A 72,089-nucleotide genomic window follows, 5' to 3' on the forward strand; every position below is an offset into this window, starting at 1 on the left:
GGGGAGTTTTTGCTATTATTGGGGAGTTGTTGCTATTATTGGGTTGTTGTTGCTATTATGGGTGAGATGTGCTATTATGGGTGAGTTGTGCTATTATGGGTGAGTTGTGCTATTATGGGTGAGTTGTGCTATTATGGGTGAGTTGCGCAATTATGGGTGAGTTGCGCTATTATGGGGGAGTTGTGCTATTATTGGGTAGTTGATGCTCTTGTTGGGGAGTTGTTGCTATTATGATGAGATTATTATTAATCTCACAATTGTGCGATTGTTGTGCTATTATTATGAGAGTATTATTATGACAGAGTATATAATGTGTGTGTATGTGTGTATTTCCTTAGTTTTGAACTGTCTCACCTGGGTTCGATTCCCAACCTGACTATAAAAATAAACTATCAGATTGATCTTTCTCAGTCAGGGCGTTGAAGCACAAAGTATGTATGTTCTCCCTGTATGGAGCGGCGGTTAAGCTGGGTGTCCCATTTGCTCGCATTAGTTGGTGGACGTTAGATAAAATGTACATATTTGAGTGAACTTGCACATAAATTGTACATATTTGAATTGTTGCAACCAAGAGGGTAGGACGTTAAGGAAAACAAGCAAGTTAGCTACGGCTCGCTTCCCACTCCCCTCCTGATTTATTTTGTTGGGCTAATTAGGTGCGAGTCTGCAAGTGATAAGGCAGGAGCTGCGGGTCCAAGGGGAGGGGAGGGGGGTGGGAGGAGTGGATGGAGGCCGTGTTGTGTTTATAGGGGTAGGCAAGAGAATACAGCTAGAAGGGTAGAATTGTATGGAAATAGCATGGAGCGTGTGATGCATAGTAGCATTTCGATGTACTAAGTAGGGAAAATGCAGCTTATCGTTGTGATTAAAGGTTCATCATGCGAGGGATGATGACATGTAAATTAGTAATAGGGTTTAGGGCTAATTTCCTCTGTGCTTCAAACCCTCTGTCATCATTCCGAACGTTTTTGCTGGTACGGCCGGCGAAGTATGACACAGCCGGCCATTAATCACGCTTTATGAACTACCGGCCAAGCTAAGCCCGCCCCTATGGACACGATACAGCAAAGACCTGCCCAGGAGAGGCCGAGCGATTGTGGTACGGGTTGGGGGAGGGGGCAGGGAAACAGGGCCGTTAGGCCACGCCTCCCGAGTGAAGCGGCCGGATGACGTAGGCGAGGCGAGCTGAGAGAGAAGCTTCGCGATTGTCAGGGGGAATGAGGGCAAACGGGAAGAGAAGTGGGACATTTTTACTTCCGTTGGTGTTGGATGAGAAGAGCATTGAAGTCCAGAGGAGGCTCGGCAGTGCTGCAGCAGGACGTGATTCACTTTATCGAAAAGGAGCACATTTTTACTTTCGTTGGTGTTGGCTGAGGAGAGCATTGAAGGACAGAGGAGGATCGTTGGCTCAGCAGTGCTGCAGCAGGAGGTGCTTCCCTTTATCAAAAAGGAGTGTTCATTTTATTTCCCACACCGAGGTGTTTGGAGGAACCAAGAGGAAAGGGGGCCATCTTCACGACTCGCCTCACGCCTGTGGCTTTTTCGGAACGCAGCGTCATGGTCATCTTGGCCGGGTTCCCGCCTGCGTGGCTTTGAGCTTTGACAGCCGCCAAGGCGCCAACCTGCCAAAAGGACCCATTGGGGCGAGATAAGTGAAAAAGGGGATTTTTCTTCCCCCCGTGTGCATGGTTTGTGTCCGTGTGAGAAGATCCTCCGAATAGAATTTAAGTAATTCAGCATTTATTTTCGTCTGCGCCTCATTTTATTTTGAATCATTATTGTTGCATTTATTTGAAACGTGTGTTTGGGTTTCAGAATAAACCTGTGTGTTTTGTGAGAATAAGCCTTCGTGTCTCTTCCCTTTCACACACGTCAATGGCCGACAGCCATAATTGGAGATCCCCTCAGGAGTTAGCTGGTTCGGCCCAACCATCCCAGGCTGGTTTTCACTGGCTTGGGACGCGACAATATATATTCCCTGCATATAAGCATTCATGCAATACTTGTTGGGGGTAACACGACTTGTGACGCACCCTGTGCAATGTCGAGGCTCGTGGAGGAGCTAGAACTACATTTCCCAACCTGGGGGGAAATTTTAGTATTCCAGGGGGGAAACTTATTCCAAGGGAAATACAATATTAGCATTCGTGTGATATTGTGCTTTCGTGAATAAATCTCAAATCTTTTATTCTTTTGTTCTTCGACTTTTTAGCTGTGACGAGCAGCTCTATGAGAGGACTGCGTTGTTGTTCTTGTTGTTGGGGTGCCTTTTTGAATAGCGCATGCGCATACACTCGGACGTGCGTTGGTATGAGGTCAGAACATTGCGGACTAAAATCGCGATTTGTTTGAAGAAACCAGAATAAATTTAGCAACAAAGACAACATGAATGTTTTCATATCAATCTCGTTTCAAAGACCTTGACACAAATTAGGTGTAATTTTTGCATCGCGCATGTGCATACACTCGGACTTCCCCTACCGACCAAGCCCGTTTCAAATTATCCCTCTGCCACCCAGAATTAACATTAATAAATAACATTAATGAATTAACATTCACATTAACAGAAATAACATTCACGTCCATACATTATATGTAATCAGTTGATGAAGCATGTTGCGTCGCAAAACAAAGGACAAGACCAGAACTGAAAGACAAAAAGACGCCAGTGCATGCGTATAATTTAATGACTGGTCGAATTTGGTAGCGCATCGCACATATTGCAACGGATGTCCTCATGATTCTACACGTCGCTGCTGGTGACCACACTGTGGTCATTTTTCTCTTGTTACTTAACATAAACATTTATAACATTGTTGGTAAATAAAAAATTATACACAATAAAAAAATTTAATAAAATGTATATGTGTGAGTGTGTATGTGTCTGTGTGTGTGTGTAGGTTTGTATGTATGTGTAGGAGTGTGTGGGTGTGTGTGTGTGTTGCTATATTTTTGAAAAGAAATTTTATGTCTGTTTATAATATTTACCTGTATTATGTCTGTTTTCAGATGTCGCCGAAAAGAAGATTCTACCAAGATAGTTATTTCGACTATGGGTTCACTTATCTTGTCAAGGATGGTGCACATATCCCTCAATGTGTTATGTGTTTGAAAACCTTCTCAAATGGCACCATGAAACCTTTTCAACTGAAGCAACATCTGTCAAATGCTCATCCGCAATTGAAAGATAAGAACCGCAGCTTCTTTGAGCTAAAGTTATCCAGCTTGAAGAGAATGAAGATGGACGAAACTGGGACTTATCAACAAACCAACAAGAACACCGTGATGGCTTCATATGTCATTTCTCTTCACGTGGCCAAGGCAAAGAAGGCACACACGATTGGTGAAAGCCTCGTCAAACCGTGCATTGTGGAGAGTGTTAGGCTTGTGTTAGGAGAGGAGGCATCGCAGAAAATGAGGCAGATCTCCCTGTCCAACAACACTATCAAGAACAGAATTGCTGAAATGTCTGAAAACATCAAGGAAAATGTGGTTTCAAAGATAATGTCGTCGCCTTTCTTTTCCCTTCAGCTTGACGAGTCCACAGATGTCGCCAACATTTCACAACTACTTGTTTTCAGTCGCTACATTACTGGCAAAGGAATTGAGCAAGAGTTTCTATTTTTGTCGGCCGTTAGAGACGGCAACAAAAGTGGTTGATGTGTTGGAAATATTAACAGATTTCTTCGAATAGTCGGGGCTGAGTTGGAGCAAAGTGGAAGGGGTTTGCACGGACGGTGCTCCTAATATGCTTGGTTCACGATCAGGATTTGTTGCTCTCGTGAAGCAGAAGCAACCTGGTGTGAAAGGAATGCACTGTATGATCCACAGAGAGGCTCTCGCTTCAAAGACAATTCCGAAGACCCTTCATGCAGACTTGGTTGTCATCATAAACATCATGAACTACATGAAAGGATCAGCCCTCAACACTCGCCTCTTCCACGAGCTCTGCAAGGATATGGACGCCGAACACATCTGGAACGGATTAATAGCATTTCAATTCATTTTAATGGGGAAATTTAATTTGAGAAACGAGCAAATTGAGTTACGAGCTCGGTCACAGAACGAATTAAACTCGTAAGTCAAGGTTTCAATATACAGTGGAACCTTGACTTACGAGTGCCCCAACTTACGAGTTTTTCGAGATACGAGCCGTCGCTCGGGCGGTTTATTGCTTTGAGATGCGAGCCGAGATCTGAGTTACGAGCTTTCGCCACCCGGTCACGTGGTTATCTTGCCGTGCAAGTACAGTATCTCTGCCGTATATCGCTGCATTTTTGTTTTCGCATGTTGGTTATTTTGAGTTTACGCCAGCCGCCACCAGGTGGGTTCTGGTCACGTGGTTATCTTGCCGTGCAAGTACAGTATCTCTGCCGTATATCGCTGCATTTTTGTTTTCGCATGTTGGTTATTTTGAGTTTACGCCAGCCGCCACCAGGTGGGTTCTGGTCACGTGGTTATCTTGCCGTGCAAGTACAGTATCTCTGCCGTATATCGCTGCATTTTTGTTTTCGCATGTTGGTTATTTTGAGTTTACGCCAGCCGCCACCAGGTGGGTTCTGGTCACGTGGTTATCTTGCCGTGCAAGTACAGTATCTCTGCCGTATATCGCTGCATTTTTGTTTTCGCATGTTGGTTATTTTGAGTTTACGCCAGCCGCCACCAGGTGGGTTCTGGTCACGTGGTTATCTTGCCGTGCAAGTACAGTATCTCTGCCGTATAGCGCTGCATTTTTGTTTTCGCATTTTGGTTATTTTGGAAAATTTCTTAGTTTTAACCATGGGGCCTAAGAAAGTGAGTGCCAAGTGCAGTGCTGAGAAGAAGAAGAGGATGATGAGCTTGGCTATAAAACATGCAATCGTCGAACAACATGAGCGAGGTGTGCGTGTTGTCGACTTGGTGAGGCGGATGTGAAGGCAGCTGAATATTTTATTATAACTTTTGCCGAACTGATAGAAGCCGAACGATACATCCCCCAGCAAATCTTCAACTGTGACGAGGCAGGGCTCTTCTGGAAAAAGATGCCGAGGAGGACGTATATAACGGCAGAGGAGAAGAGCATGCCAGGCCACAACTTGTTCAGAGTGCCGGCGATAGCTCGCCTTCTCTTTGTGGAAAACACGGTACTGAGAAGAAGAAGAGGATGATGTGCTTGGATATAAAACACGCAATCGTCGAAAAACATGAGCGAGGTGTGCGTGTTGTCGACTTGGTGAGGCGGATGTGAAGGCAGCTGAAGATTTTATTATAACTGAGAAGAAGAGGATGATGTGCTTGGATATAAAACACGCAATCGTCGAAAAACATGAGCGAGGTGTGCGTGTTGTCGACTTGGTGAGGCGGATGTGAAGGCAGCTGAAGATTTTATTATAACTTTTGCCGAACTGATAGAAGCCGAACGATACATCCCCCAGCAAATCTTCAACTGTGACGAGACAGGGCTCTTCTGGAAAAAGATGCCGAGGAGGACGTATATAACGGCAGAGGAGAAGAGCATGCCAGGCCACAACTTGTTCAGAGTGCCGGCGATAGCTCGCCTTCTAATTGTGGAAAACACGGTGAGATCCTTAACATCCAACAACTAATGGGACGCAAACGGGGCGCCCAGTTTAGCGGTACACACATTGATGAATCACCCTGCCTGTGATTCACCCATGACAGGTTATAGCTGGGTCGGGATTCAAACCCAGGCTGGACAGTTTAGACTTTAGAGTCAAGTGTGCGTACCTCCAGTCCAGGCCATCCTGCCAACTTGTATGCTGCATACAGGTGAAATATAAAGCGCGAGATATTTTTATATATACTGTATATTTTTTAAAAAATTGGTGTGGTTTTTGGCGGGCTGGAACGGATTAATATCATTTCAATGCATTTTAATGGGGAAATTTGATTTGAGAAACGAGCAATTTGAGTTACGAGCTCGGTCACAGAATGAATTAAACTCGTAAGTCAAGGTTCCACTGTGTGTGTATATATGTGTATATATATATATATATATATATATATATATATACATATATATATATATATACATATATATATATATACATACATACATACATACATACATACATACATACATACATACATACATACAGTGAAACCTTGACTTACGAGTGCACCAACTTACGAGTTTTCCGAGATACGAGCCGTCGCTCGGGCGGTTTTTTGCTTTGAGATGCGAGCCGAGATCTGAGTTACGAGCTTACGCCACCCGCCACCAGGTGGGTTCCGGTCACATGGTTATCTTGCCGTGCAAGCATCTCTGCCGTATATCGCTGCTGCTTTGTTTTCGCATTTTGGTTATTTTAGAAAATTTCTTAGTTATAACCATGGTTCCTAAGAAATTGAGTGCCAAGGGCAGTACTGAGAAGAAGAAGAGGATGATGTGCTTGGATATAAAACACGCAATCGTCGAAAAACATGAGCGAGGAATGCGTGTTGTCGACTTGGCGAGGCAGTACGATCGTAGTACTTCTACGATATGTACGATTTTGAAGCAGAAGGAGTCGATAAAGGCTATAACGCCAGCCAAGGGCGTTACGATTATTTCAAAACTCCGGACCTCTATCCATAAAGAGATGGAGAAGTTGTTGTTTGTGTGGTTGACGGAGAAGCAGCTCGCAGGAGATACCGTGACCGAGAGCATCATCTGTGAGAAGGCACGAGACATTTACGGGGATTTGGTGCAGCAGACGGCGGGAACATCAACGGACGACGCATCGGAAGAGTCATTCAAAGGCAGTCGGGGATGGTTTGATAATTTTAAGAAGAGGACCGGCATTCACTCCGTCGTCAGGCATGGTGAGGCAGCAAGCTCGGATGTGAAGGCAGCTGAAGATTTTATTATAACTTTTGCCGAACTGATAGAAGCCGAACGATACATCCCCCAGCAATTCTTCAACTGTGACGAGACAGGGCTCTTCTGGAAAAAGATGCCGAGGAGGACGTATACAACGGCAGAGGAGAAGAGCATGCCAGGCCACAACTTGTTCAGAGTGCCGGCGATAGCTCGCCTTCTCTTTGTGGAAGACACGGTGAGATCCTTAACATCCAACAACCAATGGGACGCAAACGGGGCGCCCAGTTTAGCGGTACACACATTGATGAATCACCATGCCTGTGAAACACCGACATGACAGGTTATAGCTGGGTCGGGATTCAAACACAAGTGTGTGTCCACCCTCAGGAGAGCCAGGAAACAATATCTCTCCGTTCTCAAGACCGAACTCTCTTATCTGTCTCCCTCTTCCAAATCCTGGTGGCGTCTGGTCAAATCCGTTTCTGGTGTTTGTTCCCCCTCCATCCCCTCCCTTACCTCAAACGGCTACACAGCTGACTCCGCACGTGAAAAAGCTGAATGCCTCAACTCTGTGTTTGCCTCTAAATCTTGTGTCCCAAACCCATCCCTCTCTGTACCCACCATACCCAGTCGTACCCTGCTGCTCCTGGACTCCGTGTCCTTTCCTCCTGACAAGGTGGAAAAGTTTCTGTCAACCCTCGACTCTGATTCTGCAACTGGACCCGACGGCATCAGCCCACGGGTCCTAAAATCCTGCTCTGCTGCTCTATCTCACCCTCTCTCTGTTCTCTTCACCCTCTCTTTTGCTCAAGGTCAACTGCCATCTGCTTGGAAATCAGCCAACATCACCGCTTTGCACAAAAAAGGTGCAAAAACAGATCCTAGCAACTACAGACCAATCAGCCTTCTCCCAATTATCAGCAAAGTCATGGAATCCATCATTGCTTCTGATATGAAATCTTTCCTCTTCTCCAATGGCTTGATCTCTGATCATCAATTTGGTTTCAGACCAGGTCACTCTACTCTGGACATGCTGCTTCTGCTGTCTCAACAATGGATGGAGGTCCTCAATGCCAAACAGGAAATTAGAGCTGTCTCCCTCGACATATCACGTGCCTTCGACACGGTCTGGCACCCCGCTCTGCTCACCAAACTCTCCTCCTTTGGTATCCATGGAAATCTCCACGCATGGCTGGCGGACTTCCTCTCTAGTCGTCGTCAACGTGTGGCCCTGAATGGGTTTCTCTCATCTCCTCTTCCTGTTCAGGCTGGAGTTCCCCAAGGCAGTGTTCTGGGCCCCGTGCTTTTTCTGGTCTTCATCAATGATCTCTCTGACTCTCTCGAAAATCCTCTCTATCTCTTTGCTGATGACTCCACTCTCTGCCGCTCCATTCCTCTTCCCTCAGATCGGCAGTCTGCTGCCTCCTCACTCTCTGAAGACCTGGACAAAATCACAGACTGGTCAAACAAGTGGAACATGTCTTTCAATCCTGACAAATCTCACACTCTTACTATGTCTCTCTGAAAAGATCGACTGGACAACCCTCCCATCTACTTTCTCAACAATCCTCTCCAAGAAGTTCTGTCGCTCAAGATTTTGGGTCTCACTATCTGCCATGATCTTTCTTGGGAAAACCACATTTCCAAGCTGGCCTCCAAAGCCAGTCGCCGACTGGGCATCCTCCGTCGTGCGAAGTCCTTCCTCGGCACACCTGAGCTCCTCACCACATACAAGGCTTTCATCCGCAGCTCAATGGAATACTGTTCTCCCCTATGGGCCGGTGCTCCTGCCTCACACCTAGCTCGGCTTCACGCTGTTGAAACCAAAGCTTTCAGAATTATTGGAATCTCCCGCGATGAAGCTATCTCTGAGGGCCTTTCACTCACTCACCGCAGGCAGGTAGGTGGTCTTTCTGTCTTCTACCGACTCCTCTCCGGCCTTGCTCCCCCAGCTCTCTCTGTGCTCTGTCCCCCAAATATTCCTACAGGTCGCACAAGATCTGCCAGCAACCCTCTGATGGTTAAACTGCCGAAATCTCGGCTCTCCGCTCACCTTCACTCTTTCATTCCTCTTTTCTCCCGCCTCTGGAACAAACTCCCTCACTCCCTTCAATCCCACTCCTCCCTCCTGGTCTTTAAAACAGCTGTTCACCACCATCTCTTATCTTCCCCCATCCAAAACCTTGATCTTTTCTACCCCCGCTAATTCACCCCAGATCCACCTTGTTTGAAATTCCAACTTCTTTCCTGGAAGTCCTGGCAGTGTCCATATGTTTTATACCTCTCCCACTGCCCCCTTCCCACGCCCCCCCCCCCCCCCCAAAGCCCTCGCCCTCTCTCAGATCTCTCGATGTCTCCATGTCTCTCGGTCCCTGCTCTCAAATGTTGTGTTTGTGTCCTTCCCCCTCTCTCCCCATCTTGTCTACCGCTCCCTATGTTATATGTTTTATGTGTCGGTTTGTCTTTCTGTGTGATTAATGTTCGCTCTTTCACGAGCCTCGATCTTGTATACAAAAAAAAAAAAAAAAAAAAAAAAAAAAACCCAGGCTGGACAGTTCAGAGTCAAGTGTAGTCCAGGCCATCCTGCCAACTTGTATGCTGCATACAGGTGAAATATAAAGCGCGAGATATTTTTATATATACTGTATATTTCAAAAAAAATTGGTGTGGTTTTTGGCGGGTGTGGTTTTTGGCGGGCTGGAACGGATTAATAGCATTTCAATGCATTTTAATGGGGAAATTTAATTTGAGAAACGAGCAAATTGAGTTACGAGCTCGGTCACAGAACGAATTAAACTCGTAAGGCAAGGTTTCACTGTATATATATATATATATATATCTATATATATATATATTGTAACGATTTTGAGAAGTATAACGGGTTTTGAGAAGTGTAACGGGTTTTGAGGAGTGTAACAATTTTGGAGGAAGGGTAACGGATGTGAAGAGTATGGTTTTGGTATGGTAACATCATGGTAATGTAAATAATGGTCGCAGCCGTCCTCCTAATTAATTTCATAGAACATACACGCAGGTCACGATATATCTTTTAAATAGTGTATTTCCTTATTCCATGTAGGCTAAGTATGTGTTTTCCACTAGATTGACTTTGCATTGTATCAAACAAAATAAGCGTAGGCCCTTCCAATTTCCCCAAAACCTCCCTTCCAATTGCCTTCCGCATTTTGGCTGGTTTTCTTCAAACCACCATTGGCCACGAGGTAAGGTTGGAGAAGAAAGGCGTGTCTCCACCTCGTCAGAAGAGGGCAGGAGTGAACCGGCCCTAACAGCCAATCAACACCGCGGTGAGTGACCCGGTAGGCGTGCCCTCGGAGCCGGCGGCTTAATTCCGCCGGAGGTGATAAAAGCGACTGCAAGGGACTGCTTGAGGAGATGAGAGATGAGCTGGAGAGGAGCAACGAGGCTGCACCAAAGAGAGGCGGTGAGATGCGAAACGCTCCAAGCCAAAGAGGAGAGGTACTCGGCAAGGAGACCAGCTTTGGAGAGACGCGCTGAAAGGAGGGAGACGGCCCCGCCCCAAGAAGAGGAGCAGGTGTGCCGAACCAGCGCGTGGCGTCTCCCGCAGTGGATACGCGACGGAGGGTTTCCCGCCAAAACCGCGAGGAATTGCGACCGGCGGCCTCCCGACCTTGCCTCCATCTCAAGCCTTACCTGCCTAAACCACCCCTGTGTAAGTGTGAACGTCCTGTCCTGCTCGTTGTCTTGGGGCTAAGTAAAAACGAATAGTGTAAGTTAAGGATTCGCTGTGTCACTGTTTCTTCCATCCTTTGCTTGTGTGTGTATAATAAATCTGTTCTTCCTCCGTATTCTTCTTCTTCTTTTTCATTCTCTTGCGATCGCTTTAGAGATTTCCCGATTGAATATCCGTGGGGCGATCTGGTCAACGTCGGGTGAAATCGGGTTTTAATCGGGGAGTAACTGTTCGGACGCGGTTAAATACACCACCGCTCGGTCAATATAACATCTAAAAACCGTGTCCGTAAAAATTGGTTGTCAGGAGGTGGGATTCGAACCTGGGACTAAATTTGTTAGGCCCAAATTTTGGAACACCAATTGTACTATTAGAGTAACAATTGGTGTCGGGGAGTGAGATCGACCCGGAGCGCGCTGCACGCGCTCAAAATTATAAAGCGGACGAAATTGTGTTTTATAAAACCCGAATTTTTAGATCGCGCCATGGACAATCAAGGCGATCGGATGTCGGTGGGGGAGATAGACGGGTTAGGGGTAACCCAGGAACCAGGGGAAATGTATGTGGAAGAAAGGGAGGAGGAAAATGGAAATGTGGTTGCGGGAATTTCAGGTGCACAAAATGGCGCTCTAGCGCACGTGATTACAGCGGCGCCACATTTAGCCACGCCCATGGTCGCGGTAGTCGAACCGGAGATGCCAATGGATTTGAACCTTTTTTTTATACAAATGAAGGCCCTTATGGCCCAGAATAGCGAGAAAATGAGGGAGGAAGCAAGGGCTGATAGTGCGAAAATGGAAAGCAGAATGATGGGGGTAATGAGGGACGAAGCAAGGGCTCAGAGTGAGCAAATGGGGGTAATGAGGGACGAAGCGAGGGGTACCAGTGAGGGGTTAGACAATAATTTTAAGGAGTTAGACAAGAAATTTGAGGGATTAGACAATGGGATAGAAGGGGTGAAAAATGGGTTAATGGGGGTAGAAAACAGAATGGCCGCTCAAGAGAATCAGTTAGAGGGGGTGAAAAATGGGTTAATGGGGTTAGAAAATAGGATGGAGGACAAATTGCGGGAAATGGGGGAACAATCCGCCCGGGAAATCGAACAGATGGGGAACCGGATGGAGGAAATACGAAGAGGGATGAGTGAGGAGGTCTCGGGGCTACGCGAGGAGGTAAAGCGAGGCGAAAAGCGTATAGAGAAAGAGGTGAGAAATAATACGGCAAAGTTACAGGGGGGAATAGAAGATCTGACGGAGGAGGTGGAGCAGCTGACAGAGGGACAAACTAAGTTAGTGGAGCAGGTTCAAAAGAACACTGCGGTACTAGGAGGGTTAAAGGCGACACAAAAAGAAATTAAAAACGAATTAATAGCGACGCAGAGGCAATGTCAGATGGTACGGGAGGAACTGACAATGAGGGTGGAGGAGGTGACAGAGATAATGGAGACAAAGGACCGGCAGGGGAGGATGCACATAGAGACGGTCACGGTAGCCTTAGAGGACGAACTTGAGGAGACGCACCGAGAAATAAAAGAGGTTAAACAAAAAGTAGAGGAAGTGGAAGAAGGGGTGAGTGAAATTAAGAAGAGACGGAGGGAAACTAAGAGGGAGATAAAGGAGGAAGTCATGGAATATGTACAAGGTCTGTGTTCAAATCATGATGCAGTGCTCACTAACCAAATAAAAAGTTTGCAGGTGGCAGAGAAGGTGCGACGAAGTACGGAGGTGAGTGGCAATGTATATGATGTGAGGAAAGCTTCAGTCGGCTTGGGGATTGGTTTGGATCCGGGTGTTCGTGAAAGGCCGTTGGTGAAGTGTGTGACAGGTCAGGTGTGCGAAAAAAGAGGTGTGCGAGAATGTCCGACCATGGGGTGTGTGAGGAAAAAGTGCACGCCGAGGAGTGAGTGTGCCGTCAGGAGTGAGCCGGTCGAAGCGCGTGTGCGAGGGGGTACATGGAAGCGCGGTGTGGTGAGTGTTACAGAGGATGTAACGAGAAAGTGTACGTCTGTGGTGAGTGTTACGGAGGAAGTAACGAGAGAGTGTACACCTGTGGTGAGTGTTACGGAGGAAGTAACGAGAGAGTGTGCACCTGTGGTGAGTGTTACGGAGGAAGTAACGAGAGAGTGTACACCTGTGGTGAGTGTTACGGAGGAAGTAACGAGAGAGTGTGCACCTGTGGTGAGTGTTACGGAGGAAGTAACGAGAGAGTGTACACCTGTGGTGAGTGTTACGGAGGAAGTAACGAGAGAGTGTACACCTGTGGTGAGTGTTACGGAGGAAGTAACGAGAGAGTGTACACCTGTGGTGAGTGTTACGGAGGAAGTAACGAGAGAGTGTACACCTGTGGTGAGTGTTACAGAGGATGTAACGGGAGGGTGTGCGCGAGAAAGGTGTGTAACGGACGGGTGCATGAGGAAAGAGTGTGCGGTCGAGAGTAAGGGTGAGTGCGCGACCGAGAGTGGAGGTGAGAGTAGTGAGAGTGAAACGGAGCGTGAGTTGGTTATGACAGGTGAGCGAGGATGTACACCTGGGATGGAAGGATGCACACCTGGAATGGTAGAGCGTGTGTGGGAAGGCACATTTGAGTTGGTAGTGAGACACGTGGTTGGGTGTGCGAATGAGAGCACACCTGTGATTGTCACAGAGGAGGTGACCGAGGAGGGGGCGCGAAGCGGTGTATTGGTGAGGTGTGCGAGCAACGAATGTGTGCCAAAGTGTTCGGTGGTCAGGTGTGTGACCAAGTCGGTGAGCGGAGTGAGTGTACCGAGGTGTGAAAGAAAAGGTACGAGGAGAATGGGAACGGCTGCATGTATGAGCAAGAAAGAGGTAGCGTATGCATGTAAGCCTGCAGGTGAAGCGTCGACGGTAACCGGGTTAAAGGTTAGGTCGACTTTTAGCCGGATCGGGCCCTCGGTGCGTGCCGGGCTTCGCGTGCCGCGAGAACCAGCGGAGATCCGAGCCACGGCGGGTTCGAAAGGACCGCCGTGCGCGATCCACGCTGGGCCTCGCGTGGAGCGGCCGCGTCCGGGCTCCACTAGGCGGAGCGGGCCGCCCGATAGGAAGGGTCGTCATGGCGACCACTTTCTATTGAGACGTGCCGGCAGGTCGAGATCGGGACATTGGATGGCTTCACGCCGAGGTGGTGCATGGGATCTCGGCCCGGGTAAGCCTCCGTCCCTGCCCCGAATGCGGGACGCATCCAGCCGCCAGCACAAAAGAATCCGCGTTCAGTGCTCGGCTGTACGAAGCCGGGCTGTAGATGTGAATTGGCGCACCGAGAGGATGTAATAAGTAGACGGGTGATGGTGATAGTGATAGTGATTTAAAACGAAATTTAGAAAAGTGAATAGAATTGGCAGTAAATGGAAAATTTTTGAATTGCTGGATTTGGACGAGCGAAATTGGTAGTGAGAGACCCCCGATGTGGTGGGATGGCAAATCCACCATCCCTCACAGGTGGGGGCAAATGCGCAATAGTTTATGGGGTGGCTATGACAACCGAGCCAGGGAGGGCTTGGATAATGATAGGGATCGAGAAGAGATTGACATTAGGTAACGTTAAGGTTAGTTAGTGACTGATACCTGTAGTGGGGACACAGGTAGATTAGTGTGGATTATAATGACGTGGGAGCGCAATAGTTTAAAGGGACGACTGGGAAGCGCAAGTTTCAGAGGGGAGTAGTTAGCTGAGATGATGCCGTGTGTGTGAGGATTGAACAGGTGAGAATGGAACAGGTGTGATTGCACAGGTGTGCAACTGAACAGGTGTGTGGAGCAGTGTATGAGGGAGTAGTGGTGATTGCGTGTTGTGTTGACCAAATGGTCCAGGAAGAAAGGAGGGTGCAGGTGGCACCAGGTGAGATTGCACAGGTGTGCAACGACAGGTGAATGGAGGACAGGTGTATGGAATAAATGGTATGGAGTATTGGCCAATGGATGGTCGTGGAGTGGGTATGGTGGAAATTGTGGAGTGGAGTGGATGGTGCGAAGGTGTGAATGGGGGAAGAGTGGACCCCCATCACGGATACCCGGGGCGGGTAGTGTAAGTGTTAGGTAGAGGGTATAGGTAAATTGTAGTTGGATATTGGCATCTGTGGTGCGGGTGACAGAATGGTATGTGGATGGGTGCGTTGGTGTTGTGGAAATGGCTGGGCGTGTAGCCTGTTAGTGTGTGTAGTTGGTTTGGGCACTCCACCACTGTAAGGATGTCGGCCAGGTGAGGCCGCAGGTGGGCTCTGGGAGCCGGTAGTAGTTGTGTGGATGGGGCCCGAGGATCCGGAGGACGGACCCGGGTAGCCCAGTGCCAGAGGGCACCAAGGGGTGACAGAGCCAGGAGAGGGGCTGCCCCCAGTTAGATAGGTTAGGGTGAGGAGCTAAGTAAGCTCGGGTGGCAACTACAGTGGTGGAGGTGTGCAGGTGGGTAGACCTGTTAGGAGAGGTACACGTCGCAGCCCAGAAATTGTGCTAGAGCACCGGGAGATGAATCGGGGGAGTGAGACCCCAAAATTGAGGAGCACCACAGTTTGGCCAATGGGAATTGGTTATTAGAACCCATAGTGTAAGTTGGCCAATGGATTGGCAGGGAAAGACCCCGGGTAGTGTAAAGTGTGTTAAAGTCATTTAGAGGATAGTTAGGATGAAGGATCTCCTCGCACCATCTGCATCCACTCACCTGAGGTGACAGGTACTCCACACCATGCCATGTTTTGATTATTTTTTATGATGCAAATGTTTGGATTGTGAGACGCATCATGACGTGGGTGGGACATTGTGCTTTGATGTTCCATCTCTGCCTCCTTATGAGGATTGATGATGAATTTGGTGATGGCAAATTTTGAAGTAAAGGGATTGTGGGGACGAATTTGGTATAAGGGAAATATGGGGAAGACGTGACAGTAGTGACGAATTTGTAAATGGGTAGATTTTGTAAATATGGGGTAAGAGCAAGGGTAGTGTAGGTGACAGGGGGGTGACGTACGGTAGGGACGAGCTTTCTCACTTCGCCCTCCGTACGCATTTCACCTTGCATTGCCTTGTTTGACGTGTACCCTTGTGACCTTACCCCTCGCTCAATTGTCTTTCTTTTGTCTCCCACATGACCTGTGCGCCATTGGGTGCCGAGGGGAGCGTGCGTGAGGTGGCCATTGTGCGCCCGAGATTCCCAGAACCAGCACGCATTGCGTTGATGTACCACTTTATGGACCGCTGTTCGGCGGCCAAGTACCACTTGATGGACCCCAGGTTCTGGGGCAGAGCACCTCTGTTGGAGACCGGCCATAGTGGCCAGGGAATCTTGCTTGCGGACCTCGGTAAGGTGGCACCTATGCCAAACAGGTGGACCACCCTTAGTTGGCCCCTGAGGCCCTAAATAAAAATGGACGCAAGTTGTGCTTTTTTTTAGTATGTCCAAATAGGCCGCATGAAGCCAGAAGACGTCGGGAAGAACATCGGCCCAGCAGAGAAGGAGAAGACCACCACCAGTTGTTTTGTTGTGTTTATTATGAACCATGGTGACTGCGCACCGAGTGGTGCTTTGTGGTGCTTGTGGTGCTTTTGGGTGCTTTTGGGTGCTTTGGTGGTATTGGTACTGGTGCATCGATGCAATGCGTGCTGTCTCCTCCCTCCCAACAGGAATTTCTTTCTCTTGTTCCCTAAAAAGAAAAGAAAAAAAAAACACACAGGTCCTGGGTTGCGTTGTAAATAAGAAATCACGTCATTGTAAATAATGCTCCCCACCGTAAATGTATAGTTTCAGAATAATTCCGTAATTCGGTTAGCTGTGGGCTTGAGTCTGTTAGACAGGATGCAATGCAATAGGGGGACATACTTATTTGTGTTTTAAAATTGTCACACTCAGGGTCAGGTTAATTGTAGAGGGAATTACACCTACATGTCACACTCAGTTAAGTCTAGTAGGCCCGAGGACGTGCCTGAAGAAAGGAGGGTGCAGTGTAACGATTTTGAGAAGTATAACGGGTTTTGAGAAGTGTAACGGGTTTTGAGGAGTGTAACAATTTTGGAGGAAGGGTAACGGATGTGAAGAGTATGGTTTTGGTATGGTAACATCATGGTAATGTAAATAATGGTCGCAGCCGTCCTCCTAATTAATTTCATAGAACATACACGCAGGTCACGATATATCTTTTAAATAGTGTATTTCCTTATTCCATGTAGGCTAAGTATGTGTTTTCCACTAGATTGACTTTGCATTGTATCAAACAAAATAAGCGTAGGCCCTTCCAATTTCCCCAAAACCTCCCTTCCAATTGCCTTCCGCATTTTGGCTGGTTTTCTTCAAACCACCATTGGCCACGAGGTAAGGTTGGAGAAGAAAGGCGTGTCTCCACCTCGTCAGAAGAGGGCAGGAGTGAACCGGCCCTAACAGCCAATCAACACCGCGGTGAGTGACCCGGTAGGCGTGCCCTCGGAGCCGGCGGCTTAATTCCGCCGGAGGTGATAAAAGCGACTGCAAGGGACTGCTTGAGGAGATGAGAGATGAGCTGGAGAGGAGCAACGAGGCTGCACCAAAGAGAGGCGGTGAGATGCGAAACGCTCCAAGCCAAAGAGGAGAGGTACTCGGCAAGGAGACCAGCTTTGGAGAGACGCGCTGAAAGGAGGGAGACGGCCCCGCCCCAAGAAGAGGAGCAGGTGTGCCGAACCAGCGCGTGGCGTCTCCCGCAGTGGATACGCGACGGAGGGTTTCCCGCCAAAACCGCGAGGAATTGCGACCGGCGGCCTCCCGACCTTGCCTCCATCTCAAGCCTTACCTGCCTAAACCACCCCTGTGTAAGTGTGAACGTCCTGTCCTGCTCGTTGTCTTGGGGCTAAGTAAAAACGAATAGTGTAAGTTAAGGATTCGCTGTGTCACTGTTTCTTCCATCCTTTGCTTGTGTGTGTATAATAAATCTGTTCTTCCTCCGTATTCTTCTTCTTCTTTTTCATTCTCTTGCGATCGCTTTAGAGATTTCCCGATTGAATATCCGTGGGGCGATCTGGTCAACGTCGGGTGAAATCGGGTTTTAATCGGGGAGTAACTGTTCGGACGCGGTTAAATACACCACCGCTCGGTCAATATAACATCTAAAAACCGTGTCCGTAACAATATATATATATTTTTTTTTTTTTTTATTTTTTTTTTTTTATATATATATATATATACATACATACATACATACATACATATATAAATATATATATATTGTTGCGGATCTCCTCGTCGGCCTTCTCCCCTTACCAAGGGCGGATTAGTCCCCTTGTCTTTGACAAGCCGACGGGATCCGGGGCGATGACGTTCCTTCCGGACGGTGTTAAATTGGGTTGTAGGCCAAATTCCTATTACCTAAGTACCAACGCCGCCTAGGAAGCAAGGAAATAAGCCCCGCCCGAATCACGGTTATAGAGTGGAAACGCCGAGCGGTAGCGAACCGTGACCCGAGCTGTTATCCAGGACTAGATCCCGATCCGAGCGGTTCCTATCGTGCCACGCTTACCCAATTGAGGAAATCACTGATACGGTCGAATCAGGAAAGACAGGAAGAACAGATGGTTTATTACACTATTACACGTATATACAAGGATCGGAATCAGAGACACAGTGCAGCTTAATTACAGTCTTAACTTATCCCCTGGACAAACGGGCCCGCTCACACTCAGACACTCACACGGGGATTGCAGATGGTCAGGTTGATGGTCCAGGGATTATGGCGTCCGAACAGCTCGTTCTCCGGTCCCCAACGCACGCCACGAAGAAGATGGAACAGACGGCAGGAGCTCTCCATGTGTCGTTGGTGCACACGGGATTAAATGCGGGGCGAAAGGTAAGGCTGGCTGGGCGGTTACTTGCGACCGCGGCCGCGTACGTAATAACTGGACCGGTGCTATATGCGCTCCCAATACGAATTTGTATGCGCTCCCAATACAAGTTCATATGCAAGTCGCAATTCCTTCCAGTTCTTTACACACTGCTCTCCCGCAGAAGTCCTCCTCAAGTCCTCTTACAGTGTGCTCTCCCAACAAGTCCTTCAGCGAGTGAGTCCTTTACAAAACACCTCTCCCGCAGAAGTCCTCACAGCCCTCCGCTTCAACCAGTCCTGTTTAAGGGCTTTGTGCGTTGGCTTTTAAAGGCACGCCCTTACCACGCCCTGTCACGCCATGTCACCCGAGCCCTGATTGGCTGGTGACCCTTACCGCTGCTGTCTCCCGCACTTCAACCTCGACGACGCCACACCCCGACCCCGCGCTCCTCCCTCTCTCAGGCCTACCTCATGTCATTTGACGAGGGAGCATCCTAATGCGAGGTGAAATAACCAAAATGGGGCGCGGGATGGATTCTGCCCAACGAGGTAGATTTGGAGGGTGGAGGAAAAATGAAAGGGGGCTATCTTATTTGTTTTACACAACGCAGATGTTACTAGGGAAATGGCCTTATACTCACATAGACTATGACATAAATAATATCCTAAATGGGCCTACGTGTTGCTTGTGGACTAGCTATGGGGGGCAAACCTTTAACCTTTAATGATGTTATATGTACACTCTCAAAACCGCAACAATATATATATATATATATATATATATAATTATATATATATACATACATACATACATACATACAAACATACATACATACATACATACATACGCATATTGCCCTGATGAAGCCCCAACAAGGGCGAAACCAGGTCGGTAACTATGAGTTTTGCATGCACTTGTGACAGTATCTGAATTTATAATCCATAATGACGCACTGCTAGATGGTTCCTCTGGAGCTTTGCAGGCAATGCGGACATGCATGGCGATGACGTCATGATGTTCGCTCATGAGGTTGGAGAACCAGATTACAGATACCATTATTAGTAACTCCCAACCGCAACCAGGTCGACTCCATATGATCAGTGGATACCAGAGATAACGTTACCGTGTGGCAGGCGGTGCTTATCGCTCCCAGCAAGGTGCAGCAGCGGCTGTATGGTACACCTTGCTGGCGGTTCTCCACTGATGATATGAAGGTCGCATAGTGACTGATTTAAAACCGAAAGGTTCACAGAGTTACAAGTGTATGGAAGGCTCACTGCGTTGCCCTGATGAAGCCCCAACAAGGGCGAAACCAGGTCGGTAACTGTGAGTTTTGCATGCACTTGTGACAGTATCTGAATTTATAATCCATAATGACGCACTGCTAGATGGTTCCTCTGGAGCTTTGCAGGCAATGCGGACATGCATGGCGATGACGTCATGATGTTCCTCATGAGGTTGGAGAACCAGATTACAGATACCATTATTAGTAACTCCCAACCGCAACCAGGTCGACTCCATATGATCAGTGGATACCAGAGATAACGTTACCGTGTGGCAGGGGGTGCTTATCGCTCCCAGCAAGGTGCAGCAGCAGCTGGATGGGACACCTTGCTGGCGGTTCTCCACTGATGATATGAAGGTCGCATAGTGACTGAAGGTATATTTGGAGGGTGGAGGCAAAATGAAAGGGGGCTATCTTATTTCTTTTACACAACGCAGATGTTACTAGGGAAATGGCCTTATACTCACATAGACTATGACATAAATAATATCCTAAATGGGCCTACGTGTTGCTTGTGGACTAACTATGGGGGGCAAACAGTTGTGCTATTATATAATATATGTATATGTATATATATGTATATGTATATATATATATATGTATATATATGTATATATATATATCTATCTATATATATATATATATATATATATATATATATATATATATATATATATATATATATATATATATATATATATATATAAATAAAAGGGGGGGAGGGGTGGGGGGAAATCCGGACGGTTGAACTGGTTGAAGGGGGAAATAACAGAAAAAAGGTTGGGAACAACGGGCCAAGGACGTATAAACAAACAAAAGAACAGAAGAAAGTGGGGGTGGGGGCACACCAACAGCTGGGATGAGGGACAAATTGTGTGCTAGATTGTAATTTGGACCATTTACTCTCGGTTGTGCACCTGTTCTTGTCCGTTGGTATTTTCAGAACACAAGTACTGACGTCTTTAAACATCTAAGTACACTGCACTGAAGAAATTGAACGAGTTGGAGGAGAAAAACAGAGTATTGGAAAACACCTTGAAACTTCTTGCAGGTGTTGTCCCTGTTGTGCTGAGAACAGCAGGTACAACTACGTCCAAGGATGGTGTGGAACGGAAGGCTGGATGAAGTGAACAATCTTATCTTCATATTCTTTATATTTCAGTCACCAGTTAATGAAGGAATGTGAAAGGATGAAGCAACCAGTGACATCGAGGGCAGTTCCAGTGACACACCAATCTACCCAAACCTCATCGTCTTCGTTATTTGGAGAAATGGAGATTAAGAATGCGAGAACGGTACTGCTTTCTCCTTTAAGGCTTCGTAGTTGTGTTTTGTCTGAAAATTGGGCCTCACAAATGTCAGTTAGGGATCATCATGATGCCAGTGTACCCCGAGTGTTTCTGCCCACCTGTTGTTACAGTTTGTGCTTATTTTCCTTCGATTTATAGGTCGCACTTTGTGGCCCAGAAACAAGAGACAAGAGCATACAGACGTGGTTGGTAAAGCAAAGTCCGTGAATAGGCTTAAAAATCACCTTCTTATGAAAATGTTCTCCAAGGAGGATCGTGCAGCACATTCTCTGATCGCGATTATGATGAATCCCAATCAAGGCAAAGCAAGGCCAAGACTCGATTCTGCAAAGGTTCAGGCTATTATAAGTGAGTTGTTGCTATTATTGGTGAGTTGTGCTATTATTGGTGAGTTGTTGCTATTATGGGTGAGTTGTTGCTATTATGGGTGAGTTGTTGCTATTATGGGTGAGTTGTGCTATTATGGGTGAGTTGTGCTATTATTGGGGAGTTGTGCTATTATTGGGGAGTTGTTGCTATTATTGGGGAGTTGTTGATATTATTGGGTAATTGTTGCTATTATTGGGGAGTTGTGCTATTATGGGTGAGTTGTTGCTATTACGGGTGACTTGTTGCTATTATGGGTGAGTTGTGCTATTATTGGGGAGTTGTTGCTATTATTGGGGAGTTGTTGATATTATTGGGTAATTGTTGCTATTATTGAGTAGTTGTTGCTATTATTGGGGAGTTGTTACTATTATTATGAGATTATTATTAATCTCACAATTGTGCTATTGTTGTGCTATTATTATGGGAGTGTTATTATGACAGATTATATAATGTGTGTGTATGTGTGTATTTCCTTCGGGGTCCTTCACAATTATCGACATTTTCACGAGCGTACAAAAACGTACGTTGGGGGGGAAAGGTACGACCCGGCGTACGCTTTTGAAAAAGTAAAAAAAAATTGGGGAAGAAATCATCGCCACACACTAATAACTGAGGAGCCCAGAATACTTACCTCTTGCCCTTGATTAGGAAACTGACTATTGAAAATTTAATATGTTGTGATTTATTTTCTTGTTCTATGTGATGAAATTTCTGAATAAATTAATAAACGATAAACAAAAAAAATTGAAGTGTACGTAAAATTCAACATCATGAACATTCCTCGCGCCGTTTAAAATACGGGGTTCTACGATCGAGCCTATCACCAGACTACTAGAGTATTGTAGTATAGCGACCAACGGCCTTCGTATCTTGTCTGCCGTGTGTAGATTTTCGGTCGAGGAGGGAGATACAGCCACTACATACACACTTCGTTGCTACTCTTGGTGAAATTTCACTCAATTGGGTGAAATCGGTCCGAGTCTGGTGATCTGGTGGAAGAAATCGAAATTGGTCGAAATCTGGTGAAATAGCAATACTCCCTGCCACGAGGGGGCGGGGCATGTTAAGTAGTTAAGAACCAACAGGAAGCCAGTCCGGGGCACCGCCGATGGGGCCGCAGTCAGCCACATCACCAGTACAACACCATGACAGGCAAACATCGTGCAAGGCAAGCAATAGCCACGCCCAGGAGGACCTTTGATTGACAAGAGGAAGGGGCGTACAAGAAGCAGGCCACACTGATTGGCCACCGACAATCAAAGTGCGACCAATGACACCTTGGCCAATCAGTGAGGGAGGCGCAAACATTCGGCCAATCGGAGCAAAGGGCGAAAAAGACCTACCAACAAGCTGCGCACTGATTGGAGGAAAGGGCCGGTGACGTCAGACCACGGCGAGTAAAACAGCTCGCTCCGCTCGCCGACATTTTCTCTCTCTCCCATTTTGCAGGGCTGGTGGGTATGCGTTTGAAGTGAAATTGTCTTCTGTCATTCTCTCCTTCAGGAGTAATTATGTCGACATCCTGTCCCTCAAGCTCCGACACCGACGGAAAGAATGAAGATCAGCAGCAGGAGGGGGCGGAGGGGCCGTCCAATTCCAAGAGGGCAAGGTCGTGGTACAGGCATAATTTTTGCGACTCGTGGCATAAAGAACCTGCGTTCAGGGGGTGGCTTGCAAAACGTGGCAATAAGCAAGCGGTTTGCACAGTTTGTAACGATCACTTCAAAAACCCCAACAAACAAGCTCTCATGAGACATGCGTCATCAAGTAAACACACAAAAGCCATGAATGAATGAATGAATATGAATGATCGTTTTGAGGCCATTTTTCCCCGCTAAAGCGGGGGTTAGTCTTGCAATCACCATGACCTCATGGTTCCCTTTTTGAGGCAGTTTTCATGGCCAGATGCCCTTCCTGACGCCAACCCTTAGTCACCTCTTACGATGAGCAGGGAACACAAAGCCATGGATGCAACTAAAAGCCACATCAATATTGGGACCTATTTAAAGCCAAGGAAATCTTCAGATCCAGATCCTGAGGAATTGACTGCCATGGCTGAGCTTCTGATGGTAGGATTCATGGCGGAGCACCGCACTCCTTTCGCACCAGCTGATCATATGGTTGATTTGTTGAAGGCTATGTTTCCCGACAGTGCGATCGCAGCAAATATGAAACTGAAATGTACGAAAGCTTCGTATATCATGCAGGATGGTGTCGCATTCGAAGAGAAGAATTCAGTAGCCTCTATCTGCCAGACGCAGTATTTTTCGTTGTTGATCGATGAATCTACGGATATATCTATCCACCAGCTTTTTGGCGGTCATCGTCCGTTTTTGTAAAGATAATGCAGTCCATGATGCCCTGCTTGATATCGTAGAAGTTGAAGACGGACGGCAGATGGCCTGTACCAATCAGTGAAGAAACTGCTAAATGACAAGGGCATAGCGTTGAGCAATCCGATTGGCTTTGCTGCAGATAATTGCTTGGCCATGATGGGATCTACTAGTGGTTTTCAGGCACGATTGAAATCAGACTTACCTGATGTTTTAGTTCTGGGATGTGTCTGCCACTCTTTCGCGCTATGCGCTAGTCATGCTTGTCTCCGGCTCCCTTCGTGGCTGGAAACGTTCCTAAAAGACGCGTGCGGCTATTTTGCACGCAGTTCGAAACGGATGAGGGAGTTCGCAATGATTCTGGAAGCCGTGAAAACAGTCAGTCACAAGATTCTGAAGATGCCCCAGACAAGATGGCTTTCACGCGGTATGGTCGTCGCTAGAATACTAGAGCAGTGGGAACCTTTGAAGTTGTTCTTCCAGGCAGAATCACCCAAAGACAAAGTGGATGGCTCTGCGAGTATATTCAAAGTCATGGTAACGCCTGGTTCCAAGCTGCAAAGCTGCAAAGCATTTTTGGAGAAGTGTGCATTGCTTTACGTATATTTTGCACACTGCCTGTGACTATTGCTGGTAGCGAGGGATCTTTCAGTCAGCTAAAACTGATTTAAAAAACTATTTGAGGTCCACTATGTCCCAGGACAGGCTTTGCAGTCTTGCCATGCTGTCCATTGAAAGTCAGTTGGCTAGAAAGCTTGACTTCAAAGACTTGATCAGTGACTTTGCTTGCAACAAGGCTCGGCGCTGGGCTCTTGATGTGTAAGTCTGAGCAAGGACCAGTGATAACTAAATGGCATGGCTGTGGATATTGGATCACCACACTTGGTATGTATACTTGCATGTATACTCTGCTGCTGATTTTATTATTTTGTTTGTTATATCATTCTATAGATGATAATGTTAATTTATTTTGATTGAAGAGGTTAATGTATGTTGTAATTCTTACCATTAAAATTACATTTAGACTGTAAAAGATGGCCTTTAGCACATTTCTTGTGTGGGTATCAGTCTTGCATCAAATAGTGAATTCCATACTGTATGCAGAAATATAAGCGTTGTTTCAACCTCCTGGCAAAAATGTCGGGGGAAAAATGTGCGCGCGTGCTTCATCGGGGCCCTTGTGATATCTTTACATGGGGCCCAACATCCCTGGCGGCACCCCTGGACACAACCAGTTTTCTGACTCACATCCAGGGATTGAACGAAACATACTCACCTTTCAACTCTCGAATAATTTTAGTCACGGCAGACGTTACATCCATGTATACTAATATTCCATATTGAGAAGGCCGCATGCCGCAAAGTGCCGCAAAGCACTGGATACACGACAAGTCCCAATACCACCTACCTAAGACCTTATTGCGCCTATTGGAACTGATGCTCAAATTGAATAATTTCCAATTCAACGGACGACATTGCATTCAAACTCAGGTTACCGCTATGGGCACCCCTGTTGCACCATCGTACGCCAACATTTTTATGGGAATGATAGAGGCTAAAATCTATGCACAACCCCATCACGGCATCTTTGAAAAATCCTGGGTACGTTATATTAACGACATCCAGTTTATCTCACTGATCTCTACAACCACTGGATAGCACATTGGCTGATCGATCTGACGCCAAACGTACGAACCGGCCGCCATCTTAACCACTCGCATTGATTCTCCAAGAAAGCTCGCGTTAACACTCCTGCCAATACATATATGTAATTTTGATTCGTTATTACTATAAATGGACTCAAGATGCCTTCATGTGCTGCGGTCAACTGTACAAATAGGCAGTTCAAGGGTTGCAATCGAACATTTCATCTGAAAGGATAATAAAGTTACTGTAAATGAGACTGTTTAGAGTTAATAGCGTGCAACACATGAACGAGTTAGATGTTTGTACAGACCCATGCGTAGATTCCCTTGTTAGTTGCTGTGTAAAAAAGTTCTACATTTTAGATTTACATTACAATCTAACTTTTAGTTAGGCTACTTTGAAACAAATAGCTTGCAAAACCACAGATTTGTGTGGAGCTAAGTATGAATTATTACTTAAATGTAAGTGAAGAATAAAAATCTGTAAAAAAAATGCACAAAATTACTGCTCTGGAGGCATATCCCCAAAAGTGGCCTAGAAAAGGTGGTAGGGGTACACTCATGTTACAAGCTGGCAACAATGTTTTTCTGAAAGCCCAGACCTCTAGGAACCCAAAAAGTCTTGTTGCCAGCTTGGGAAATGGTTTGGACCAGATTTGTGGCCATGTTTCAAAATGGCCGCCTACATTTTTGGTGTTTTCTAATATTTGAGCTCTAGAACTTATATCTGGCTGTCTTAAAGGTCTCTAGGGTTATGACCTTATAACATATAGTCATACAACAATCCTCACCCAAATTGGGGTGCATGGCATATCTATAAGTGGTTTTATTGAAGCAAAAAGGCAAAAATATGCCTGAAAAACGCCTTCATTTTGATTTTTCCAAATCACTAAATTGCATACTGTGAAGTTGTTCTTTGGTCAATTTCTTTCAAAATAGTTTTAAAATTTGCCCAGATCCCTCCTCTTCATTAGCAAATTTTCAGGAATATACCCAAGTTCTCAGAAAATATGTTTTATGCATGATCAGCTACCCCTACCCCCTAAATCACAAAACGTGCCAATTTTCAATATTTCCAGATTCCAACCAATATCATTGTTGTATGACTTTTTCTCATCATGATAGGTCCAAATTAACTTACTCTATGTGATTAGGTGTTAATAAAAATTGAATTTCACACTTTGGTGAAAATCCAAGATGGCTGCCAAATGGCCAATAAAATATAATATTTCACATTATGACGTTAAGTTAAGGTAATGCAGTCTACCATTTGATACCAACACATTTTTGAGACATAATATATTGCAATAATGATGCTTTCCTTTGTATCCTTCCTCAGGTCCTGCCCGAATCATCATTTTAACATAATTGTTGTGTTAACAATGTACTATAACATATTGCTTGTTGCATGTGCTGTAAATAGCTTTCAGTGTTGTGGTAGACATAGTCTTTGTCTCTTTCCAGATATGAATGAAGATGGAACCTGTAGCTGTGATAGGCGGGAGACGGAAGAGAGAATCAGTTGCACTGGACATCGACTGGAGCACATGCCTCATTTGCCAAGGCAACAGAAAAAATGAAAAGACAACCAAGCCCACAGATGTTGGTCTCGAACGCTTTAAAGACTGTGTGATTACGAGACAGAAATATCATGACCATGAGTACATCTCAACACTTGACAGAATACAGAGTATTGACCTTGATGATGAAAAAGAACACATAGTATGGCACAGGGGCTGTTATTCAAAGTTTACACATGCCAACCATATTGAGAGACTGAAAAATCGGCATGAAAAGGAAGCAAAGGACTCGTGTGACCAACCATCTACATGCATTCGCCCCTCTTCTAGAGCATCAGTTGCTTCAGTGTCCTGGGACAAATGTATTTTCTGTCAGGAGGATAAGGCAGGAAAGCAATTGAGGAATGTAGCCACTTTAGAGACCTCAGACAGAATACTAAATGATGCTCAAAAGAACAAGATTATGAGATGCCGGTTGGCAGGAATAAGTGACCTAATAGCTGCTGAAGGGAAGTACCACCTTCCTTGTTATGTAACCTTCAGGAGGAAGTCTGAGTCAACTGTGGTAGAAGAAGGCCCAGAATATCCACCAGATGTTTGTTTCAACAAAATGATCGAGGAGGTGGATGCTGGGCTGTCTGGAGGAGACATCTATACCATGAAAACCATCTGGCACCAATACTGTTACATGATGAGAAGAGACTTCAGTGTCTGTGTGGAGCAATGTGACCGACAGAGTTACAAAGCATTCAAGAACAAAGTCAAAAGGGTATTAGGAGATAGGGCAGATTTTGTACAGTCCATGAATCAACAGGATTCACTTCTAGTCTTCCCACTAATTCAAACAGGTATTGTTGTTCAGAACTTAGCAGAGATGGCAGATGAGCTAGAACAAAGTGAGATACAAGATTCTGATGAAACCTCCCAGCACATTCCATCTTTCTCAGCCGAAACAAAGGACAAGGAACTCTTGAGTTGGCTTTACAGAGTGGCAGTCAAAATGAGAAATGACATCAAGACAATGCCAGGACACTCAGATATTGGAGACATCAATACTGAAAGTGCACAGAAGGTGGTTCCTGAAAGCCTTTACATTTTCCTACGCCTGCTGTGTGATTGTGACAGCATATTTGAAGATTCTGAAGGGACCTCCGAAGGTGATGATGATGGAGAAAGCAAAAGGATTTTGAGCATAGCACAGGACATAGTATGTTTGGCATCTGGTGGCAGAAAGCAGACACCAAAGCAACTAGGGCTAGCTCTCACTGTTCACCAAGCAACAAGGTCCAAGGACTTGGTGCAACTAATGCATGCTGCAGGACATGGTGTTAGTTATGAAACTGTAAGAAGAGCTGACACTGCCCTTGCAAACTCTGTCTTGGCCAGATATGTTGAGCAAAACAACACAATAATACCCCTGAATTTTGCACAAGCTACCTACCAAGGATACATCAGATATGCTAATGATAACATTGACATCATAGAGGAGACCCTTGACGGTCAAGGCTCCTTTCATGCCTCACAGTCTGCTGCCTTTCGAAGAAGCATACCTGGCGAAAAGACCATTGCACCTGATGTCAAGTCAAGCAGTAGCAGATCTGTAACTGTGCCAGAGCATTTCAATGAGATTCAACCTTCAGGCATGGGCACCCAGAAACCCGAAGCAACATTTCCAGTAGCTGTGAAAGCTGATTGGTATATGGAATCGGATGCCCAGGTTATCTCTGAGGCTATGGCCATAGATGTGTCATGGCTCCTTGCACGTCAGTCTCACACCGAGGACCAGCATGTTCCAGGCTGGACAGCATTTAACCAGCGTGTGTCTGATGTGAATCCAGCAAAGACTACAGTAGGGCCTATGCCGATAATCAATGAGCCTGCACATGAGTTTGACACCATCTGGACAGTGATTCAAAACTGCCAAAGGATGACTGCTGCACTAGGGCAAACGTATACAGTACTTACCTTTGATGAGCAACTGTACTGTAAAGCCAAGATGTTGCAGTGGGCCAAACCAGACAAATGCAAAAACCTAGTGGTGATGCTTGGTGGTTTCCATATTCAAATGAATTTCACCAAGGTTATTGGACAGTACATGGCAGATTCCGGCTTGAAGGACATTCTGGTAGAAAGTGGTGTGTATGGCGAGAACACTGCACAGAACATCCTCAACGGGAAACAATGGAACCGCACAATCCGTGCCCACAAGCTTGTGTTTGAGGCATTATGGCGAATTCTGTGGCAGAAGATCCTACATTGGCTGAATGAAAATGAAGTACAGATTGATGCAGAAATCAATCAGGTATCAGAGGACCTTTCGAGAGCTTTCCAGCAGGCAGACGATGAGGCCATCTACAGTGCTCTGAGGCGTCTGGTGCCCAAGGCCTACCAGGTCAGTGCCCTAATAGAAGACATGGACAGGGAACACGAGGCAAATGCCACATTTGTATATTGGCGGCAATACATGCATCTTGTGAGCATCCTCCTGAGGTTCACCCGTGCCATCAGAGATGCCAAGTGGGAATTGTTCCTGACCACTTTTCGCGAGATGCTCCACTGGTTCGGAGCCTTCGACTGGCCAAACTACCTGCGATGGGGCAGTGTGTTCCTGGCAGATATGAATCAGCTGGGGCACACTGCGCCTGAGGTGTTGGCAGGTTTCAATGAAGGGGACTTCGGAGTGAAGGAAAGCACACAAAAGTTCAACCAAGTACCTGATGATCAAGGACTGGAGCATGTCAACAAGATGGGCAAAATCGCTGGAGGAGTCATTGGTATCACACGCTCTGAAACTGCCCTAAATCGGTGGGGACTGACCTACATCGATAGAGCTAGGATTGCCGATGAAACTAGGGACATGCTCGGAGTAACAGAAGATAATAATGATGACCAGTCTGTGCACAAGGAATCTGGAAAAGCAAGGATGCTGAGGGATGAATCTGATGTCCAAAGCCTGATGTCGATGTTTCAGAGATTTGAGGTCTTCAACAAAGAGTCTGAGGAACTTGTATGTCTCACTACTGGGGATATTGCAAATGCCGCAATTAAAAAGGACCTGCTATGTGCGGAGAAGGTTGGACATCAAGTGGCCCGTACCTTTGTGACTGAGCGTTTCATTGAGAAAAAGACCAGCCAAAACACAAGCATCCCAAAACAAAAGTTGAAGACATTTGCATCCATGTTTGCTGTTGAGGTGTCCAAGGACAAGAAGAAAAAGGGTACTGCTATTGTCAAAGCAGATCGCGATCTGTTTCAACGACTGATTGTTGTCATGGAGGCATTTGCCATTGCCATTTGGCAGCCATCTTGGATTTTCACTAAAGTGTGAAATTCAATTTTTATTAACACCTAATCACATAGAGTAAGTTAATTTGGACCTATCATGATGAGAAAAAGTCATACAACAATGATATTGGTTGGAATCTGGAAATATTGAAAATTGGCACGTTTTGTGATTTAGGGGGTAGGGGTAGCTGATCATGCATAAAACATATTTTCTGAGAACTTGGGTATATTCCTGAAGATTTGCTAATGAAGAGGAGGGATCTGGGCAAATTTTAAAACTATTTTGAAAGAAATTGACCAAAGAACAACTTCACAGTATGCAATTTAGTGATTTGGAAAAATCAAAATGAAGGCGTTTTTCAGGCATATTTTTGCCTTTTTGCTTCAATAAAACCACTTATAGATATGCCATGCACCCCAATTTGGGTGAGGATTGTTGTATGACTATATGTTATAAGGTCATAACCCTAGAGACCTTTAAGACAGCCAGATATAAGTTCTAGAGCTCAAATATTAGAAAACACCAAAAATGTAGGCGGCCATTTTGAAAAATGGCCACAAATCTGGTCCAAACCATTTCCCAAGCTGGCAACAAGACTTTTTGGGTTCCTAGAGGTCTGGGCTTTCAGAAAAACATTGTTGCCAGCTTGTAACATGAGTGTACCCCTACTGTCACATTTCCTGGAAGTGCCTCCAGACTATACGGTGTAAAACTGTAATCAGATCTAGATCTGATTACAGTTTTACACAAATGACAATGTGACTAGATCTAGAGTCTAGACTCTAGATCTAGTCACATTGTCATTGAAGAGTCTAGACTCTAGATCTAGTCACATTGTCATTGAAGAGTCTAGACTCTAGATCTAGTCACATTGTCATTGAAGAGTCTGGACTCGGAGCTCAAGCAATACTGCCACGACATGACTGTAAAGTATCTTGTATGTACATGCATGTACTTTATTCCTTAAAGGCTAAAGGGCTAAGGCAGTTCCCTTGTTATGATTTATAATTTCTGAAAGGAATACTTAGATAGAGAATAAATAAATTTACTACATAAAATTGCATATCAATTGTATGTTGACAGCTGTATAACAGATATGTACATACATTGTAGAACCAGTAACATTCATATGCATATGGATGTGGTAAAGAAGCCTGATCATTTGTGGCCATATTTGCTGGAATAAGTCGGTATAATACATAGAAATTATTTTTATGTTACCCTTTGTTTTGTCATATATATTCCCTTGGAGTCGTCGATCTGTTCTGCAGATATGGATGGTAAACATGCATATGCTCACCACTGCTGGCACTCGCTACCCCTCACCACTGCATGCATTCGCTAACCCTCACCACAGCTGGCACGCGCTACTCCTCACCACTGCTGACACTCTCTACCCCTCACCACGGCACGTGCTCGCTACCCCTCACCACGGCACGTGCTCGCTACCCCTCACCACGGCACGTGCTCGCTACCCCTCACCACGGCACGTCAATAGCCTCAGTTGATAGCTCATTGTACCAGTACAATTGTACTCCTTTAGATACAAACATTGCCAAAGGACGATCAATTACAAATTGCCTTTCATTGCCACAACTGTACTTTTTGCCTTACATATTGCCTTTTATTGCCATAACAGTACATGTATTCCTTAAATGATTTTTAAGATTCCTTCATGCCCCCCCCCTCCCCCCCCCCACCCCCTCCCATTTACTACTGAAAAGAGTTTACTTCTGACAGGAAATAAGAATGGAAATAAATCACGAGAAAGTAATTACCTTTTTTAAATTACTTTTATTCAGCAAAGAAAACAAATGACCATTCAATAAGAACTGTTAGTGGATGCCATTACTGATCTCGTCTGCAAAATGCTGCAACATTAACAGCATTGTTTTGTTTTGAAGAAGGAAGCAAATGATTGGGACTCGGTGTCGTGGGGGACATTTTTTTGATGATTAAACAAGTTGATGTTGATGTAGGCCTCTATTACGAGAATACAATTTGAAACTATCGTATAAGGGATTTGATATAAAGTCCAGATCTGAAGGAAAGTAGCGAGCTTAGTTGGGAATTGCATACAAATTACGTGTTGTTCACTCCCTGACTCCTGACGCGTCCGCATACGATGCGAGTGGTTAAGATGGCCGACCTGTGTGTGCGGCAGCGTCAGTTGTGTGTGTTACGTCCAGTGGTTGTAGAGATCAGTGGTTTATCTGGTCAAAATCCCCCCATAGTGTCACACAGTTCCAAAGTTAATTAAATGTGATTCATCCAACCATCAAGTTTACATTCACAATCCATAGTGCAATCTCTGATTGCTCTTTCTTGTTTTACTTGTGGTAGGGGTTCTCCCACAAAACACCGTTGCTGTTGAGAACGGCACGGCACGGCACGGCACGGCACCACTTACTTTTGAGAAGCTTTTTTATGCCTCCACCCCCGAAGGTGGCCGGAGGCATTATATTTTCGGGTTGTCCGTCCGTACGGGCTAAACCTCGTTTTTCTCAGCAACCACATGTCCGATTGAGGCGAAAACTTTCAGGGTAGAGGTGACACCCATGCAGAATGTTTTCATAATAATTGTGATGTCGTGGGTCACATGGTATGGCAGCCATCTTGGATTAAATTCAAATAAGAAAAAAATTATTTTTCGGAAACCGCTGAATGGAAAAATTTGAAACTTGGCGTTGTCAAGTACTCCCAATGTGGAACAAAAGCATGATAATGATGACATCATAGGTGAAGTGGTATACCAGCCAAAAATGTTTTAATCGAATTCCTTATCCTAAAAATCTAAAATTGCATGCACATAATCTGACACATTTGTATTGCAATATTAAATTAATGACATCATAGGTCACATGGTTTGGCAGCCATATTGGATTTAACCGAAAACACAAAAAATCATCTTCTCCCAAACCACCAAATTGATTGGTTTTTGGTTCTCAACATTCAAAACATACGTCTGTAAACAGCCAAGAGTCATACATCTTTACTCCTGATGCACAGCCTCCTCAAACCCTCAATTGCAATAATCATTTACCAATAAATGTCCTTTCTGAGGCTCAGATACCTCAAGCAATTTCTTCTGACAATCAAATGTTATATAATTTACATAATACTCAGCAACCACAATTCCAGTCATCGACCAATCAATCACAACAATCTGTGAAAAGCAAACTGCCATATACCACAACCTTAGACACTCACAAACCTTCCCCATTCAAAAAGACGTTATTAACCGCCTTATCGACCAACAGGCAAAACACTTCTTCTGTGACTACCAGCACCCAAATGTCTTCCACACTGCCTTACGACTCTCAGATGCCTCCTTTCCTACCGAGCAACACCCAGATCCCTCCTGTACTGCCAACCCAGGCACAGCCACCTCACATTCTGCCCCCCAACATGCATGCGCCCCCCAACGAGTATGCACTTCCACAAGTGCAGATGTCCCCACATGCGCAGACGCCCCCACATGCGCAGGCAAAAGACTCAAAATTCAAAACTCAAAAAAGAATCAGACTCAAAATTTTACGTGTGTCATTGACTAGGCATGGCGATTTAAAAGATGACCACAAAAACGTCATTGGTCACATGCACTGATCTCTACTGGATAGGGATGGAAGCTCATTTTTGGACGCCATTTGTCCACCATCTTTGCTCCCCTACGATTCCCCAAAACGAATGTCATTTACCGATGTAATGTGATTCCTCTTCTTCATTCAAATCGACCGCTACGATTTTTATAACCGTAAGCAGCGTACGATGGCATTTCATCAATCCTGTAATACTAATGCTTTTTCAACCCTGAAACGGATTAAAATCAATTCGGAATGGAATAAAATAAAGTGGGAAGGTGGAATTTTCGTAGGAAATATGCTGATAATTAAATATTAAATTCTTTAAATTCCCTATAATTATAAATTAAATATTCGAATAATAAATAATAATATTAAATATTAAATATTAAATAATTAAATATAAGTAAATATAATTAAATTAAATATTAAATAATATTAATATTAATATTAAATATTAATAGTAATTAAATATTCTTTAAATATTTAAAGAATAGGAAAATAGGACTGCATTTACTTTTTCATGGCTGATAATATAACATGGATCTGCAAAATAAATTGGTATGTGAATACTTGTATACCATATTTGTGGTCAAGTGTTGGTTTTGTTTTGTTTTGTTTTTTCATTCCACATGGCACAATATTCTTACTGAAGTGAGTACCATTGAAAATAAATTGCATCCATTTATCAAAGAATCAGAATCAGAAGAGTATAGTGAAAACAAACTTCTGAGTTGTACTTCTGGGCAGAGAAACATGATGGTCATAGTAAATATTTTTGTTATTCTCCTCCAACACATGTCAGAATATTGCCAAATTATAATTACAGAATATAAAATAGCAACATGTGTAGTGCGTACACTGTATCATGTGTGTTCTACAATCTCACTGGTGTTTGGACATCTGCTTCCTGACTTTCTCTCCGGTGATGGCTTCCGTCTCCTTTTTCCCAAGATGAAAGAGTTTGATTCGACAATAACAAGAAGCTGCTATCTTCACGAGGTTGTGAATATGATTATCTTCCACCGCAGTTTCAAACTGGTGTGAGTGCAGTTCAGGAAATAAGTCCATATGAACAGTATTGCTCATAACAGCCGTGGATACTGCAGCTGAAATTCCGGATCCTTGAGAAAGATTCCCATTTGTCGTCTTCAGTAGTCGTTGAAAACATTTCTCTGTTTCCAAGCATGTGGCAATGGCGCTTGATGATGCTTTCTGGAGGCCCCCGTGGTCTTTCATCCTCAAGAAATTATGGCAACTACCATCCGAAGTAGTAAGTGCTATCGCACAAGACATGCAGTCGATTCTCTTCTTCATCATGGGAACTACAAAGCCAGCGATGTAGCTAACAGCCGCATCTTTGTATTGTGAAACTGTTTCGAAGTTTGGCGTGTCAGCGTAGTCATGGTCATCTTGTGATGGTTGTCTGTCGATGATGTCATATTTGCGTGCAATGTTGATTGTTGACATTTTAACTTACCTTAACCATGATGATTTACACCTGTGAAAGGTTAATCCTTTTTCTCTTCTTTGCCCGCGCTCATCCCGGTTCGTACATCCATACGCTGTACAGGACGGCATATTTCCTCACAGCAACTTGCTGTCGAAAGTCAATTTGAATCTAATGTTTTGTTGAAATGTCGATTAAATTATTGTATAAAATATAGCAGGCATCGTCTTTTGATAAAGACAATGAACGGACGCAGATTTTCTGGGAGAACCAATATGGCGACGAATCTACTTCCGGTGAATTCACATCGAATGGACCGATTAGCGTTGATTTGGCGTCGAACCTCCAATCCAGTTAGTATAGAGATCAGTGGTATTACGTGCTCCTCCCCAAACGCCGGCCACGGTGTACCTCCGAGTCCCAAAAGGAGTCACGGCAGAAAGATGTGCTATTATGTGTGCCAATGACCAATGGTGAAACCACACCAATCAATATTGTTACCAAAACCAAGTATTGTATTAAAACCACACAATAATAACAAGTAACGCACGTACGTAATGCACGTACAAGTAACGCACATTACAAGAAATCCTCACTTGCACAGCAAACACCATATAATTTCTATGATGGTACCACCAATTTCCTGAATCAATAACTCACGGTATTCCCACGTGAGCAATCGGTAACATCCCCCAAAGTCACGGTGTCACGATACCAGGCCAAAGTCGATCCCCTTGGCTCTCGCGATCACAAGAAAAGGTCGCACTGAGACCTGAACCCAGAACGGCTAACAGTCGACGCTGCAGAAGAGCCGCTTGGTGAGGTGTCGGGCTGACGTCGGTCCGGTAAAAGTTCACCCAAAAGGCGACTGGGAAGTCACACCTTCGGTTCACCAGACAATGATGCTGACATGAACGATCAGCGGCTCCCAAGCGAAGAACCGCGAAGAACCGCGAGTTCCCAAGCGAAATCCACGACACACACGAGAACCAGGCGAAGGGCTGGTGCGAGGTGAAATGGCTGGTGCGAGGTGAAATGGCGGACGGGCCGGTAATGGAGGCGTACCTGCTCTCCAGCGATGATTCACTTTCGGAACCAAAAGCAAAACCCGTCACGCAGGTTTATTTGCTACAGCAATAACGAAACTGTCACAGGAATCCCTTTCCCGGGGAAACCAATATTCGCTCGTGACCAATGTCCACCAGCATCGGCTCGACACCTCGAAGCAGATAGGCCTTCCTTTCCCGATCACACTCAATCCGCTCGACCGCCGCTTCTTCTTCTTCCGTTTTCTCCCTCACCCATCTCTTTTTCCTTCTGAGACATTATTTTTATCTTTGAAGACAGTTATCTCCATTTCACACTCAAACTGTAAGAATAATAGTACATGAAACTAAAAATGCTTCAAGTTGATGACAACCACAAAGACGGAAGTGACGAATCCGTAACACTCCCCACCCTCAAGAAAGAAAGCTTGAACATAGTGAAAACTTTCTTTTCATGCAAAAACCCTCTTAAACAAACAAAAGTAAAACTCACACCCGAACACTACCAATCAACCTATGGCTGACCAACTCACGTGAGAAACAATAACAAATATTCCCCAGAAGAAAGCAACAAAACTTCCAAACAACCTACAGGAATTTTCAAAGTTAGTTCACTCTGGATAAAGCATCGGCAACGACATTGTCCCTGCCCTTTACATGCTCAATTTCCAAGTTGAACTCCTGCAAAGACAAACTCCATCTCATCAACCTCTGATTTTTATTTTTCATTTTTTGAATGAAGGTTAAGGTGTTGTCATCAGTGAAGACTTTTATAGGAAAGGTAGTCGTTCCCAGATACAACTCACAATGCTGAAGCGCTAGCAGGAGAGCAAGGGTCTCTTTTTCCACAGTGGCATAATTTGCCTGATGTTTGTTAAACTTTTTCGAATAGTAGCACACCGGGTGATCCATGCCATCATCATCGTCATGTAATAGAACTGCCCCAGCCCCCACATCACTTGCATCAATGGCCAACTTGAAAGGTTCTTGAAAATCTGGCGCTGCTAGGACAGGAGAGCTCATTAATATCGCTTTGACGTGGGCAAAGGCAGCCTGGCATTTGTCATCCCAAACAAACTTGGTCTCTTTCCTCAGCAAATTCGTTAAAGGGGCTACCACATCAGAAAAAATACCTGCAGAACCGCCGGTACCAACCAGCCATACCCAAGAATCTCATAAGCTCCTTTTTCCCTTTTGGAACTTGGAAGCGATCAATGGCTTCTATCTTGGATGTCACTGGTTGCACCTGACCCTGACCTACTACATGGCCTCGGAACACCACCTGTGCTTTTACAACTCACTCTTAAATAAGTTGATGGTCAACCCTGCCTCGGTCAGTTTCTTGAAAAATGCATGAATTTGTTTAATATGATATTCCATGGTCATGGTGTGGATGATGACATCATCCAGATAAGCCTCCACCCCCTCAAGGTCTGCAATAAGCTTATTAATCAGAAGTTGAAATGTAGCAGGCCCATTTTTCAATCCAAAGGGAAGAACCTTGAACTGATACAACCCATTTGGTGTGACAAAGCCGAGATTTCCTTGGCTCTATCAGTAAGAAGAATCTGCCAATACCCTTTCAGCAAGTCAAATGTAGTTACAAATTTAGCTGGGCCTATTCTATCAATACAGTCATCAATCCTCGGGATGGGATATGAGTCGGTCTTGGTCACTGCATTAACCCGTTTTAAATCCGTACAACAGCGAAAACTGCCATCAGGTTTTGGAACCAACACACATGGTGAGCTCCATTCACTGCTGCTTGGTTCGATGATGTCATTCTCCAACATATACTGAACCTCCTTCTGAAGATAATCCATCTTCACAGGGTTCATCCGTTAGGGGTGTTGCTTCACAGGAGTGGCTTCCCCCACCTCAATATCATGATATACCAAGTCAGTACGACCAGGTACATCTGTGAACAAATGTGCAAACTCAAAAATTAGGCTGGATAGTTGTCCTTGTTATTCCCTCGTCAAATGACCTAATTTCTCGTCTAAATTACTCAACACTTCCGTGTTCGTCAATCTGGGACAAGCCTGGTCATCAATGTTATCAAACTTCACACCGGCCTCAACCTCTGGATTATCTTGCACTACAGGCATGACAGGAGAGACAGGAACCATTTTTTCCACAGGTTTCCTCTCATAATATTTCTTCAGTCGGTTAACATGACACAGCTGCCGCTTTTTCCGTCGGTTGGGAGTTGTCACCACGTAATCTGTTTCATTAACCCTCCTTTCCATTGCATAGGGACCAAAATTCCTAGCCTGTAGTGGCTGACCTGGAACAGGAAGCAACATGAACACCCGGTCCTCGGGACTGAAATTTCTTATTTGAGATTTCTTGTCATGTCTCACTTTCATTTTATCCTGTGTCACTTTCAAGTTTCGTCTCGCAACTTCACAAGCCTTTGCCAATCTGTGCCTAACCGTTGACACATGCTCTACTACTGTTGACTGCGACTCCTCTTGTAGCCACTGTTCTTTTACCAATTTCAATGGTCCTCGAACGGTGTGTCCAAACACAAGTTCAAAAGGACTGAATCTCAATGACTCCTGAACAGATTCCCTCGAAGCAAACAGCAATAAGGGTATTCCCTCATCCCAATCCTTGTTACATTCAAAACAGTACGTTCTGATCATATTCTTCAATGTCTGGTGAAACCTTTCCAAGGCCCCTTGACTCTCGGGATGGTAAGTACTTGATCTTACTTGCTCCACTCCCAACAGGTGTACCACTTACTGAAAAAGCGTTGACATGAAATTGGAACCCTGATCAGACTGGATGACCTTAGGTAGGCCAACCAAAGTGAAAAATTTAATCAAGGCCTTCGCAATAACGGCTGCAGTAATTTTCCTAAGAGGCACCGCTTCTGGAAATCTCGTGGAAGCGCACCTGATGGTCGGCAAATACTGATGTCAAGCTTTAGTTTTAGGTAAAGGGCCTACACAGTCAATAATGACACGGCTGAATGGCTCTTCAAAAGCTGGAATTGGTTTTAAAGGTGCAGAGGGGACTTTCTGATTAGGTTTTCCCACCAGCTGGCAAGAATGGCAAGATTTACAGAACTCCGCCACATCACGTCGCAATCCTGGCCAGAAAAAATGTACCAAAATTCTGTCACATGTCTTGTTCACTCCAAGGTGCCCAGCCAAAGGCGTCTCATGTGCCAAACTCAATATCTCCTTCCGGTACGGCGGTGGCACCACAATTTGGTAATGAACTTTCCATTCATCATTTGCTGGCACCTCCGGTGGTCTCCATTTTCTCATGAGTATTTCCCCTTTCATGAAGTAACCAACAGGTACCTTCATAGCCTCTTCCTATGTAATGGCTTTACCAATCAAACTGTGGAGCTCCGAATCTCGGTGTTGTTCTTCAACAAGTCTCTTTCGGACAAGCACCGTCTGTTCAGCCTCGTTCCCAGATGTGTCCGACAGACACTCCATTTTCTCATTTGGTCCAGATACGACCTTTTCCTTAGGTTCCTTGATGTCACTCCCTTTCCTATTATCTCTTCCCGACTTTTCCTCCAATATCTCTATGGAACCCAAATCCACATCACCTTCCTTCTCCTTCTCTTCAGAGCACTTCCTACCCATAGCACGAGTCACTGCACAGGATGGAAAGATACCCGGAATCTCCTGCTCTAACTGTGCTGTGTTATTTTCCATACTGGGCTTTTCAACCAACATCGGATTACCAGAAACTCGACCCCCGGCCAAATCATTCCCGATAATAAAAGAAATTCCCTCTACAGGAAGAGTGGCTTGCAACCCCACAGTGAGCGGTCCTGACACCAAATCGGACTTAAAATGGATGACATGAAGAGGAGCTTTAACATAGTCACCAACCCCCTGTAAGAGAACACTAACCCCAGTTGCCGTCTTCTCCGACAATGGTGAAATGCCCTCAAGCATCAAAGATTGATGTGCTCCTGTGTCCCTCAATACCCTAACAGGTCTCTGGTTAGTTAAGTCCCCATCCAGTGACACAAACCCCTCGGAAATAAAAGGTTTGTAACCCTCTTGCACAAGGTCGTTCTGTGATGCCGTAACTTTGGCACGGGAACCTTCACAAGGCACTGTCCTCCAAGGACGATTTCTCGCATTGGCCAACGCATTCGGAGTTGCACTAGTCTGACTCCGATCCTGATTTTTCATTTTCAGGACGTAACATTGGGACATCAAATGCCCAGGTTTCTTGCAAAAAGTGCAAGTAGGCCCGGAGGAAAAACCCGTGGTCTGCCTCGGGCCCCTCGGAAGATAGGTATGCCTTGGAACTGCAGTCTTCTGATCCCTAAAAGTCGAGGTATCAGATTTTTCCCCATAGTCCTCTCTCGGCCGCCTCCATGAAAATTTGTTCTCCGAACCTGATTTACCGTAACTCCCCTGGCTAACTCCAGGCGGGAAGTTAGGTTTGTGGAACCCCATCCGGTGTGTCAAGCCATAGTCATCTGCCACTGTTACTGCCTCATACAACTCCGGTACCTTTTTTTCATCCAGATGCACTTAAATGTCCACGTGGACACACTGTTTGAATTCCTCCACCAAGATCAATTGTCGTAAACGGTTAAAGTCTTTCTCAATCTCCTTCGAGTCACACCACCACCCATCAAACATAGTTTCCTTCATTCTGGCAAACTCCATATGGGTCTCACTCTCCCTCTTCCTGGCATTCCTAAATTTTTGTCGGTAAGCTTCAGGGACCAATTCATAGGCTTTGAGAATGGCTTTCTTCACTATCTCATAATCTGCACATTGGTCAATCGGTAAAGCCGAATAGATATCTTGAGCTTAACCCACCAGAACACTTTGTACTAACATAGTCCATGACCCCACAGGCCATTTTAACATTTGAGCCACCTTCTCAAAGTGTAGAAAGAACTTGGCTACCTCCTTTTCATTAAAGGGTGGAACCAGCCTCACATGCCTACCAACATCCCAAGAGTTCTGACTGGTTGTCGAACTAGCCGGCATGGATACTACTTCTCTCCGTTCCCCCAGTAATTCAAGCTCCTTGAGTTTAAGTTCCCTCTGATACTCCATGTCCCGTTCCTTAAACTCCCTTTCGGCTCTCCTTTCCTCTGCTCTTCTCTCCTCGAGTTCTCGTTTCTGTTCTGCTCTTTCCTTTTCTGCTTTCCATTCCAACTCTTTTAACCTTTCCTGGCTCTGCAGTTGCATCTCCATTTTCCAGAGCTCCATATTTCCTTTTTCCTCTGGTAACCAATCCAAGGCTACCTCTTCCCATGTTCCTTGTCCCACTAGAGATTCTACCACCAATGTCTGAATCTCTGCTTTCTTCATACTAACTCGGACCTCCAAGTTATAATATATGGCCAATATAAGTTCCGATCTTTTTAATGCCTGGAATTGTGCCTCGTTAGGGGAGGTCGCAAACTTTTCTACTTCAAACACCATTGTGACTATTAGTTAGCGCCTGTTAACCTTCACACAAAAATTTCAAATTTTTAGAAATACAAATTTGGGAATGTTAGAAAATTCCAAATTCGGGAATTTTGGGAATATTCGGGAATTCTATCCCGGACGAGCCCCCAATTTCTATTAGGTGCTCCTCCCCAAACCCCGGCCACGGTGTACCTCCGAGCCCCGAAAGGAGTCACAGCAGAAAGATGTGCTATTATGTGTGCCAATGACCAATGGTGAAACCACACCAATCAATTGTTACCAAAACCAAGTATTGTATTAAAACCACACAATAATAACAAGTAACGCACGTACAAGAAATCCTCACTTGCACAGCAAACACCATATAATTTCTGTGATGGTACCACCAATTTCCTGAATCAATAACTCACGGTATTCCCACGTGAGCAATCGGTAACATCCCCCAAAGTCACTGTGTCACGATACCAGGCCAAAGTCGATCCCCTTGGCTCTCGCGATCACAAGAAAAGGTAGTTCCCAAGCGAAATCCACGACACACACGAGAACCAGGCCAAGGGCTGGTGCGAGGTGAAATGGCGAGTGCGAGGTGAAATGGCAGACGGGCCGGTAATGGAGGCATACCTGCTCTCCAGCGATGATTCACTTTCAGAACCAAAAGCAAAACCCATCACGCAGGTTTATTTGCCACAGCAATAACGACTGTCACAGGAATCCCTTTCCCGGGGAAACCAATAGTCGCTCGTGACCAATGTCCACCAGCATCCGCTCGACACCTCGAAGCAGATCGGCCTTCCTTTCCCGATCACACTCGATCAGCCGCTTTTTCTTCTTCCGTTTTCTCCCTCACCCATCTCGTTTTCCTTCTGAGACATTATTTTTATCTTTGAAGACAGTTATCTCCATTTCACACTCAAACTGTAACAATAATAGTACATGAAACTAAAAATGCTTCAAGTGGATGACAACCACAAAGACAGAAGTGACGCATCCGTAACAGTGGTCACATGGTGTGGCAACCATATTGGATTGAAGGGTAATTTTAAATAATTATATCTCTGAAACTGCTTACCCTATCGATGCAAAATTTTACGAATATCTAACACCATTGTTGCATATAGTTTGAAAATGATGACGTCGTAGGTCACGTGGTTTGGTGGCCATCTTGGATAGAAAAATGAACCTTATCCGATGAACACGAAACTTCACAAGCATGATCCCCTACCCATACATATGCAGAGTGTACATTTTTTAAAGGTCATATGTCACGTGGTGTGGCAGCCATATTAGGTTGAAAACCGATAATTAAAAAAATCCCTTCTCCGAAACCGCATCACCGATCGATCTGAAACCTGTCATAGCTGGTGAAAATGTGATACTTCAAAACAGCTGAAGGGATTTAAATCAAACTTGTTTATTTTTAGGAGAGTGAACGAGGGCGGCATCTACCTGTTGTGGGACTATGCGGAGGCATATTGGCGACAGTCGCATTGCTCTAGTTTTTAATGGGATATTGCCTGCTACAAAGCCAGAAGGCCACTCGAGGTGGGGGATGCAAAAAGCAAAACAAAAGCAGAACAACCAGCCCCTTGGATTGAAACAAGACAAATGTAAAAATTGTTTCTTCACATAACAAAAAGGACTGAGAGGGGTTAACTAGTCTGCTTCGAGACAACAGTGCCTCTACCCCCATTGTTCTAAATGAGAAAATACTCTTCGTTCTAAACTAGAAAACCTTCACCTAATCATAATTGATGAAGTTTCAATGATTGGCTCAGACATGCTCTTGAATATGGTACTTCTGGAGAAGGAATATTCTTTGGAAAAGTTTGTGCCCTCACTGTTTGTGACCTGTACCAATTATCACCTGTCATGCAAATACCCATATTTGAACCAGTGAAAGATGCTATGGCAAGATCGAATGGGTAAATCTGGAAAAAAACGAGTTTAAGCTCCACGAGTTGCATGAGATAGAGGCAAAAAGACGACAGTGATGTGATGTTACCAGTTATCCAGAGAATGCACTTCATGTGTTTGCTTACAATGCTGATGTAGATACATACAAATCATGAATTCAAGGATCAGATGACAAAACAGATAGTTGGATGTGTCAAAAGTGAATACATCACAAAAACGTTGAAACAATGGAGGCTTGGGAACAGTTTTAGTTGTTGCTGTTGGTGCCAGAATGATGATGACAATCAATATAAACACAGCAGACGGTTTGGTTAACGGTGACTTGTGTAAAGTAGAAGCTATTATCCGAAACAATTTTGGAAAAGTAGCTTGTATTCTTGTTAAGTTTGACAACAACAAAGTTGGAGCACACGCAATAGCTTCAAGTAAATTTAAGCACGATTATCCAAATGCTGTACCAGTTATGCATCATGAAGGCAAGTATGAACAAGAACGACACTCTTAGTTGTCACGACGTCGACCGATATGCCTCTGCCCACATTATTACATCATTATAATACTTGTACCAAGTTTGCTTTAAATCTATGCAGCAGTTCTCAAGTGATCACATCTTTACCTGACATGACCTTCTGACCTTTGACCTCTTGACCCCAAAATTTAATCAGTTCATGTTTACATAATTATACATACCTGTACGAAGTTTTAATATAAATCCCTTCAGCTGTTCACAAGTTACCACATTTTTACCTGACATGACCTCTGACCTTTGACCTCAGGACCCCAAAATCTAATCAGTTAATCTTTACATCATTATACATATCTGTACCAAGTTTGAATTATATCCTGTTAGCCATGCTCAAGTTATAGACATATTGCAGACTTTGACTTTTGACCCCTTGGCCCCAAATTATAATAAGTAAATCTTTACATCATTATACATATGTGCACCAAGTCTAAATTGAAATCCCTTCAGCTGTTCACAAGTTATCACATTTTTACCTGCCATGATCTCTAACCTTTGACCTCTTGACTCCAAAATCAAATCAATTAATCTTTGCATCATTATACATATCTGTACCAAGTTTGAATAAGATCCCTTTAGCCGTTATCAAGTTATAGACCTATTACAGACTTTGACCTTTGACCTCTTGACCCCAAAATTTAATCAGTTAACCTTTACCTCATTATACATACCTGTACCAAGTTTGAATTAGAACATGGTGTACTGATGTGTTCCTCTGCCTATCTTATGTCGCTATGAGTCAATTAGATTTGTCACAAACTATCTCATATTAAGAAATAATCTGTGTCATACACATGGATATTATCATAAATTATATAGTACGAGCAACGGTACCCGCCCTACAGGCGGGGCTTCAATTGGGAAGCCCAAATTAAAAGGTAAAATATCAGAAATTGAAGGCTTTTTTATTTTAAACGATTCATATAAACATCCTTTGAATCATATCACACGCAAATCATCAAAATCTAAACAGTACATGACTAAACAGTACATGGACAATCACGTACCACGTACGTCTCGCTCGCTCTCATGTTGTCCCGATAATGATCCTTCCGCAGGTTCACCGACTGAAACCTTGTTACGACTTTTACTTCCTCTAGAGTCAAGACAGTCAAGTTCGCTCATCTTTTCGGTTCAACGGCCCGTGCAGGGGCTGATCCGAGGATCTCATCAAACCGTCCGATCGGTAGTAGCGTCGGAGTTATGGGGGAGATTTAAAGAGTGGTGAGGGGGTGGGGGGAATCTGAAACAGAGGGGTTATAGGGCAGATTTGAAGAAGAGGGGTGAGGTGGAGATTTGAAGGGGAGGGGTGAGGGTGGAGATTTGAAGGGGAAGAGTGAGGGGGAGTTTTGAAGGGGGGGGGGGTGAGGGGGGAGATTTGAAGAGGAGAGGTAAGGTGGGGGAGTTTTGACGGTTTGACGGCATAACACCGATGACGGTTGTGTTCAAGTTTCAACAAAAGTGTTTGTCGTTTCAGAGGAAAAAGCAAATTCCTATTTTGGGGGTCAAACCTGGATCTACTTTGACCCCCGGTAGACCCCATTAGACTCCGATATTTGTCATGCCATGAACAAACTGTAGTCACAACATATGAAATATAATTTGTGCCATGTTTGGTCACAATCCCATCAGCGGTTTCAGAGAAGAAGTTGCAAGTATTTATGGACCGATGGATTAACAGACTAACAATGCGACATCTCATAAGTTCCCTGATACAACTTTACAGGTGAGCTAAAAATATCAATCCAAAAGCAGCAGCTGGCTCCGAGATACAGCTTGGATATTAGCAGTGAAGGAAGAAAAAAACCCTCAACTGTAGTTTAGTACTCCAAGTGGTTTAAGAAACTCTCTGGGGTACCATTACAAATTGGGGTCACTAATTGTAGAAACAAACCGTATAACAGGGGTGGCCTTGTCCTATCTTCGAGAGGGATGTTTAATAAATCAGGAAAAGGGAAATAAAATTAGTGAGGTATGATGAGAATCGAAGAGAATGAAATGAGAATCGAAGCAGTGACAACGTTTTGTCTTGCTTGTTTGCTTTGTTCATCTGTTGCTCCAATCACATGAGCTATCCACTGTGACAACCCCAACTTAAATGTCACAGTTTCTTCTCCTACATTTGTACCGAATCGGGTTTTTCTGAAAAACTATACGAACCCTTACATGTGATCCCTTTTCTGTTACCAACCATAAACATGAGTTTTCGATCGCATGGAAGCACAAACCACCAAGTGCTTGCAGGAAATAGAAAAGGAGAAAATAACAACAAACACTGTCAGCTAAAGACATCTGCACTCACACTTCTGCAGCACTCTCAAGAAAAAGCCTACAAATCCACATCGGCGAATGGAGAGGTGTTAAAAACACCTGACCCTGAGGGGGTTGAATGTGTGAAATTGCCACAGAAAAAGCTCGGTTTGACTGTTTCCATTCTGAGCATGTCTTCACTCTACTTTCACAAACATCTTCAGGCTAGGCCCCAATTATATCATTACCAAGGCAATGCTATTTTCACTTCTCAAATTATTGCTGATTGTAGGACAAGCACTCAGCTGAAATTTAAAAAACAAAAATGGCTTCCATTAGACTGGAAGAGCCGTGGTTGTTCCGTTAGAGCCGTGGTTCCCAACCTGGGGGGCATGGCTCCCTGGGGAGCCATGGTGTATTTCTCGGGGGGCCATGGGGTAATTTGAACCATATTAAAAATTAAATATTGTTTTTTTGTTTGTTTTTTATTGTTTTGTTTTTTCCCAATTGCAGATTTGATGTTATGGCTTCTGGGAGTAAAAAAAGAAAGTATCTTGACGAATACATGAAGCTTGGATTCACGTCCATTACCGTGTCTGGCCAAGAGAAACCACAATGTGTGCTGCGTCACAAGGTTTTGAGTACTGAATCCATCCAAATTTAGTTAGGCCATCCAAATTTAAGTTGCACCTCGAGACGAATCACGCACAACATATGAAAGAAATTTAAAGCGACAGAAGTTGGATGAGGGAGGAGCTTTTCAACAACAAAATGTAGCAACTGTCCAGGCTTCTTATGAAGTTTCTCTTGAAATTGCAAAGAAGAAAAAACCCCACTCGATTGGGGAGACACTCATCAAGCCTTGTACCCTCCTCATTGTCGAACGGGTTCTCGACAAGGCAGAGGCTCGCAAAGTCGAACAGGTGTCTTTATCGAATAACACAGTGCAGCGTCGTATCCGTGACACGTCGGAAGATGTGAAACAACAGATCAGCAATGAGATAAAGGCGGCGCCTTTCGGCTTGTTTTATTTTCAACTTGATGAATCGACCGATGTTAGTTCATGCTCCCAGCTACTGGCATTCGTTTGCTATGTCAAGGGAGATGATATCAAGGAAGAATTCTTGTTCTGCAGTGCCCTGGAAACAACGACAAAAGCTAACAACGTCATGGAAAAAATGAAGTTGTTCTTCGATGTGGGAGGAATTCAGTGGGAGAATGTATGCGGTGTCTGTACTGACGGTGCTCCGCCATGGTTGGTTCCAAATCCGGATTCCAAGCAAAAGTGAAGATGCTGGCACCACAATCGAAAGGAACTCACTGTATGATTCATCGCTACGCCCTGGCTTGTAAGACTCTCCCTCTCTCATTGAAGAAAGTTCTTGAAGTCATAATCAAGACTGTTAACTACATCAAGGCAGGGGCTCTCAACACCCGAATGTTCAAGGAGCTGTGCAAAGACATGACACGTTGCTGTACTATACTGCTGTACGCTGGCTTTCGAAAGGGAATGTTCTGAACCGCGTCTTTGAACTTCGTGCGGAAGTCAAACATTTCTTAAATCTTCAAGGGAAACATGACCTCCTGCAGCATTACGACGAAGAATTGTGGAACGAACGACTCGCTTATCTTGCTGACATTTTCGAGCAGCAGAACCAGCTGAACCTCAAACTCCAAGGAAGAGAGACTAATATTATTCTTTTCCACGATCATCTCAGAGAATTTGTTGCCAAGCTCCAAAACTGGCGCAGGAAAGTGAATTTGTTGCCAAGCTCCAAAACTGGCGCAGGAAAGTGAACACAGGAAACATTGCTATGTCCGAAAGAATGTCTGAATTGCAAGACAGCATGGGAAAAGAGCTTGATCCCGGACTGAAAAATGACATTCTTGAGCATCTGCAGTCACTGGAGCTAGAATTTCATAAGTATTTTCCTGATTTAGACGACAATGAGGCAAAAATTGTGAGGAATCCTTTTTCCATCAACCTTTGTGTGGAGAGCATGCCGGATGCAATGGAAGATGAATTCCTGGATCTCCGAAACGATTCATTTGCCAAAGACACATTCGAAGAGAAGAGCTTGACTGAGTTTTGAGTGGGAATGGGTCGCGGACCCTAATATCAGCCAGATAGCTATCCGGGTGCTTCTGCCATTCTCGTCTACTTATCTCTGCGAAGCGGGGTTTTCCACGCTGTTGAATATCAAATCGAAACAGCGTAATCGGCTCAACGTGGAAGATGACCTCCACTGTGCCCTGACTGTGACTCAACCACGGATACCCCAATTGGTAGCTAAAATGCAATTTCAGCCATCCCACTGAGTTTTTAATTCACTTTTACGGTGCATGCACCACGTCCCTAGTTTTGATTACCTGAGTTGTTGTCGAATTAAGTTTATTTTTGTGAGATTATAACACTGCGTTAAATACAGACACAAAAGAGGTTTTTCGTTTCACATATTCTTGACTTGGAACCTTTTCTTACTGTTTTCTTATGTGACAGTTCTATTTTATGCTGTCCATAGTGTTGCTACTGATAATATTAAAATCTCACATCAAACATGCATCATTCGTGCGACGTTGCTTTGTTTGCTTCTTCCAAAAACGATGTAGTTGGGAGCCAGTAAGGAACAGAAAAAAACTATGGAACTAAATGTTCATGTTGGCTGCTTGGAATTCCTCATTTTCTGTGTAATAATTTACCAATTCTCATGTAAACAAAATAGCCAATTAAAGGAAAAAACACCTCTCAGAATGCAACATATAGATGCAACATTGATCTCTCCATACAGGTTGCTTCTGTCAAACCAGACGTGATCTGCTTAACAGCAGCTTTCCTCCTTTATGATGTCTCTGATTCCTTAGTATCTCTCCCGGGCTACTCCCTCCTCCGGTATGATAGACCTGAGCCTCGTCCTGGAGGTGGGGTTGCTATCTTTATCAAAAACTCTCTTCCTCACTCACCCTGCACTGCACTCTCTCCACCTCACCCCCAGGAATACCTCTGGCTACGGCTTCCCCTTCGCTCCCACCTCTTGTTCATATGTGTGTTGTACCGTCCACCAAACAGTGATGACTCCTCTCTACATCTCGCTGTCTGATAATATGGACCAACTTCTTTCTACTCATCCCAACTCTCTCTTCCTCATATGTGGTGATTTCAACTGTCATCATGCCAGTTGGCTGGGTGTGGGTACCTCTCTCACCAGCCATGGCTCCTCAGCAAAGGACTTCTGCGACTCACTGGGACTGACACAATCTGTCAATTTCCCGACCCGGATCTCAGTCAACGGAACATCTTCTCTTCTGGACTTGGTTATGACTAACTTCCCTGAAAATGACTGCTGCTCTTCTTCTGCTCCAATCGGATCATCTGATCATGTCCTTGTTAAAGTGGACATCTCTCTGACCATCCTCAGAGAGCCTGCTCAGCGTCGATGAGTCTGGCATTTCACTCAAGCCAACTGGCACGGTCTTCAAGCAGCCATCAATCATCTGGACTGGTCTCCCATCTCTACCACCTCTGACATCAACTCATCCTGGGAATTCTTCCAAAGTAAATTGCTCTCTCTCATGCACAGATTTATCCCATCTCGTCTTCAGTTGTCATACCCTTCCTCCCGTCCATGGTACACGGAATCTTGTGGTGAGGCTGTTGCCCAGAAACGACTTGCCTTCGTCTCCTGGAAAGCAAATCCAACGGAAGGAAATCTCATTTCCTTTCACAAAGCCCGAAACAAGTGTGTATCCACCCTCAGGAGAGCCAGGAAACAATATCTCTCCGTTCTCAAGACCGAACTCTCTTATCTGTCTCCCTCTTCCAAATCCTGGTGGCGTCTGGTCAAATCCGTTTCTGGTGTTTGTTCCCCCTCCATCCCCTCCCTTACCTCAAACGGCTACACAGCTGACTCCGCACGTGAAAAAGCTGAATGCCTCATCTCTGTGTTTGCCTCTAAATCTTGTGTCCCAAACCCATCCCTCTCTGTACCCACCATACCCAGTCGTACCCTGCTGCTCCTGGACTCCGTGTCCTTTCCTCCTGACAAGGTGGAAAAGTTTCTGTCAACCCTCGACTCTGATTCTGCAACTGGACCCGACGGCATCAGCCCACGGGTCCTAAAATCCTGCTCTGCCGCTCTATCTCACCCTCTCTCTGTTCTCTTCACCCTCTCTTTTGCTCAAGGTCAACTGCCATCTGCTTGGAAATCAGCCAACATCACCACTATGCACAAAAAAGGTGCAAAAACAGATCCTAGCAACTACAGACCAATCAGCCTTCTCCCAATTATCAGCAAAGTCATGGAATCCATCATTGCTTCGGATATGAAATCTTTTCTCTTCTCCAATGACTTGATCTCTGATCATCAATTTGGTTTCAGACCAGGTCACTCTACTCTGGACATGCTGCTTCTGCTGTCTCAACAATGGCTGGAGGTCCTCAATGCCAAACAGGAAATTAGAGCTGTCTCCCTCGACATATCACGTGCCTTCGACACGGTCTGGCACCCCGCTCTGCTCACCAAACTCTCCTCCTTTGGTATCCATGGAAATCTCCACGCATGGCTGGCGGACTTCCTCTCTAGTCGTCGTCAACGTGTGGCCCTGAATGGGTTTCTCTCATCTCCTCTTCCTGTTCAGGCTGGAGTTCCCCAAGGCAGTGTTCTGGGCCCTGTGCTTTTTCTGGTCTTCATCAATGATCTCTCTGACTCTCTTGAAAATCCTCTCTATCTCTTTGCTGATGACTCCACTCTCTGCCGCTCCATTCCTCTTCCCTCAGATCGGCAGTCTGCAGCCTCCTCACTCTCTGAAGACTTGGACAAAGTCACAGACTGGTCAAACAAGTGGAACATGTCTTTCAATCCTGACAAATCTCACACTCTTACGATGTCTCTCCGAAAAGATCGACTGGACAACCCTCCCATCTACTTTCTCAACAATCCTCTCCAAGAAGTTCTGTCGCTCAAGCTTTTGGGTCTCACTATCTGCCATGATCTTTCTTGGGAAAACCACATTTCCAAGCTGGCCTCCAAAGCCAGTCGCCGACTGGGCATCCTCCGTCGTTCGAAGTCCTTCCTCGGCACACCTGAGCTCCTCACCACATACAAGGCTTTCATCCGCAGCTCAATGGAATACTGTTCTCCCCTATGGGCCGGTGCTCCTGCCTCACACCTAGCTCGGCTTCACGCTGTTGAAACCAAAGCTTTCAGAATTATTGGAATCTCCCGCAATGAAGCTATCTCTGAGGGCCTTTCACTCACTCACCGCAGGCAGGTAGGTGGTCTTTCTGTCTTCTACCGACTCCTCTCCGGCCTTGCACCCCCAGCTCTCTCTGTGCTCTGTCCCCCAAATATTCCTACAGGTCGCACAAGATCTGCCAGCAACCCTCTGATGGTTAAACTGCCGAAATCTCGGCTCTCTGCTCACCTTCACTCTTTCATTCCTCTTTTCTCCCGCCTCTGGAACAAACTCCCTCACTCCCTTCAATCCCACTCCTCCCTCCAGGTCTTTAAAACAGCTGTTCACCACCATCTCTTATCTTCCCCCATCCAAAACCTTGATCTTTTCTACCCCCGCTAATTCACCCCAGATCCACCTTGTTTGAAATTCCAACTTCTTTCCTGGAAGTCCTGGCAGTGTCCATATGTTTTATACCTCTCCCACCGCCCCCTTCCCATGCCCCCCCCCCCCCAAAGCCCTCGCCCTCTCTCAGATCTCTCGATGTCTCCATGTCTCTCGGTCCCTGCTCTCAAATGTTGTGTTTGTGTCCTTCCCCCTCTCTCCCCATCTTGTCTACCGCTCCCGATGTTATATGTTTTATGTGTCGGTTTGTCTTTTTGTGTGATTAATGTTCGCTCTTTCACGAGCCTCGATCTTGTATTCAAAAATAGAGCATCTAGAAATCTAAATTTTTCTGGGGGGCATGCCCCCAGACCCCCCTAGCCTGCTTACACGTGCTCCACCGCTCGACCTTCGCGAAAGGGATGGGGGTGCTGGGGATGTGCTCTGGGAGCCAAGGGGGCCATAACACAAAAAAGGTTGGGAACCCCTGGATTAGAGGATATCCATTATAGACATGGTACTACACATGTAACACATATACTGCATGTTGCTTCACATATAACACATGCAATACATACTACAAACATAACACACGTACTGCATGTTACTATACACGTAACACATACTGGTTACTACACACGCAACACATGCACTGCATATTACTTCACACATAACATACGTACTACACACATAACTCATGTAATGTGGGAAACACATTTAATGCGCTATTAAAAGATGAACAGCTCCACTGGGAAACATTTAAGGGGGCATTATACCATTGAAGGCAAAAAAAAAACATTTTTTTACAAATATACAAATGCATCAATTAAAATGTTTGTTTCCTAGTATTGTATATACTAGGGCATGCCCGTACTATATATATATCTAAAATTATATCCCCCCCCCCCCTCTATTTACATGAAATGGTTTGGTCCAAAGCGAACGGCTTGCGAGTACGGTGACAATCCCCCCCCTCTATTTACATGAAATGGTTTGGTCCAAAGCGAACGGCTTGCGAGTACGGTGACAACCCCCCCCCCCCCCCCCTCTATTTACATGGAATGGTTTGGTCCAAAGCGAACGGCTTGCGAGTACGGTGACAATCCCCCCCCCCCCCCCCCCTCTATTTACATGCAATGGTTTGGTCCAAAGCGAACGGCTTGCGGAGTTTGGTAAAGAAATCGCCATAGCTCGGTAACTACTTGTCCGATTAATTTAAAACCTTGAAAAGGCACATCCTCGGGTCCCCAGCAATATACCTGGCAAGTTTCAAGTATATCGGACCGGTAGTTGTCGAGAAACAGCGGTCGCATACACACACACACACACACACACACACACACACACACACACACACACACACACACACACACACACACAGAGATTACTGGAATTATAGATAGATGTACCAAGTTTGAACCTAAATGGACTTGTCATAGAGAAGATATAAGCTCCCCATTACACTGAACACAGTAAAAATAACACTGAATCACAGTAATGCACTTTTTGAAAAAATGTCTTGATTGAAAATATGCAAAACTATATATGTACATGTTGCTTGATATATGAACATTACATTGGTATACATTACATAGTATTATATTATGCATGGTTACCATGGTAACCAGATGCATACAAATGATGAATTACCACTTTACAGCTTATATCTTCTCTATGACAAGTCCATTTACGTTCAAACTTGGTACATCTATCTATAATTCCATTAATCTCTGTGTGTATGTGTGTTTGTATGTGTGTATGTGTGTATGTGTGTATGTGTGTATGTGTGTATGTTTGTCTGTGACCGCTGTTTCTCGACAACCACGGGTCCGATATACTTTAAACTTGCCAGGTATATTGCTGGGGACCCGAGGATGTGCCTTTTCAAGGTTTGAAATTAATAGGACAAGTACTTACCGAGCTATGGCGATTTAGCCGTTCGCCGTTCGCTTTGGCGTTGCGAATGGACCAAACCATTGCATGTAAATAGAGGGGGGGGTTCTGTGGTCGTTGCGAATGGACCAAACCATTCATGTAAATAGAGGGGGGGGGGGTTCTGTGGTCGTTACTGCCACGTGGTTTCAAAGTTTTTTTTTGTTGTTGTTGTTTGCACGCATGTTTTTTTGCACCCACGTACGGGCACGCCCTAGGATGTTTACACACACACACCCCTACACAAATTTTGTTTTTTTGTTTTTTTTGGCAAGGAACGGGCACCCACGTACGGGCACGTCCAAGCTTATATATAGTACGGGCATGCCCTAGTATATACAATACTAGGAAACAAACATTTTAATTGATGCATTTGTATATTTGTAAAAAAATGTTTTTTTTTTGCCTTCAATGGTATAATGCCCCCTTAATGCGCGATTAAATAATCAACTTGACACGTCACTGTGCATTCTGAACATACCGTCCGTTCTGACATTCAGTGAGATACTATATTCATATGTGACATGCGTGATGTACATATAACATACCCATATAACATACCGTTCTGACATACATGATCACCCACTCTCCACCCCTCCTTGCACACATCCTTAACCCCTTCTCCACCCCTCACGACACACATCATTAACCCCATCTACACCCCTCCATACATACATCATTAACCCCTTCTACACCCCTCACGACATACATCATTAACCCCTTCTACACCCCTCACTACACACATCATTAACCCCATCTCCACCCCTCACTACATACATCATTAACCCCATCTCCACCCCTCACTACGTACATCATTAACCCCTTCTACACCCCTCCATACATACATCATTAACCCCTTCTACACCCCTCACCACAAACATCATTAACCCCTTCTCCACCCCTCCTTCATGATGTCTCTGATTCCTTAGTAACTCTCCCGGGTTACTCCCTCCTCCGGTATGATAGACCTGAGCCTCGTCCTGGAGGTGGGGTTGCTATCTTTATCAAAAACTCTCTTTCTCACTCGCCCTGCACTGCCCTCTCTCCACCTCACCCCCAGGAATACCTCTGGCTACGGCTTCCCCTTCGCTCCCTCCTCTTGTTCATATGTGTGTTGTACCGTCCACCAAACAGTGATGACTCCATCTACATCTCGCTGTCTGATAATATGGACCAACTTCTATCTACTCATCCCAACTCTCTCTTCCTCATATGTGGTGATTTCAATTGTCACCATGCCAGTTGGCTAGGTGTGGGTACCTCTCTCACCAGCCATGGCTCCTCAGCAAAGGACTTCTGTGACTCACTGGGTCTGACACAATCTGTCAATTTCCCGACCCAGATCTCAGTCAACAGAGCATCTTCTCTTCTGGACTTGGTTATGACTAACTTCCCTGAAAATGTCTGCTGCTCTTCTTCTGCTCCAATCGGCTCATCTAATCATGTGCTTGTTAAAGTGGACATCTCTCTGACCATTCTCAGGGAGCCTCCTCAGCGTCGACGAGTCTGGCATTCCAATCAGGCCAACTGGCACGGTCTTCAAGCAGCCATCAATCATCTGGACTGGTCTCCCATCTCTACCACCTCTGACATCAACTCATCCTGGGAATTCTTCCAAAGCAAATTGCTCTCTCTCATGCACAGATTTATCCCATCTCGTCTTCAGTTGTCATACCCTTCCTCCCGTCCATGGTACACGGAATCTTGTGGTGAGGCTGTTGCCCAGAAACGACTTGCCTTCGTCTCCTGGAAAGCAAATCCAACGGAAAAAATCTCATTTCCTTTCACAAAGCTCATCCCAAACACACAAGTGTGTGTCCACCCTCAGGAGAGCCAGGAAACAATATCTCTCCGTTCTCAAGACCGAACTCTCTTATCTGTCTCCCCCTTCCAAATCCTGGTGGCGTCTGGTCAAATCTGTTTCTGGTGTTTGTTCCCCCTCCATCCCCTCCCTCACCTCAAATGGCCACACGGCTGACTCCGCACGTCAAAAAGCTGAATGCCTCAACTCTGTGTTTACCTCTGAATATTGTGTCCCAAACCCATCCCTCTCTGTACCCACCGTACCCAGTTGTACCCAGCTGCTCCTTTACTCTGTGTCCTTTCCTCCTGACAAGGTGGAAAAGTTTCTGTCAACCCTCGACTCTGATTCTGCAACTGGACCTGACTGCATCAGCCCACGGGTCCTAAAATCCTGTTCTTCCGCTCTTTCACTCCCTCTCTCTGTTCTCTTCACCCTCTCTTTTGCTCAAGGTCATCTGCCATCTGCTTGGAAATCAGCCAACATCAATGCTTTGCACAAAAAAGGTGCAAAAACAGATCCTAGCAACTACAGACCAATCAGCCTTCTCCCAATTATCAGCAAAGTCATGGAATCCATCACTGCTCCGGATATGAAATCTTTCCACTTCTCCAATGGCTTGATCTCTGATCATCAATTTGATTTCAGACCAGGTCACTCTACTCTGGACATGCTGCTTCTGCTGTCTCAACAATGGATGGAGGTCCTCAATGCCAAACAGGAAATTAGAGCTGTCTCCCTCGACATATCACATGCCTTCGATACGGTCTGGCACCCCGCTCTGCTCACCAAACTCTCCTCCTATGGTATCCATGGACATCTCCACGCATGGCTTGCGGACTTCCTCTCTAGTCGTAGTCAGCGTGTGGCCCTGAATGGGTTTCTCTCATCTCCTCTTCCTGTTCAGGCTGGAGATCCCCAAGGCAGTGTTCTGTGCCCTGTGCTTTTTCTGGTCTTCATCAATGATCTCTCTGACTCTCTTGAAAATCCTCTCTATCTCTTTGCTGATGACTCCACTCTCTGCCGCTCCATTCCTCATCCCTCAGATCGGCAGTCTGCAGCCTCCTCACTCTCTGCAGACCTGGACAAAATCACAGGCTGGGCAAACAAGTGGAACATGTCTTTCAATCCTGACAAATCTCACACTCTTACGTTGTCTCTCCGAAAAGACCGACTGGACAACCCTCCCATCCACTTTCTGAATAATCCTCTCCAAGAAGTTCTGTCACTCAAGATTTTGGGTCTCACTATCTGCCATGATCTTACCTGGGAAAACCACATTTCAAATCTGGCCTCCAAAGCCAGTCGCCGACTGGGCATTCGCCGTCGTGCGAAGTCCTTCCTTGGCACACCTGAGCTCCTCACCACATTCAAGGCTTTCATCCGCAGCTCAATGGAATACTGCTCTCCCCTCTGGGCTGGTGCTCCTGCCTCACACCTAGCTCGTCTTCACGCTGTTGAAACCAAAGCGTTCAGAATCATTGGAATCTCCCGTGATGAAGCTACCTCCCACTCCGAGGGCCTTTCACTTACTCACCGCAGGCAGGTTGGTGGTCTTTCTGTCTTCTACCGACTCCTCTCCGGCCTTGCTCCTCCTGCTCTCTCTGTGCTCTGTCCCCCAAGTATTTCTACAGGTCGCACAAGATCTGCCTCTTATGGTTAAACTGCCAAAATCAAGACTCTCTGCTCACCTTCACTCCTCTTTTCTCCCACCTCTGGAACAAACTCCCTCACTCTCTTCAATCCCACTCCTCCCCCCAGGTCTTTAAAACAGCTGTTCACCACCATCTCTTATCTTCCCCCATCCAAAACCTTGATCTTTTCCACCCCCGCTAATTTCACCCCAAATCCCCTTTTTTGAAATACCAACTTCTTTCCTGGAAGTCCTTGGTGTCTTACTTCTCCCACACCCCCCCCCCCCCTTCCCACACCGCCTCCCCCCCAAGCCCTCTCCCTCCCACACATTCCCGATGTCCCTGCCCCTCAAATGTTGTGTTTGTGTGCTTCCCCTTCTCTCCCCATCTTGTCTACCGCTCCCCTTTTTATATACTTTGTTGTCAATTATCAACCGATTGACTTGAAAATAAAACAGCATTTGCATATTGCCTCACTGAATTGGGAAACCAACTATTTTTGAGGTCAAAAGATCAAAGGTAAACTCAAGGTCAAACTTGTAAAATCATCATTTTTAATCTGAAAAAACCCTCAATTTTCAACCGATTGACTTAGAAATTGAACAGCATTTGCATATCGAGTCAATGAATTGGGAAACATACTACGTTTGAGGTCAAAAGGTCAAAGGTCAAACTTCCAAAATCATCACTTTTCATCTGAAAAAAACCGTCAATTTTCATCCGATTGACTTGAAAATTGAATAGCATTTGCACATGTGTCACGAAATAGAAACACCAACTATTTTTGAGGTAAAAAGGTCAAAGGTCAAATTTCCTCATATTTAAATTTAAAGGCAAAAAATTTAACCTCATAGTATAGAAAAAGAAGTTCCAAATGGTGTAGAGAAAAGACATTTGTGGCAAAGAGAAGGGTTCCAAGTTGTGCAGTTGCAGAATTCTCATCACATGCATGAACCTGTTAGGCGGATATTGGATGTTCGCAAGTCAAGTGATAGGTCCCCACGGCCATCTGTGATTTGCATACAGGTCGGTGATTAAACCACGTGGATGTTCGCATGGATGTTGTTTAAAACCACGTGGATGTTTAAATCTGCCACCAGGCGGATATGTGATAGGTCTCCACGTCTATTTGTAATTTGCATACAGGTCGGTGATTAAACCACGTGGATGTTCGCATGGATGTTGTTTACGATGTCGATTACCACGTCGATGTTTAAAACCGCCAAGAGGTGTATATGTCATCGGTCCTTTCGTCCATCTGTAAGAGGGAGGAGGGGGTCAAGGGAACTTAACAAGAGGGCATTAAAGCGAATTCAAACTTACAGGTGTAAACCCAAAAGAGCTCCATGAGTTCGGAAGGCAGGTATGCTACAAGGCCGTGAAGACCAATGAAAATTTGGTACAACGGACCAACGGGCCCCCTAGTATATTTAAATAAAGAAGTTTTTTTTATTTCGTACCTTATGGTAAGGGCTGATAGGATGGCCTAGAGATGTACACACGCACCTCTAACCTGTCAATCCTGGGTTAGAATCCCGACACAGCTATTAGTCCATGGGCCAGAGCAGATATCGGTACCACCTGGGGAGACCAAACCAAAGCAGTACTAAAATGTTTATAGGGTTGATATGAGTGTAATAAGATATGATAGCCTTTTGAGATAGGTAGCTTTGTCAATAATTTTTAAAACTCCTTTTTTTGTCATTAGCGCCATTGTGTAATTTGCAAAAAATGAAAGATACGCCAGTGTCAAATTTCTATCTCCACCAATGTGGATTAAAACAATGCAAATAAGGTTATTTCCTTTTGATTAAAAAGCAAAATGCAAAATAAATGTGATTCACACTATTTTTTACATTGTATTGTGTTTACTGCCTGCAATAATTGTATTTATCTTCAGCTGGAAACTTAACATTTTGAATTACAGGTAGATTTAAGCGTTTTTTTTTTTCACCAATTATACTTATATTATCTTTTCTTTCAAAACTAATATCTTAACCAATATTATCTTTTTGTATGTTGCAGATAGTGTTGTACAGTGATCAGAGTGATGTCGATGGATCAAGGTACCACCCTGCCGAAGAAGCGGCCGTGCACAAACTGTCTTATTAATTGCTCAGACGATGACTCTGATTCTCTGGTGACATTGAGGGACCTGGATTCATGGAAGGCTTTGCTCCGGGCTGCAGAGATCAGACAGCATGCCCCAGTCCTTGACTTGGCAAAAGGACTAAAAGAAGGGGAAGTACCTCAGGTACAGTACCATCGCAAATGCCGCAGCATGTTTACCATGAAGAAGTCTTTGGACTCGATCCTCTCCAAAGGTGCCAGTGCTTAACCCACAGAAGCTGATTCCAGAAGATCATCATCCAGGACCAGGGATGCACCAAGTAGGCCTACTTCAAGACTGTATGACAAGATCTGCATCTTCTGCCAGAAGCCAAAATACATCAAAGGACAAAAATCAAGGGAACCTCTTATGCAGTGTCTTGAGTTACGAGCAGACGACACCATCCGCAAGGCGGCAATAAAGAAATGTGATCTAAGAGTGCTTGCATTGCTGAGCAGAGACCTAGTTGCCGCAGAGGGGAATTACCACAAGACGTGCTACAAAGAGTACACAAGAAGAGTGTCTTCTACCAGCTCTTCAGAAGTACAACAGGAAGAGAGTGAGGCAGCAGATTATGAGGAGGCAGAGAGACAAGCCTATGAGGAACTGTTCATGCATGTAAGGACTGAATTCCTCCCAAACCCTGAAATATTGCCTTTAACAGACCTCACAGCCAGGCTTGAGAGATCCATGAACTCCCATGGCATCACCAAGATCAAACCCTCGACAAAGAAGCATGTTCGTCGCAAGCTTGAAAGTGAGCTGGAAGGGTCACTTCACTTTGTCTCAAATGAGAAAGGAAGGGTGCTTCTCTATCCAGACAGCCTGTCAATAGATGACCTTGTCAAGGAAGCCCACAACATGAAGCAAGGTCTACGTGAAGCACAGTCTATCAAATCCATGGATGTCCTCACCAAAGCAGCCATACAGCTGAGGAATCAGATCAAGAAACAAGATGTCCAACAGTCATGGCCACCTGATGCACAGAAAAGTGTCATCCCTGAAGCTGTCACAAAGTTCCTGTATATAGTGGGGGGGCCAATGTAGTAGATTGAAATGCCCGGTGAAATTGCTTGTTAATTTTTGGACACTGGTTGGGCTGTCTTTAGGGATGATATAAGTTCTAGAAAAAATATGTCTCCAATTGTTTCAAGTTCTTTATGGCGGCCATTTTGGATTTTCAAAATGGCGGATGTCGAAAACGTAAAATTCCATTATCTTGGCTTCTAAATGACCTAGAGTTTCGATTCTGGTGTCCAGTTGTACATTTTTGGGGATAGAGAATTGAATGAAACCTTCTTTAATAACCTACAAGGGATAAAAATAGGTTTTTATGGCACAGCCGAACCAGTGTCCAAAATCTAACTTAATGCACATCTATCTTAATTGTTATTTGTTATTTGTATGTTCCAGATTCGTGACCCTGAGCTATGATGGAGCCAAAAAGCAAGAAAACCAAGAAAGAAACTGATTTCACACTTTGCATTCAGTGCCAGGATCCCCAAGGTGCACTAGTGACTGAGCCAGCACTGGGCTCATATGCAGAGTTTCTCCAGTTCATCCAGGAGAGGGCACGATATGGTGATGCCGACTTCAAACAGATCAGCGAACGATTAAGCTGTTTCACTGCCACTGACTTGAGGAACAATAAAGCAAAGTGGCACCGGGCATGTTATGGATCTACATGCAACACTGCTCACCTGGAGCGTGCTAGAGTTCGCCACCAGAAAGCCTGCGAACATGGCGACACCCAGCATCTTCATAAGAGGTGTGGACGTCCTTCTTCTGCACCTGCCGCTGCAAGTACCTCAGGTTCTACGCAAGACGAGACTCTTCGCTTCACACGTTCATCATCAACTCCATTCAACAGAGACCTTTGTTTCTTCTGTCAAGAGGTCACTAAGGAAAGTGTACATGTTGTATGCACGTTCAACGCAGGTAAACAGCTGAAGAAAGCTGTTGAAGAAGGCAGCAACCACAAGTGGAAAGTTCAGCTGAGTGCTGCCATCAGTGCACATGATGCTCATGCGATCGACGTCAAGTATCATCTCCCATGCTGGGTGCAGAATGTCCAACGTGCTCCCAAGAGTGGGACATCAAGTGATGACAAAGAACACATACTGCAAGAAACTAATGTTATCAAAATAGCCGCAGACATTGAGTTTGTCAGCCTTGTTCGCTCTCTACTCCAAGCTGGTGAAATTCTCAACATGTCTGACCTGAAGTCGGTTTACTCCAGGATTCTTGACAATAATGGTGTGCACAATGTCCCATCACCTACTACCCAAGGCATGAAGGAGAAAATCAACTCTCACATTGATGACGTTCACTTCATGAAACCAAAACGTCGAAACGAGTCAGACTGTGTATTCTCCACTGCCGTGCGTGATGCAGCTGTCGAAGATGCAATGACGAAGACAAATGAAAAAAACATCGAACAACTGTTTGAGAGTGCCTCTGTTCTCCGCAGTGCCATTGCTTGTCAGAACAAGCACCCATGGCAATTTGAAGGAGAAATGAACACTGATGATGCTGAAAAGCATGTACCCAAAGTACTCTATGCTTTCCTCCGCTGGCTACTGGAAGGACCAGCCACGAGCATTGAGCCAGAGACTATGCGCTCAGCCACTATTCATCGAGATGTTATAACCATCAGTCAGAACATCATGTACGGCTACAAGTCAAAACGCCAAGTCACGTACAAGCCCAAAGAGCCAGATGCACCATTCCGCCATCGCTTAGAATGGCCACAGCAGCTTGCCGTTGCCATTGTAGTCCATCAGTCCACCAGAAACAAGAAGCTTCTGGATTTCCTGCATGGGTTCGGTCTGTCTGTTGATTATAGTCGGATCTTGCGGTTGGAGACACAGCTGGCCAACTCAGTCATAGAGTCTACGACAGAACAGGGTGTATACTTTCCAAGAACCATGCGCATAGGGACGTTTGTCTTCTTTGCAGTGGACAACAGTGACTTCAATGAAGACACACCTGATGGGAAGCGGACACTCCATGCTACAGCCTGGGCACTCTACCAACGACGGGAACATGCACCCTCCACAGATGAACATAGAACACTGACACTACATGACCGAAAGGCCAGACACCGCTCACTCAAGGTTCTGACTGCTCCAGACTTTGTTCCTTGCCAAGCACCAAACAAACAATCTGCCACAGGTACCACGTATAGCTTCAAGACACGGTCAAACCCAGATGTCACCAAGCCGTACTCTGCGACGGACACAGTGTGGCTACTTTCACGCACAATCATGCGAACAGCTGAAGCTGAGGACGTACAAGACGACATCATCCCACCAGATGACCAGCTGCAAGCTGCAGAACCCCAGCATGCTGACCCTGTTGGGTCACTCGTCCACGATCCAAAACAACCACCTGGCAGTAGGATCAAGCATCACGATATCCCAACTTGGACAGCCTACAACTCACTGCTCTCCTCTTCGAAGCCTCTGACAGAGGTCAACGCCCTGCCATTGGTAGCAGCACCAGCCCATGAATGGCAAACACTGATAACAGTCTTGAAACAGACACAGCAAATCAACTGCATGGTCATGGGTCCCGATAGGAAGACAGTGATCACCTTAGACATGGCCCTGTATGAGCGAGCCAAACAGCTGGAGATGACCAGAGATGACTGCAAAGGCAAGTGGGTACTGCGACTAGGGGAGATGCACACTGTGATGGCTGCACTGAGGGCTGCTGGGAATGCCATAGAGGACAGTGGTCTTGACGAGGCTTGGTCTGAGGCTGATATCTATGGCCCAACAACGACCAGACAAATACTGGAAGCCAAGCACATGAAGAGGGCTTTGGAGGCCCACATCACCACTGTCCAAGCCCTCTTCGACCTCTATGTGGACGAATTCTTCCAAGAGCATCCCCATCTGAGGGGCCCATGTACCCAGTCAGCACAACAGGTTGCCCAGAGCTGTCATCTACACAACCGAGAGGAGATGACAAGCGCGCAGAACAACATGCTAGCTGTCCTCGAGTCAAACGAAGTCCTGGAGGCCATGGCAAAGTTTGATGAGAGGAAAGAAGCCAAGAGTCCACTGTTCAAGTTTGTGCGACGCTACATGCGGATGATAATGCTGATATACACATTCATCCGTGCCACCCGTGATGGACAATTTGAGCTTCACCTGTCTTCACTGGATGAGATGTGCATATACTTCTTTGCACATGACAAACAGAAATATGCCAGGCTGACTCCCCGGTACCTTGCAGAGATGAAGGCCCTGAAGATGACAGATCCAGGGATCTACCAAGAGTTCATGGATGGGAACTTCAGTGTCCATAAGAATGAAATCCCCTTCTGTGCTGTAGGTGTGGACCATGCACTGGAGCACATCAACAGGATCATGAAGGTGACAGGGGGTATTGTGGGCATTACCCAGAATGCCAGTGCCCGCGAAAGGTTCTTTCTGACAGCACCAGAGCTGAGTAGGCTTGCTGAAGAAGCCCGTCAGATGGCTGGCTCACAATCAGCTACACGCAAGGATGGAGATCCTTCAATGTAACAATGAACACTGCCAACTAAAAATATTGCACAAAGACATTATAAGTGTACATTTGAACACTAAAGTCCAGCCTTTATGTGATTTAGAAGTGAAAATGATGGAAAAAAATATATATATGTGTTGGCATAAGTGCGTGAAAATCCAAGATGGCTGCCATAAGAACCCTTTTGATCATATGTAGGTGTATAAATGTGTGTTTATTGGATTAAGTATCCGCAAATATGTACATTTGGACACCAAAATTAACACTCTAGGTCATTTAGAAGCCAAGATAATGACAATTTCGGTTTTCAACAAACGCCATTTTGATAATCCAAAATGGCCGCTATAAAGAACTTGAAAAAAATGGAGACATATTTTTTCTACAACTTCTATCATCCCTAAAGACAACCCAACCAGTGTCCACAAATTAACATTTGAATTCAACGGGAAAACATTGGCCCCCCCACTAATACCCTGCTGACTGGGGATACTGAGTGTGCAAATCCCTCTGAAAGAGTCCAGCGTCTTGCTGCTTCTTTTGGCAGTGATCTAGTCTTTGCTGTCACCTGTGGCAAGACTAAGCCACCCAAGCACATACTCCTCCCATTTGCTGTGAAGTCACTGACAGGAAACACAGAACTGATACGAAGTCTGAATCGTCTTGGCCATGCTATTTCCTACTCCCAAGTAGAAGAGATTGACACAGCTCTTTGTGTCCAGAAGCTGGAACGCTCAGCAGAGGACATACCACTGCCAGAAGACATGCATCCTGGTGTGTTTACCACCCTGGCCTGGGATAACATTGACCGTCTTGAAGAGACACTGAGTGGAGAAGGCACCTCTCACAGGGTCAATGGTATTGCTGTCCAACCCAAAGTTGCAAGGCCCATGCCACAGAAGGTCCTGCCTGCAGTCAGCAAATCCAAGAAGAGGAGCATCAGTCCTGCCCCGTTGATGCTACCAACCTACAATGTTGGACAGCGAACTGGGCCACCTAAGACTGAGACCCTTGATTCCGACACAAACAAAGAAGTTCAAGATGCAAAGAAGTACCATGTATGGCTCCTGACTCGAATGTCAGATCCTGAGAACCAGACCATAAGCAGCTGGACAGGGTTCAACATCCAGATCCGCAATGATGTGACAGTGATCCAGGACACTGTGCGCTACCTTCCCACAATCAATGCTCCTGCAACTGAGATGTCAACTGTGAATGACGTACTGAAGCAAACGTTTCACATAATGCAGTCCCTGCAGCTGGACAAGATAGTCTGCGTTTTGACCAAGCACTCTTTGCCAAGGCTGCTGAGATAGTGTGGAAACATGACAAATTCAAGAACATCATCATCAGGATGGGCGTCTTCCACACAATCTGCAACCTCCTGTCCATCGTAGGGAAGAGATTTGAAGATGCAGGACTCAGAGATGTGTTTGTTGAATCAGGTGTCATTGCAGAAGGGTCTGTGGCTGGGCTGATGGAAGGTCGCAGGTACAACCGGGCAGTTAGAGCACACAAGACTGCATATGAAGCACTGATGATGCTTGCCTGGAAAGGCTTCCTTCTGTGGATAGAGAATACTCATCCTGAAGACAGCCAACACCTAGAAGAAGCCCTGAAGAGCATTGGAGAGTTCCACAACAATGTTTGCCAAGCATCCTTCCAGGACCTGCTTCAGGATGAATCATGCACACGTATCTTGGAGCTGTTCGAAACCTACATGAACTCCCTCACAGATGAGAACAGCCTTGCAGCCTTCTGGATGTCTTACCTAGACATGGTTGAGATTATGCTGGGCCTCATCCGAGCATCTCGAGAAGGTAACTGGATGCTTCACCTGGCAGCTATTCGAGAGATGATTCCCTGGTGCTTTGCCTATGACAAGGTGAACTACGCCCGGTTCCTGACCTACTACTATGCCACAATGTCTCGGCTACCCATCGAACATCCTGACATCCATGCCCACTTTATGCAAGGTGGGTTTTCTGTGCAGATCAGCTGCAAGAATCCCTTTGGGCGGATACCTGTGGAGCAGACGATCAAAGAGACTGTCAACAAGGACACCCAGATACCTGGAGGCACAAAAGGGTTCAGCCTGAAACCTGGAGCTGTGGCTAGATACTACCTGACATCTGAGTACCGAAGCACTTATATGAGACAGCTAAGGGACATGGTTCATGTAGGCCAACATGACAACTTCAGTCATCCTGACCTACAGATGCCAAGAATCAGAAGAGATGAGGCTGACATCCAGTCCATGGTTCCACTGATGGAAACCAGCTGGTTGAATCCATTCAACCTTGACCATGGAGAGCTTGTCAGTCTGTCAACTGGTGCGGTGGCCCCAGCAGAAGTTGCCAAGGACCTTCTCGACGCCCGCAAGGTAGGAGAGGAGGCATATCAAACATTCAAACAAGAGCGCTTGGAAGCAGCTGCCCCAGCTCCAACATTTCATGACGATGTCAAAGAAGAATCTGAAGACGTTTTCAGACATCAGAAAGAAGTCATGTAGTAAAAGCTCTGCCAAAGAAGTAGTCATCAAAGCTGACAGGAAACTGTTTGGCCAGATGATACTTGTTGCCGAAAGCAGGAAACTACACATGAGTGACGTGCTTGGCTCATCCACTGGGGCCCCTGCCATGGGCTCTGGCCAATGGTGATGGGTCTCTCCGCAAGACCAACAAAGCTGCCCTTGCCAGGGAGTTGGAAAATAATGTTTCTCCAGCAGAAGTCATCCCAGAGCCCTCAGCAACAGTCATTGATGGGATGAGCCTAGTCCATAAACTGAAAGGAAATGAAAAGACCTTCTCTCAGCTGGCAGAATCAGCACTGTCTCAAGTCCTCCACGAAGGTGGAAAGAGCCACCGCATTGTTGTCGTCTTCGATGTCTACAGAGACACATCCATCAAAAATGCGGAAAGGGTCAACAGGGGAGGAGACACAGCATTGCAGTTCAAGACCATAGCACCTGGGCACAACATTCAACAGTGGAGAAAGTGCATCTCCAGTTCATCTAACAAGACCAGCTTGATCGAGTTCCTTGTGCAGACGTGGAAGGGGCCAGAACACAGGCAGAAGCTTGACAACAAGTTACTGTATGTGACCTGTGGACATCAATGTTACAAACTGTCGAAAGAGCACTGGGAGGAGGCCACAGAGCTAAAGTCCTCACAGGAAGAAGCTGACACCCGCATCTTACTACATGGTGTTCCTGCAGCAGAATCTGGCATCAGGTCCGTTGTGATCAGTGCAGAAGACACAGATGTCCTCGTGCTGTGCCTGGCTGTTGCCAAGTCCATCCCATGTCCCATGTACATGAAGTGCGGAACCAAGGCCAGGACAAGATACCTCGACATCCAGAAGCTGAGCCATTCTCTGGGAGGTGAGGTGTGTGAGGCACTGATTGGTATGCATGGCTACACAGGCTGTGATACAGTCAGCACATTTGCTGGACGTGGCAAGTTGGCTGCCTTCAAGCAAATGAAGTCTGACAAGACCTATCTGGAGGCCTTTGCTGAACTTGGTCAGTCATGGGAGGTATCTGGGGAGCTGTTCAGTAAACTCCAAAAGGTCACCTGCCATCTCTACATGCCTTCTGCACAGACTGCCACAGTCAACAAGCTTCGCTACCAACTGTTCTGTGCGAGACGTGGTGAAGTGCAGTCTAGCCAGCTGCCTCCCTGTGAGGACTGTCTCTTCCTGCATGCCCTCTGTGCGAACTATCAAGCGGCCATCTGGAGGAGATGTTTGCAGAGTCACCCAATCATCCCTGACCCCAAGGACTGTGGTTGGACCACAGATGAAGAGGGCAAGCTTGCTGTGCAGTGGATGCGTGGATCACCTGCACCAGAAGCTGTGCTCCAGTTGCTGTCCTGCAAATGTGTGCGCTCATGCAAACTACCGGACTGTACCTGCCTGGCATATAGCTTGAAGTGCACAGACATGTGCAAACTACAAACCTGCACCAACCAAGCCAGAGAAAAAGAGCTGGAAGTAGAATTGTCAGACACGGACACTGATGATGACACTGATTAACTTGGCAGTGTACAGTCATGATATGAGAGTGTGTACCACGGTACAGAAATTTCAATTTTGACTTGGGTTATTAAGTGATGACATGATAAGTGACATATTGGATTTATTTTTTTATTTAGGCTTTTCTAAACAGAATAAGGGTGTGAATCCATGTAAATATAAAAAGTTCTTTGAAATGACATTGCCAGAAGTAACAACATTGAGTGTATGAACACATTTATTTCAATTTACCTTCAAGTGTGTGAAACATCCCAGTTCATAAAAAGACACATTTTAAGATTGTTTTCTACTGAAAAATAACTCAAAATGTACTTTTGACTCTTTCCTAACTATCTTAATAAAGTTGTTATTCTTAGAGTAAAGTACAAGGAAAAACGTGTGTTTCGTCTTTTTTGCGCAGGGTATGTTTACATATGAGGTGATAACCACCATTAAGCTACTCATCTACAAAGGCTATCATACCAAAATGTAAACTAGGGACATCTAGCAAGCTGAAAATAGCAATTTGGTTTGGTCCTTCTGGATGGTACCAATATGTGAAAATTGGGGTCTGGGCTCAAGGACTATATAGACTGTCATCAAGGTATTTCCCAGGTAGGGAGATTCATCAGTGTGTGCACCGTCCCTCGGATGGACGTTAAACTGGACATCCTGTCGACCCTTATGAGTTATTTCGTTGTTTTTTCACATTACCTGGTGTCTTTCTTGGAGTTGACGAAAGAAGATAAAGCTTTGGGGTCGGATAAACATCTGGGAGTGTTGAAGGAGATGGCAGGGCAGGTAACCATTATGTTAACATATATAACGACGTCATGCCTGTCTGTGCTGCTAACATGAGCCCGTGTCATTAATGTATTATAGAGCTACCTTTGCTCGTACCACGTGATGATAGACAGGACGTAAAACCTCAAAAAGCCCTTATATAAAATGCTTGAGGCATTTCTTGTTAGAAGTTGGTAACAAGTGTTTTTAACATAATTTGGGTATGCTGAATCCGAATCCGGTTGTTACCAAGCTGGCAAATGCTTTATCGTGGCTCAAAATCGCAATTCAAAATGGCCGCCAAAAGCACACATATTTGATGTGTCAAATTTTGTTATTTCATGCTTTAGGTTAAAACTATGTTAGCAGAGTAGGTATTTGGTCTTTTGAAAACACTTTCAGCATGGATAATTCAAACTAAGTTGATACCAAGCAAATACAAGCTGCTGGCACCCCGCCAGGGACAAAATCCAAGATGGCCGCAGTAAAATTTGAAAAATGCATATATTTGGTTTCCCACTAGCCACAGATATGTTATTGGTGTCTGAATGTAGTACTTAAGGTTTAGAGTTAAAACAACTCATTAATCACAATACTGACTATTTCTACAACAGCAAACATATTGGATGATACCTGGAGTAGTGGTAGTTATACTGCCTCATTCATGTTATTGCTTTTCATAAGTTATCTTTCAGATTATTGGAATCATTTTATGCTGGACGACAATCCGTGGACTTAGTTAAGGTGTTTAACATACTTACTCAGCGCAATGGCATTAGGTAAGATATACATGCTAACATATTGTTGTCTCAGCTACAGTTTAAATGTGTACACTCAGAGCGGCTTATTTAAGACTTAATTATAAGTATAGTATTATAACCTGTATATTTGAGAACATGCTTATTGGGTACGAGTGAATTAACCATGGCTTATCTCTTTTCAGAAAAATGGACCCAGTGCTTAGTCTCAAGAGGCGATCTTCATCACCATCCCTGAGTCTCTGTATCATTTGTCAGAAGGACGACAAGGATGTGCACCAGGCTGGGAAGCAGGGTTTGCTGACACTCCGAGATGCTGTAACCGCACGAAGTAAACTCAGAGATGATAGCAACAGAGATGTTATTGATAGACTCGAAGTTGTGCTTCAGTCAACAGATGCAGAGTCAGTTGTGTGGCATAGACATTGCTACGCACAATTTACTGACAAGGGAAAAATTCAGCGGTTGCACCAGCATCAGAAAACATCAGGAGGTAGTATGGACCATTGGACACAGATGGAGAACAAGCATCGAGCAGCAAAGAAACATGCATCTCTTCCAGATCAACACATATATTGCGAGGATCTGTCCTGGGTACTGACTGGGACAAATGCTTATTCTGTCAAACTGTGCATATAAAGCATAGACTTGTATCTGTAACAACACAGAAAATGAGTGCGCAGATAATCGAGGCGGCACATTTTGATAAAGTGTTACGTATTCGAGTTGCATGTGTCAACGATCTGATTGCGTCAGAAGGCAAATACCACCTTCAATGCTATGTGAACTTTGTGAATTGAGTACCAGCTCACTGGTAATTCCCTGTTTGTCGTTAAAGGCAGCAAAAAGGGTTGGCGTCAGGAAGGGCATCCGGCCGTAAAACATTGCTTCAAAAAGGGGACCGAAAAACAACAACAACCACGGTTCCCGAAAAAGGCCAACCCCCGCTTTGCGGGGAAAAATGGCCTCTAAAGGTGGTTATAATGCTATGTGAATTTTACGAGGTCCACACAAGCTATTCAAAGCATTAGTCACAGAACTGATCTAGCCATGGCGTGGCTATGTTCAGAGCTGCAAGTCTCAGCTCAGAAAGGACATGTATTGGAACTACATGATGTTTTCAATCGGTACTGCTGCCTGACCAAGGATGCAAACATTGAGATTCCACCATCGTTTCTCAGCCGCAGGGCTTCTTTCACAGAAAAGCTAAAACATCATTTGACGGAGATCTACGAGTTCATCCCTATGCTAGATAGGGCACCCTCGGGAAACAAAACGCTTCTCGTTCCCACAAAATATCGCCATATTCCCATTTCACAGATGGAAGATCAAGACAATGGCGAACTATTCACGCCAGTCCATCAACCTGGAGATGACATTTTCCTTTCATTAGTCCACGTAGCCCTTAAGATTAGAGGAGACCTCGTGTCACAGCCAGGCCACAAAGGATTCAACGTCAGTGAAGATGATGCAGCTGCATGTATACCAGATTCCCTATATATGTTCCTTCGTCTTCTGTTTGAAGGCCAGTCAGCTCTTGATGGTGACACTGATGAAAATGACGACGAAGTACTTGAGGCAAAAGTTCGGTCAAACGTCCTAAACATTGCACAAGATATTGTATATGCAGTCAGCCATGGGAAAAAGTGGACCCCAAAGCACATTGGACTTGGAAGTACATTGCACCAGGCAACGAGGTCCAAACATCTGGTGCAACTGTTTAATAGTGCAGGTTTAATAAAGCCAGTCGCCGACTGGGCATCCTCCGTCGTGCGAAGTCCTTCCTCGGCACACCTGAGCTCCTCACCACATACAAGGCTTTCATCCGCAGCTCAATGGAATACTGTTCTCCCCTATGGGCCGGTGCTCCTGCCTCACACCTAGCTCGGCTTCATGCTGTTGAAACCAAAGCTTTCAGAATTATTGGAATCTCCCGCGATGAAGCTATCTCTGAGGGCCTTTCACTCACTCACCGCAGGCAGGTAGGTGGTCTTTCTGTCTTCTACCGACTCCTCTCCGGCCTTGCACCCCCAGCTCTCTCTGTGCTCTGTCCCCCAAATATTCCTACAGGTCGCACAAGATCTGCCAGCAACCCTCTGATGGTTAAACTGCCGAAATCTCGGCTCTCTGCTCACCTTCACTCTTTCATTCCTCTTTTCTCCCGCCTCTGGAACAAACTCCCTCACTCCCTTCAATCCCACTCCTCCCTCCAGGTCTTTAAAACAGCTGTTCACCACCATCTCTTATCTTCCCCCATCCAAAACCTTGATCTTTTCTACCCCCGCTAATTCACCCCAGATCCACCTTGTTTGAAATTCCAACTTCTTTCCTGGAAGTCCTGGCAGTGTCCATATGTTTTATACCTCTCCCACCGCCCCCTTCCCATGCCCCCCCCCCCCAAAGCCCTCGCCCTCTCTCAGATCTCTCGATGTCTCCATGTCTCTCGGTCCCTGCTCTCAAATGTTGTGTTTGTGTCCTTCCCCCTCTCTCCCCATCTTGTCTACCGCTCCCGATGTTATATGTTTTATGTGTCGGTTTGTCTTTCTGTGTGATTAATGTTCGCTCTTTCACGAGCCTCGATCTTGTATACAACAACAACAACAACAACAACAACAACAACAACAAAAAAAAAAAAAAAAAGTCATGTCCTCAGCTACGATTCCATCCTACAAGTGGATAATGCTCTGGCAGAGCATACCATCCAGAACATGGATACTGAAAATGGTGCAGTCATTCCCCCTAATTTGACACC

The 72,089-nt window shown here is 45.2% G+C and overlaps 1 pseudogene; it reads left to right on the top strand.

Moving 5' to 3' along the window:
- The first annotated feature begins 3,132 nt into the window (after positions 1-3,132).
- On the top strand, positions 3,133-23,023 carry LOC137430927 (SCAN domain-containing protein 3-like; annotated as a pseudogene).
- Positions 23,024-72,089: the final 49,066 nt, after the last annotated feature.

This window comes from Myxine glutinosa, chromosome 7 (genome assembly GCF_964187855.1).
Source record: "Myxine glutinosa chromosome 7, kmMyxGlut1.1, whole genome shotgun sequence".
Classification (NCBI taxonomy): Eukaryota; Metazoa; Chordata; class Myxini; order Myxiniformes; family Myxinidae; genus Myxine; species Myxine glutinosa.